General features: G+C 41.8%; 6 protein-coding genes across 9 annotated transcripts in view; 3 read left to right on the forward strand and 3 right to left on the reverse strand.

Moving 5' to 3' along the window:
• The window catches only part of mb (myoglobin), a 6,237-nt gene extending 5,546 nt beyond the window's left edge, over positions 1-691 (forward strand). For all 3 annotated transcript variants that reach the window (XM_085410100.1, XM_085410103.1, XM_085410102.1), the window contains exons 3-4: positions 1-164; positions 268-691. The exon at positions 1-164 is cut by the window's left edge and continues 56 nt beyond it. In XM_085410100.1, coding sequence (XP_085266226.1) covers positions 1-164; positions 268-408 — 305 coding nt within the window. In that variant the 3' untranslated portion in view covers positions 409-691. The remainder of the gene's footprint in view (positions 165-267) is intronic.
• Positions 692-9,421: 8,730 nt separating this feature from the next.
• Positions 9,422-17,605, reverse strand: cenpm (centromere protein M). The gene is made up of 6 exons (XM_085410106.1): positions 17,455-17,605; positions 15,063-15,139; positions 14,503-14,601; positions 13,550-13,629; positions 13,206-13,297; positions 9,422-11,047 (listed from the first exon to the last, which is right to left on the reverse strand). The coding sequence occupies exons 1-6, from the start codon at positions 17,509-17,511 to the stop codon at positions 10,898-10,900; spliced, it is 555 nt and encodes a 184-aa protein (XP_085266232.1). The 5' UTR covers positions 17,512-17,605; the 3' UTR covers positions 9,422-10,897.
• A 1,993-nt stretch (positions 17,606-19,598) lies between these two features.
• On the reverse strand, positions 19,599-29,447 carry LOC146668215 (putative RNA-binding protein Luc7-like 1). Of its 2 annotated transcripts, XM_085410104.1 has the most exons (11): positions 29,300-29,447; positions 26,787-28,091; positions 26,208-26,302; positions 25,212-25,310; positions 23,726-23,836; positions 23,468-23,611; positions 22,580-22,756; positions 22,052-22,236; positions 21,947-21,976; positions 21,383-21,544; positions 19,599-20,710 (listed from the first exon to the last, which is right to left on the reverse strand). In XM_085410104.1, the coding sequence occupies exons 2-11, from the start codon at positions 26,845-26,847 to the stop codon at positions 20,473-20,475; spliced, it is 1,302 nt and encodes a 433-aa protein (XP_085266230.1). In that variant the 5' UTR covers positions 26,848-28,091; positions 29,300-29,447; the 3' UTR covers positions 19,599-20,472. The 2 variants fall into 2 exon arrangements, with proteins under 2 accessions (XP_085266230.1, XP_085266231.1); XM_085410105.1 differs by lacking the exon at positions 21,947-21,976.
• smdt1b (single-pass membrane protein with aspartate-rich tail 1b) lies at positions 29,400-31,063 on the forward strand. Its single transcript, XM_085410107.1, has 3 exons — positions 29,400-29,561; positions 30,463-30,622; positions 30,805-31,063. The coding sequence occupies exons 1-2, from the start codon at positions 29,400-29,402 to the stop codon at positions 30,598-30,600; spliced, it is 300 nt and encodes a 99-aa protein (XP_085266233.1). The 3' UTR covers positions 30,601-30,622; positions 30,805-31,063.
• LOC146668217 (uncharacterized) lies at positions 30,856-50,180 on the reverse strand. The gene is made up of 18 exons (XM_085408831.1): positions 49,911-50,180; positions 47,423-47,583; positions 45,345-45,511; positions 44,083-45,215; positions 43,604-43,743; positions 38,714-38,879; positions 38,546-38,626; positions 37,711-37,743; positions 37,409-37,477; positions 37,149-37,238; positions 36,701-36,795; positions 34,997-35,636; positions 34,613-34,847; positions 33,627-33,738; positions 33,341-33,500; positions 33,041-33,154; positions 31,504-31,590; positions 30,856-31,396 (listed from the first exon to the last, which is right to left on the reverse strand). The coding sequence occupies exons 1-18, from the start codon at positions 50,154-50,156 to the stop codon at positions 31,250-31,252; spliced, it is 3,876 nt and encodes a 1,291-aa protein (XP_085264957.1). The 5' UTR covers positions 50,157-50,180; the 3' UTR covers positions 30,856-31,249.
• Positions 40,641-42,583, forward strand: LOC146668218 (zinc finger MYM-type protein 1-like). The gene is made up of 2 exons (XM_085408619.1): positions 40,641-40,743; positions 40,945-42,583. The coding sequence occupies exons 1-2, from the start codon at positions 40,673-40,675 to the stop codon at positions 42,518-42,520; spliced, it is 1,647 nt and encodes a 548-aa protein (XP_085264745.1). The 5' UTR covers positions 40,641-40,672; the 3' UTR covers positions 42,521-42,583.
• Positions 50,181-70,673: the final 20,493 nt, after the last annotated feature.

Genomic DNA, 70,673 nt, shown 5'->3' on the forward strand with positions numbered 1-70,673 from the left:
CTCAGGGTGAGCTGGCCAGTAGCTCTGCTGTTGCTGACCATGGAGCCACCGTGCTAAAGAAACTGGGCGAACTGCTGAAGGCCAAAGGCAACCATGCTGCCATTCTCAAACCTCTGGCCAACAGCCATGCAACAAAGCACAAGATCCCCATTAACAACTTCAAGGTGAGCTTAGTGTGCAAGAGGACAAAGTTTACTGTAGCTCCATCACCTCATGCTTGCTGTTAAACTGAGCTTGACTGAAGTAAATGAATTTTTCTCCTTCCAGCTGATCTCTGAGGTCATCGTTAAAGTCTTTGCAGAGAAGGCTGGACTCGATGCCGCTGGACAACAGGGCCTGAGGAACGTGATGAGCAAGGTCATCGCTGACCTTGAGGTCAGCTACAAAGAGCTGGGCTTCACAGGCTGAGACTGACTTACTACTCTTCCATACAGAGCTGAAGACATGAAAAATATCCACATGCAAATGAATTATAGGGAAATTGAAAGCCTCAGTAATCTGTATGTTACACTTTCTGGAATCAGTTTGATTCAGAGTTGCTTGGTTTACTGTATTCAACTGCTTTACACTTCTAGTGTCACTCAGAAATTAACAGCTTTGTGTTTCAGCTAAATAAAATTCTTGATCTGCATTCTTGAACTTGGAAACGCATAATGCTGAAATCACTCGTAACAATAAAACTCTCTGCACTACTTTGTCCATTGAAGTTCTGTTTGGTTTTTTTTCTCATTCTACACATTTGAATATGCATTGTCCTGACACGTTATAGTTAAACTTGATAGTGGCTGCTGACTGATCTGAAAGTCAACTGAGGACATTTGTCAGACTGTCTTGATAAGCAAGTAAAGAGTGAAACCCTTGGTGTTGGCATGCGTGCCCGTGGTCTCAAAGACACTCAAAAAAACCCTCAAATTGCTCAGTATTGTTGGACTCTCATGCAGGGTATTATCTTTCAGACTCACTTTCCACTCTTGGTCACATTCATCCTGTGAACAGGATGAGACAAAGACTTTAGCAGTCCCTCTCACAGGGAGCTATTAGGACCTATCACCTGATCTGTGGACGTTACAAGAAGCAGAGTCCGTCACATGAGCAGCTTTGGGACCTCCATTACTTCAACTTCCTGTGAGGCTGTTTTCAAGAGATAATACTCTTCCTTTCTCCCCGTCCCTGTGTTCAATGTTATCCTTGCTGCTCAGGGGAGGGGGGAGTAACCCTGAGCTCTTCTCACTCTTTACAAATTTGGAGCCCCCTCATCACCTGTTTCTTGGTTGTGTCCATTGTTTCCAGTAGAAAAAAATCTATAACATATGAAAGCAATGAGTTTTTCACAGGAAAAAGGCAAAATCAAATGATGCAGTGAATATTTTACAACCGGTAAATTCAAAAAAACATAGCATCTGGTTTTTGAGGCACTGCAGAGGTTTTGAGAACAGACTGATAATCTAATTAAAGTGTTGTTGCCATAGAAACTCATAATATATACCCACTAGTCACTTTATTAGGTATATTCAACTGCTCCTTATTGCAAATACCTAATCAGTCGCTCACAAGGCAGCAGCTTAGTGCATTTAGGCACGAATACATGGTCAGGACGACCTCCTGGAGTGCAAACAGAGCATCTGAGGTGATTTAAGAGACTTTGATTGTGGGATGGTTTTATTTCAGAAACTGATCTATTTTGATTTACTCCTACACAACGGGTGTGCATTTGTCAGTGTTGCACAAATTACAACCTAAAATGAGTCGGTGGTACTGAAGAGTCGTCCTTGGATGCCTCAAGTAATTAAAGACTCACTATTTGCACACTTTCCACATTTTGCCTGAATAAGAAGTGGAAATCACGTCTTATGGTTGAGCCATCAACTGTTTCTGAGAATGTAAAATGTGAAAAACAGCCGAGAGGGTCAAAGATAACAGCCTTATCACTGACATATCTCAGTCCCACTGACTCCTTGTTGTCCTTCCCGTTCCTGACTTGATGCCAAAACAGTGTTTGGTTAACTTCCATGACGGATGATGATAACCTATTATTAGTGAGTGTGCTAGTGCACGCATGCAGACGTGACATCAGGCACGGTGCCTCTGGTCAAACGCTTTTCAAATGCATATCCACGGGACAATAGTCTCAGGTTACTTATCCATTTAGTGGCACACAGGACAAGTGTTTTTTCACGTAATTTCACCAGCCTGGTTCTCAACTGGTACCAAAGATGGGAACGGGGTGCTCCCTGCAGACAGTTCTTCTATTATTGTCATTGTCACTGCTCCTTTTAAGACTTTTCTTTTTGATGGGTGGCTGTTCAGAAAACAAAAGAAGTAGAAATTACACCTAACATTTAAACACGAAAGACTCGGAGAGTTAAGCCTCAGCCAGTCATGCAGCTCACTCTTTGTAGAGTATTTATATTTACTTTTATGGAAATGGGATTGCATTCATTATGTAAACATTTTTATTGTTGTTTTTAAATTAACTTTAAGTAGTGCAGCAATAACAAGTGCAAAGTGCAGGCTTTTGTTATTTGCTCTGCTGAAACTCGTTTTTTATACTTGACATCATTTTGAGTATAATTACTTTTTATTCTTTTTTATATGTGTGGATATAAGACACGTCCAGCAGTCATTTCATTTCATCGGGTGAATTTTTTTGATCATCAGTTTATTTTACTTTCCAAAGAAGATTACAAAAAAAAGAAAAGCTTAGTTTGGAACATTATAAATGTATTCAAATTGTTTTAACGGTTATGACCGGTTATTATAAGGTACGTAACAAAGTCACAATCAAATTATGCCATGCCAACAGGTTCTTGTCAATCTGAAAACCTGTTATTTTAAATGGCTCTATATTATTATCACTCTGACCTTCAGATCAATCTGTCGACCTTGAAGGAGAGGTCAGAGGTCCAATGGGAGATGATATTTTAAATCTGTGGACAATACACACCACACTTGTAAATTTCATAGCTTCTAAGTCAAATTTTTGGTCAATTTTTGATCAATAAATCGTTACGGTGACCTTGAAGACCTCAGTGGGTGAAATTTGATCGGATTGTTACAGCCCTACAAAGTTTCATCCGAATTCATTCAAAAATGTTCATGCTATCGTGTTTACAGGCAGAATGACACGCACACACTACCAAAAACATGACGTCTTTGGTGAAGGTAACAAAAATCCACAGTTCAAAGACATTCATGTTAGGTGTGTCTCTGTGTTACGCAGTGGACTGGGTGCACCCTGGCTCTCACCCTGACACACAGGTTTGGTTCCAGCCCTCTGCATCCCCAAAATGGATAAGCAGTAGAGAAAATAGATACACTCCCAGGTTTTTGCACACTTACGTCAGATAATATAATCCTGTCATGTGAAAAACTCCAAGATTGAATTTAGAAATATCCTTTTTTCAAAACTGTAACCAAAATAAACAAACAGGTATGTTGATTATTTTAATGTTGCATGGATCAGTAGATCCCCCTTTTTCCTGCTTTAACAAAAAGTTTTCCATTAAAATAGGTCACACAGGTGATTCAAATAGCCATAAAACACATGAAGCATACTGCGCTTCTGCTAATTTTATACACTGTGCAATACCAAAATGTTCTGCAGCTTTAATTGAACCTGTGAAGCAACATGATATTAACTGGACGTTAGTCGAATTATGTAAGTCCCTGCACTTTCACACACGTGTTTACAATGTGACAGATCAGGCAGCTGCTCAGGCTGAAGATGGGTGGGCTGCAGTGATTCATCAAACCTCATTTCTGATGTCTCACCCTGTCTGCTGTGACAACGCTAACCACAGGGTCCAGCCGGCCACAGGCTGTACAAGCCTACAAGGGATTGAGCAGTAGTCCATGTATCCTCAAGTGTGCTGTTTGCAAATGATGAACACATAAAAAAAAAAAATTAGTCATTAGCCGTCTGTTATACTCGTCTAAAAAAATATTTTTGTTTGCTGCTGTGAACTTCAGACCAGCTTGTTATCTTTTTTTTTTTTTTTTACTTTACATTGATTTCAGATATGAACAATATCAACACAATGTCTGGAATTTTAATTATTTCCCACCATAATTGTTTTAATGTGCTCATCCTGAAGATAAACCAGAGGATGATATCAGAGACGCATTAAAGCAAATTTCTGTCGGAAAAACAGGTCAGCGTGCTACGGCGTGTTTGTACTGAACACCCGTCTCTATACTTAAGAACCAACAGAGGTCGCCCATCAAATCTCGTCCCTGAGTCGAGCAGATTTGCTGGGTATAAAAAGTCAAGATGAGAATGTAAAAATCACATCGTCTGTGACATTCTGCACTCATTAGCTGATATGCTTTCAGCATGTTATCCACAAGCTCAGCATAATTCTCTACTCTGTGACTGCATGAATGCTTCCCCTGCTGCTGACTCAGTTGGCTTCTGTTTCCTTTCAAACTAATCGTCAAGTATCAGTTCTCAGATTTAAGGAGCAGCAAAAACACTTTCCTTAATTATGGCTTCACTTTTATGGAGGATGGAGGCTTCTGGCACGACTTCACCTATTACCAAGGTGCAAGGAGAGCTGCACCTTGCGGACCACTGTTATTTGTTTATACAGGAAAACGTGTTCAGTTGATAGCAGCTGTCAACACCTGAGCCGAGACTTGAGGCCTCGTCACGGTAGGAAAAGCAATAACATAAACAACAACTGGTTACCATGATGGTGAGGTGGCTCCTGGACTTTGGTTCACCAGTATGGACCATTGGGACCACGATGAAACAAATGACAGTGTCCTTATACATGAACATGTGTCCTGAGTGATCAAACACAAGAGAACATTTGCACTATAATGAGATCTTCACTGACTGTCACAGATTAGACCCCGCTTCCACTCTCCACATGCTAACAAATACGAACAGTTAATTCTTGGACAATGACAATATTTTTGTAGTTTTGCCTCTCGCCGCCATCATAACAGATTTTAAACTGAAACCAGTCAATATGTGATTGAAGTGCAGACCTTCAACTTTAATTTAAGGGATTTAACAAAATGGTTGCATTAACAGTTTGGGAATTAAAGCCGTTTTTATACACAGTCCCTCAGTTTCAGAAGCTCAAAAGTAACCGAAGAACATGATTTTAAATATGAGCGTTTTTGTTTGTTTGTTTGTTTGCTTTTTAAATAAAATAGCCCCTTAAGGGAGTAGCTGAAAGAAGGATGAAAATCTTTTGCGGTCAATGACCACCGGATATCACTAAATGCTGTTTTTCCTCCCTTGAGATGCTCTGCTAGGTCATTACTGCAGCTGCCTTCAGTTCCTGCTTGTTTGTGGGTCTTTCTGCCCCCAAAAAGTTTGTTTTCTTTTCAGTAAGTGAAAAGCATGCTCTATTGGGTTGAGATCAGGTGACTGACTTGACCATTGAAAAATATCCCATTTCTTTGCCTTGAGAAATTCTTGGGTTGCTTTTGCAGGTTGCTTTGGATCCGTATCAATTTGTGTGAAGTAGTTTGACCTGAATCAGCCCTGTACACTTCACATTTTATCCTGCTACTTCTATCTTGTATTTCATCACCAATAAACACCAGTGACCTGGTTCCACTGGCAGTCATACATGCCCACACCATTACCTCCACCATGTTTGACAGATGATGTCATATGCTTTAGATTATGAGCTGTGTCTGTCCTTCACCATACTACTTACCAGTTTTTGCTCTCTCTGATGGTTTTTTTCCTTCGGCCTAATGATTGACTCCATCACATGCATCAACTCATCAATCTCTTTAAAGCTCATATTGATAGTTCAAGTGAAAATCTACCAAATACAAATTAAACACATCTTTTATCTGCTTAATGTATCATGGAATAATCAGGGAACACTCCTCACATGTCCATGAAGTCTGTTGTCAAATTACTTTTGAGCTTTTGTAAACGGGGGACTAAAATCCACTGAACTAAAGCTGAAAGTCTGCACTTCAATCACATCATAATTATTTGATTTCAAACCCATTGTGGTAGTGTTTAGAGGCAAAGTTAACAAAAAAGTGTTATTGTCCAAAAATACTTATGGACCTAGCTGTATATGAGGGACCTGTAGCTCAGGAGGTACCTAAGCTACCTCAGCCTCAGGAGGTAGCACGGGATCTACCAATCAGAAGGTCAGTTGTGAGTTCCTTGCCCACTCCAACCTCCATCTTGAAGTATTTGTGGTCAAGATACTGAACCCCAAGTTACCTCTGATAGAGACAAAGGGCTTAGATACAGAAAAAGCCAACCAGTGGACAAGGCTTGACCTTCTGTGTAGAAACAGAATAGAAAGTGCAATTACTGTAAGCCAAACCAAAAACAAATCCTTTAAAATACACAGCAAACGTCAAGTACAACACATCAGTACATAAATGAAAAGGTCATCAGTTCACTGCCACCATCTCATGACCTTCTGCACAGTTTAGGCGCCAACATTTTTCTCAATAAGCAAAAAAAAGGGGGTTATTTTTCTTTCTGTATACAGAACGTAAATGCATGAAAGAGCCATGAGAGTCAAAGATATCAGTGTTATTGCTGACATTCTCCAGCCCTACTGACCCCTCGCTGTCCTTCCAGTTCCTGGCCTGACACCATTACAGTGTTTGCCTAACCTGCGTGATAGATAATTGCTGTGATGATAACCTAACTATTAATAGTGTGTGTGCGCGCTGGTGCATGCATGCCGATGTGATACCAGGCACAGTGCTATTGGTCGCACCCTGTGAAGGACACTCCTCTCTCCTTGGTTCGTACCCCCTTTGAAGTCTGAGCAGCTGTTGACTGGGGCTGAGGTCAAACAGTTGCTGCTAATAAAAACGACAGGTTGTTTCTTCATTTAGTTGCAAGCTGAACAAACTTTATTTTAATCATTCTATATCGTCCAAGGCAATGTTCCCTGCGCGCGTGCGCAATTGCGCACTGCTGGCACGGTCTCTGCGCACAGAAAATCTGCGTTGCGCACAGAAACGCAGAATTGAAATAAAATGAATACTTTAACAATTCTGTTTTGCAGTGTTAGCCAGTGAGTGACTGGCTGCTCCCGTACGGGATTAGAACGATGCCACCATCCCATATTTCAGCCAATAATGCGATTCACATTCGTATATACGCAGCTAATCAACGTCGTTGACAGGCTACGACAGCGTCTTTATGTGCACCGGTGTTTTAGCAAGCAAAGCGGCGTGGCTGATGTGGAGTGAAGCCACCTTAATGACAACGTGGACAAGCATCGGAGATGTGAGCAGGACAGACGGAACAATTGAAGGAAAAAGTGTGGACTTTATACCAGTTTTTAAATTGTGTTGATAGGTCACTAAAACCAGAGTTATGATAAAAACCTATACAATGTTGGGTTTTCTTCCTGAATACTGTCGTTGTTTATATTTACTGAAACGGTAAAAAACGGCGTTTTATAAGAAAAACGCTCGAAAGCACTCTCCTCCTGTGATTAAAGCCAAAACCAAAAAACCCCCACTCTTTCCTATTGGTGGAAAAATGTACCATGTCGACCAATCAAAAAAATGATATGGCAACATGGCATTTAGTTGTTTAGGAAGGGAGAGGGAGGGGGGGTTAGGAGTGAATCTTGTGTAGTTAGTGTGTAGTCAACAGTTTTGTTGTGTGTGTCAGAACAATGAGGCGACAACTGAATGTTACAGGTGTTACAGGAGTGATACATCTCCTGTTGTCAGGCCTGCAGGTATCAGGCTGTTGTTCTCCTTTATCTCATAGTGGACAGAAATTATTTTTTGGAGTGGCACAAATGATTTGTGTGGCATCAAATTTGATGCAGAACAGCTGATTGTTCTGTAAATAGTTTGAAATGTTTATTTAAAAAACGCCTTGGCTGCATTTTTAGGTAAACAGCTGCAAAAAACTTTGTTTGCATAACTCAGTTACTTTTTTGAAGAAGTAACTATATAATTAATTGCCCAGCATTGGTCATTATATACTGCATTTTGCAGACAGAGAGTTACAGGACTCTCTCCCAGACCACAGACTCATAATACAAGTCAGAGCTTTATAAAAAAAAAAAAAGAAAAAAAGAAAGTTGTGTTTTCAAAATTGGAGTTTAAGTTATTTTTTACTTCCAATAGTGTTAACATGCTACACAGGTCATGAACAAGATTTTTTTTTTTTTTAAATTCATTGTAAGTGGGATAAAGCAGTTAATTAAAAGTAGTCTAACATAAATGTAAACACTGTAATTTGATTATTTTAATAAACCATGTAACTTGGATGGATTCGATGGTGGCGTGACCAGGAAGTCTTTTATTTCCAAAATAGAGACCCCTCGTTTTTTCTTGCATGGAGTCAGACTTTCTAGTATTTTTTGCTTCAATAATTGGCATCTTACACCCATTTTAAGTCTATTATCAATTAGAAAGTCCTACATTGCTTCATTCTTGAGTTATCACATTCACAATCTTGGGTGTCCATGTTGCCTGCCCGCCCAGCAGGCTGCTAACAATATCTCATCAGCACTTTATAGCTGACGGGTAAAAACATTTGAGGAAACTAAAATCGGCAACAACAGGTCTTTAGGAGTGACAATCCAGTTGTGATATTTTTGGTAGAAATCATTGTGAGCGTGTGGAGTAGGTATGGAGGCTCTGACATGGTTTAGAGCTGCCGTTCAGCCAGTGGTGCTGGGGTCTTGGGAATTATGAACACATGATAGTAAAGCAGAAAAGTATCATCAGGTTTTGATCCACCATACAAAACCATCTGGAAACTGTCTTATTGGCAAAACAATACAATACAACACCATCAGTCATGGATTGGCCTCCCCAGAGCATCTGAAGCAGTGTGGGATTCTCCTGATAGAGGCCAGAACAAAAGGCAGCCAACATCTAAAGAAGAGCTTTGATCATCCCTCAAGAAACATAGAAAAATTATCCTGAATGAAGACATGTCTTGATGCATGCTCAACCAACCAGGTAAGAAATCTAAACAACGTTGACTCTGTTCATGGACGTAGCGTGCAGAACAAGTCACTTGGATGAGTGATGAAATGTTTCTCCCGCTGAAAACGCTATATCCAGATGAACACAATCAACTTTTTGTTAATTCAAGAAATTACAAGAAAGCTTGCCTAAGAGAGTTCAGGCTGTCTTGGAGAATAAAGATGGTCATACCAAATACTGACTTTAAAACCAGTTAGAATGATTTAAACTCTGTTTGACTTTTTTTCTGTATTTACACCTATTTGCCATATTTGTAGCAAAATATGAAGAAACGAGATGTGGATTTTACTTGATTTAAAACTGTTGGACTATTTTATTCATTATTTATTTTTAGTTTGATTTATTTGTGCACTGGAAAGATTCAAATTTTGCCTCCAGTTCACAACTTTTTTTGAGAACCTAAATAAAAACATGGTATTAATGTAATGAAACTCCAAACAATCATATAAAGCCCACTGAAGTGTATTTACATGGAAATTTTTTAAATTATGTTCAACCCTTTAACACTTACTGCTTCATATACGGTCATGAACCAGAAAAAGTTTTCCCAGGATCTTGTACTCTGAAAAACTCTGAAAAACTGTGCTGAATCACGGGGAATTTGCAGCCAAATGAGTGCACTTGATTAATAATCATAAACAAGTGTGACCACCACTATAAAAGCAGATTTGGAGTAATCAGCTGTTTGTTAAATGGTAAAATGGTAAATGGCCTGTATTTATATAGCGCTTTACTAGTCCCTAAGGACCCCAAAGCGTTTTACATATCCAGTCATCCACCCATTCACGCACACATTCACACACTGGTGATGGCAAGCTACATTGTAGCCACAGCCACCCTGGGGCGCACTGACAGAGGCGAGGCTGCCGGACACTGGCGCCACCGGGCCCTCTGACCACCACCAGTAGGCAATGGGTGAAGTATCTTGCCCAAGGACACAACAACCGAGACTGTCCAAGCCGGGGCTCGAACCGGCAATCTTCCGATTACAAGGCGAACTCCCAACTCTTGAGCCACGATCGCCCCTCGTTTGTTAACAACAATCTTCCCAGGATTGGACAACCCAGCAAATTCAACCCAAGGTCAGAAAAAAATTAACAAAAACTCATCTACATCTCAGACTCTACAGACCTCAGTTAGCATGTTAAATGTTAAGGTACAATTAGAAATAGGGTGAATAAGCATAGTTTGCTGCACAGTTTAGGTTTGCAAAGTTCCATCTGAACAAACCACAACCAACGTTCTTTGGACAGATGACACCAAAGTAGAGATGTTAGGCAATAATGCACAGCACCAGCACCATGGAGGGAGAAATCCAAACGCAGCAAATCAGCACTGTGGAGGAGGGGCGATGATTTGGAACCTGGAATCTTGCAGTCATTGAGTTGACCATGAACTTCCTTGAACATCAAGTCGAGTCAAATGTGATGCCATCTGTTTGACAACTAAAGCTTGGCTGGAAGTGGGTCGTGGACAGTAGCAAATTTACAACAGAATGTCTGGAAAAGAATCAAGCTGTTGCAATGGTCCAGTCAAAGTCCAGATCTCAACCCGAAATGACATGCTGTGGCGGGACTTTAAGAGAGCTGCTGTAAACAAATGCCGCAAACTTCAGTGAAGTGTCACAACGTTGTAAAGACGAGTGGGCTGAAAGTCGTCCACAACGATGTGACACGTTGATAAAGTCATATCAAAAGCAATTAGTTCCTGCTGCCAAGGTGGTTCTACGATATTGAATTGTAGGGTGTACTTGGAGTGTTTTTCACAGCACTGTTCATGTAAAACATAATGTAATGGATCAGAATTAAATACACCTGGTAACATTTATTTGAAAAAGAAGACGTGTAATTGTCGACATTAACAACTTCTACAAATAAATATAAACACAATAAAGTAGAGGAAGTTATCACTTTAAAGGAATCAATCAGAGGACCTAATCAAAGCTCGGCTGATCGATGTCCAGGGGAAGCGTGCACCGAGTCAGGTTAGACACGTAGAGAGCAGTGGCAATGGGAACGAGGCCGGCGGCCACCTTGAGAATAGTCAGCAGCCTCTCTGTAGCACTGGCCACTCCATCTGGAGTCTGTAGGGAAGGAAAGATTACACAGGATGGCTTTTTAGGAAACGCAAAGACACAAAAATTACATTTGATGTTTTATTGTCAACAACAGCGCAGAACCCTCTAAACTACAGCGATGCTGAGCTACACAACACGCACACAAACAGCTTTCCCTTCTGAGTTCAATTTCAGGCTTTTCCCTCTGTGCAACTTCAGCTTTATGAATCAGTCAACAAAAAAGTTGCTTAGCCATCATACTGCTGAAGGAAAAAAAGAAAAAGAGACAAACAGCCAGAAGCTGTTTCACAAGCCTGAAAACAATGACTACAACAAGTACTGGATGTTTAATAAAGCCAAATAAATCCTTATGCAAAGATAACAAATCTGTAATTTTGTTCTGCATACATTTCAACAAGAAATGTGTTCAAGAAACACAACATGCAACAGTGTGCAAGGCAAAACTTTACTGAGAACATACAGTGGGGCAAAAAAGTATTTAGTCAGCCACCGATTGTGCAAGTTCCCCCACTTAAAATGATGACAGAGGTCAGTAATTTGCACCAGAGGTACACTTCAACTGTGAGAGACAGAATGTGAAAAAAAAATCCATGAATTCACATGGTAGGATTTGTAAAGAATTTATTCGTAAATCAGGGTGGAAAATAAGTATTTGGTCACCTCAAACAAGGAAAATCTCTGGCTCTCACAGACCTGTAACGTCTTCTGTAAGAAGCTTTTCTGTCCCCCACTCGTTACCTGTATGAATGGCACCTGTTTGAACTCATCATCTGTATAAAAGACACCTGTCCACAGCCTCAAACAGTCAGACTCCAAACTCCGCCATGGCCAAGACCAAAGAGCTTTCGAAGGACACCAGGAAAAGTATTGTAGACCTGCACCAGACTGGGAAGAGTGAATCTACAATAGGCAAGCAGCTTGGTGTGAAAAAATCAACTGTGGGAGCAATCATCAGAAAATGGAAGACATACAAGACCACTGATAATCTCCCTCGATCTGGGGCTCCACGCAAGATCTCATCCCGTGGGGTCAAAATGATCATGAGAACGGTGAGCAAAGATCCCAGAACCACACGGGGGGACCTGGTGAATGACCTGCAGAGAGCTGGGACCAAAGTAACAAAGGTCACCATCAGTAACACACTACAACGGCAGGGAATCAAATCCCGCAGTGCCAGACGTGTTCCGCTGCTGAAGCCAGTGCATGTCCAGGCCCGTCTGAAGTTTGCCAGAGAGCACATGGATGACACAGCAGAGGATTGGGAGAATGTCATGTGGTCAGATGAAACCAAAGTAGAACTTTTTGGTATAAACTCAACTCGTCGTGTTTGGAGGAAGAAGAATACTGAGTTGCATCCCAAGAACACCATACCTACTGTGAAGCATGGGGGTGGAAACATCATGCTATGGGGCTGTTTTTCTGCCAAGGGGACAGGACGACTGATCCGTGTTAAGGACAGAATGAATGGGGCCATGTATCGTGAGATTTTGAGCCAAAACCTCCTTCCATCAGTGAGAACTTTGAAGATGAAACGAGGCTGGATCTTCCAACATGACAATGATCCAAAACACAGCGTCCGGGCAACAAAGGAGTGGCTCCGTAAGAAGCATTTGAAAGTCCTGGAGTGGCCTAGCCAGTCTCCAGACCTCAACCCCATAGAAAATCTGTGGCGGGAGTTGAAAGTCCGTGTTGCTCGGCGACAGCCCCAAAACATCACTGCTCTCGAGAAGATCTGCATGGAGGAATGGGCCAAAATACCAGCTACTGTGTGTGCAAACCTGGTAAAGACCTATAGTAAACGTTTGACCTCTGTTATTGCCAACAAAGGTTATGTTACAAAGTATTGAGTTGTATTTTTGTTATTGACCAAATACTTATTTTCCACCCTGATTTACGAATAAATTCTTTACAAATCCTACCATGTGGATTCATGGATTTTTTTTCACATTCTGTCTCTCACAGTTGAAGTGTACCTCTGGTGCAAATTACTGACCTCTGTCATCATTTTAGGTGGGGGAACTTGCACAATCGGTGGCTGACTAAATACTTTTTTGCCCCACTGTATACTGACATACATTCAGATTAAAATGTGTGAAGGGCTAGATTTGGATTTCACATATGACTTAAAACATCTTCAGTGTTTGTGACCCAGACTGCTACAAACCTGATTCTCCGCAAACAACAGGGGACAGTGGAGCGACGCAGCCAGCTTCCTGACAGCATCCAGGCGCTCAGCGGGGGCGGAAGCGTTCCGAGCTACAAGAAAGAGAAGCATAAAAGGTCAGCTGGTCAGACACAAAAAAGCCTGAAAGTACAACAATATGTGTTGTGGGTGGTGTTCAACGGTGAAGTAAAATGTAAACAGTGGTAGACAATTTCTCCTTGATTTAATCTCAGCTTATTTTTTTCCCTTCTTCCTGTGAATCAAGGGACTGGGGAAAAAACAAAACATAAAACAAAACAAGACAAAAAGAAAAACACATAAAAGGATTTTAACCGTTGCCCTACCATTCGTAACCATGAAGCAAACTTTTCCAAGGAAATATCCCGGGTCCAAATATTTCAGGGACGCTTCTGCTGACTGCAAACTACAACAAAATAAAACAAAACAGAATGAAGCACTGCTACATCATATCATCTTTGAACTTGTTTTTAACTTAAAATATAAAATATTTTGGACAACGTATGTCAGAGGCATCGGGATCTCGTTTCTGCATGATGACATCAAGTTTCTCCTTCATGAAACCTCAAAATCTGAGGTTTAGTGCTCACAGTTTGGGTGAAGGTGACGCTTCAAGTAAGGCGGAGTTTTAAGTACTGGAGATCTTGTATTGAAGAGGACTGAGTGGAACCAGAACGAGCTGTTGATAGTCAGAGTGAATCATTGTGATCATCAACACCATGGTGATCAGGTAAACCACCTGGGCACCTCCTAGATGAGGCGTTTTGGGCAAGTCCTGCTGGAAGGAGGCCCCAGGGCAGTCCCAGAACACACTAGAAAAATAAAGTCTCTGGGCTGGTTTGGGGCAATTTGTGTGGTTTAAAAATGACATCTCACTCTGGTAACAATTAAGTAAGAACAACACAAAAACAAAGCTGTTATATGAAGCAGAACCTGTGTATTCAGGTGGCCAGTACAACAAATTGCATCTGGACATGTATGTATTTTTTCATCTTGGTGACTAGGAACAAGTCCAGGTTCCTTTTCAATAGACACTCACTGAAATCAGACAAAAGGAGGGTACCCCTGGATCAGGCCTCCGCGGACTGTGGAGTTTGCACCGACTTCTTCCCACAGTCCTGGCTTAGGTAAGTGTGAGTGTGAATGGCTCTTTGTCTCTCTGTGTTTGCCCTATAACACACCGGTGAGGGTGTACCCCATGACAGCTGGGATTGGCTCCAGCACCCTCGCAACCATCAAATGGATAAGCTGAAAATCGACGGATGGATTTGAAAGTTACCTGAGCTCTGAAGTTAGGTTGATGATGAACACAACCAAGTCTATTCTGGGACGGCTCTCATCATTCTCCATGGGCAAAGGAAGGCTCTTAGCTAGTCTCCTGTTAAGTACAAAGAGCGATGACAATCATGGGACTCTTACCCACCTCAGGTGGTCTTCACACATCAAAGTCATTGCATAACTGAGTAATTTGCTGCAGCTGCAGAATAACAGTGCAGCATCACGTACGAGTTCCCCAGTCAGAATTTCACAATTATTTAATCATAAAGTCAACATTACATTACCAGCTGGAAACCTGTTATGACGTTGCAGTCTGAGTAGTACAAAAGTCCTTTTCCCAAGTACATAACTACTTGTTTGTTGTTGATTATGAAAAATATTTTGTTACTAAATAAACGTTTACAGTCATACTGTTTAAACATAAATGCGACTGATGGTAGAAAACAAATCTTGTTTCGTTGTGAGGATGGCAGACTCGGTTTCCATTTGTGTGCTGCAGCCACTTTCCCCTGACAGATAGCAGACTTCAGCAGTTTGCAGGATGAAGCGAGCTTTACTCACACGTTCACAGTGACACTGGTCTCCTCCACCAGAACATCTGCTAAACTCTGCTGAAATTGCTCCTCACTCTCCACCAGCTGCAGGAAACAAAAACTACCAGTCAGCACAAAACCTGATGATCCCACTTTACACCATCACACAGGCTAAAAAAAAATCTCTTAAACCTGTCAGAAGAAACATTTCGCAGTCACAGTTCAAAGATGTTGCCACTTTCTTTTTTTTTTTTACAGCGGCTTTTGCTCATATAGAGATTTATGATGATAAAATCATAAATTACAATGCAATAAAACATTCTGAAAAATATTAATTTATACAGACTGTGATCTAATTTGACTGTGGTTACAGTGAGAGGCTATGGAAAATAAAAGGACCACCCTCTGCACCACCTACTGGCCAGACATTAGCAATTTTTCCAACATCTGTTTTCAGCTGCTGCAAGGACAAATACTTAAAGCCCGTTAAGAATAATCATCTGACCTCCTGAAGCAGCCCTGAACCCTAAAATGGAAGCAAACGCTCTATTTTGGAAAATATGAATGGATTCTTTGCATTTTGTTAGAGTTGTGGCAAGGGGTATGTGCAAAGCCCCACAAAATATTTTAATGTATTTAAAGACACATAACAGTGGAGTGATGGGTTGGTTAAAGTGGTTAAAGAAAATGAATTTAATGAATTTAACAATTTTCAGTATAAAAATATTTCATCTCCTGTGTCGTGCCATTTTTAATAGCACGTGTGCTGCTGCAACAGCCTGAAAATCATACTCAATGTTTCTGCAATATTCTCCTCTGTATTTATTGGGAATGTGGTGTATCAAATCGTCTGTTATAATACAAATTTTCATATGATATAAAAAAATCTCACTGATATAGTGATGTCATGGGTTTATCCTCCCTAATGTGGACAACAAGATGTATGCCTCTAGTGAAGGCCTAGTGAAAGATACTACAAAATAAAAGCACAATGATTTGCCAAATATGCACAAAAACTATTCTAGCTGAAGATGGAAGCTACAACATTGTTTCTTCAGGCACAAACACACCATTGAGGACAACCGGGATATGTAGGTGCGCAAGGAGGAGATACTAACAGCTGGTGAAGTGTGACCACTTTTAAACAAGGGCATCGCTGGAGCACTGCACTCCATATGACACAAAGAGCACGTGTTGGATGGAAATTAGCGGTAAAGTACAGGTTTATGCAACTGCATAAAATGCAATATTCCAGAGAGAATATATTTTTATTTATGTGACAGTGTTGTAAGGGTTATTTTAGTTTAACTGTTGTTGGAATGTTTTGTTTGCTTAAAATTTCCGGGGAAAACACTACCTAGGCTACTTTTGAGCTTACATTTGACTTCTGCTGTGTGTCACTATTACTCTATGTTGCTGCTGGCAATGGATTCACACCTTGAACCAGGTAGTCTGCCAGGTGGATGTAAGATACCCTTCATATTTGTTTGCGCTAACAAATCTTTTGCCTGCAGTAAAAAAAAAATATTGTTCAGTACTTTTTTCAATATTGTAACAATATCGTTATTATAAATTTCCTTGAAATATTGCGATAGAATTTTGAGGTTATATATCACCTGCCCCTAGTATTTACTTAAGAGAAAATATTCTGAAGGTTCCCCCTGAAACAAATAACAACAAAAAAATCCTGCCTCTAGTTCTTCTGCTGCTCACTTCAGGGGTCACCACAGCAGATCATCGCCCTCATCTCACACTATCCTTAGCATCCTCCCTGTCACACCAACCCTGTGCACATCCACAATCCTTCTTTTCCTTAAGTCCTTCTCACGCCTTTCCTTCCTTCTTGCTGTCTCTAAACACGCCTTTCCTTTTCCTTTGTCTTACAGTAGCACGATTTCCACCAGCACCACAGGCAGTCGCTGTCATCCCGGTATGGAAAGATCATTCTTGATGACCCGCATGTTTGTTTGGGTTGGCAAGATTTTGCACGCTTCCTGACACAACCCTCCCCTTTTATCTGGGCTTGGGATCCCACCCTCCTTCGGACTGAATTGGAAACGCCTCTGGTTGTGGGTGTTATAGAGCTATTATAGAATAAAAGTATTATAAAAACGTTGAGATAGTGTTTGTTAGGTAGATCTACAGAAAAGTCAAGATTTATCCACACAACACCGACGACGCCAAACAGCTGCTAGACTGTGTAAAAACCTCTTCCTGATACAGTCATATTTGTCTTTAAGTGATTTTGCTAGTCCAAGCTGACGACCATATATCTGGGATATTTACGACCAGATATCTCCCAATAAAAAAACACATCCAGTCAGCCGTTAGCTCGTCCTGAAAACAGCTACAGTCACAGCACACAGCTCGATATTTGCCTTTTCTTTTTAAAATTTTATTTCTTAAAGTGAACAACTCACCAAGATGTTCGCTGTGTTCAGACCAGGGAGTTTACTAAAAGGCTTCAACAATGACATCCTCGCTAAACTTGATAAAGTTTTGTAAACAAACCCGGGGCGAACATTTCTTTCTCTCGCGCTTCTTTTCCAAACATGCGTCTGGCGTCATGACGTATACCAATCTTCATTGGCTGTTTTCTTCTGCCACCTACAGGCCGCCGGGAGTCATGCACCTTTGGCAAGCGTGGACCTACCTCACATTCAGATTAGATCGGTTACTATACAACTGGTTACTATTCATACATTCATCCCATATAAACGGGAACTTGACAGTATATATACGTATATACATTATATAGGTATTTACAACAAAGAGAATATACAGCATGCTTTGATTCAGCAACAGTATATGAATGTTTTAGTGAAGACGATACCTTGTTTTTTGCATTTTATGTAGTTCTCACTCTGATTTTAATTTCCTCATAACTTGATGTACCCGGGACGCAACGTCATGACAGAAAGAGAAACGTGTACCTTCCATACCTGTAATGTGTACATTTTTAAATATATATCTACATAGTTATTCATATTTTGATATCTTACTTTAAACCCTTCAGTCTAAGTACAACCTGCGGAAAAGATCATCAAAACTGTAAAGCTCAGACTTTTCCAACGTCTTCCTGCTATCTTTTCCACCACCAAAAGCAGCTCCTGTTACCTGAAAATTTTGGCTTCACTTTTGCATGAGGAAGTGGAGCTAGGGCATCCATCTTTACAAACAGCACCAGGCAAATGTTTAGACATGGTGAGTGTGAAGTTGTATGGATTCATACTCAGTGTTACATGAATCCATAGGCATGATTATGTTTTGTCCTCTAATAACCATTACCGCATAATCACTGGCAACTTTATTAGGTAAATCTTGCTAGCACCAGGCTGGACCCTCTTTTGCCCACAGAACTGCCTTAATTCATCAAGGCCTAGATTCAACAAAGTGCCAGAAAGATTCCTCAGATTTTGATTCATATTAACAGAAAATCATCACAAAGTTGTTGCAAATTTGCCAGATGGTGACTGTGGAGGCCATTTGAAATATCCATCAGAAGCCGGGTACACTGTGGTCATAAAATAATCTGTGTAATTGAGCAGCAATACTCAGTATGTGGTGTTTAAACAACGTTCAGATGGTCAGGTGTGCCAAGAAAATATCCCCATTACAACACCCAAGTCTCAGCATCCTGAACCTTTCATATGGTCAAGACTAGATCAATGCTTTCATGTTTTAAGCCCAATTCCAACCCTACCACCCACATCTCACAGCAGAAAATGAGAATCATTAGAGAAGTCAACATTTTTACAATCTTATGGTTTCTCCTGCAAATTGCAGCCAGTTTCCTGTTATTAGCTGACAGGAGTGGGGTGGGGTGTGGTCTTTTGCTGCCACAGCCAATCTGCTTCAAGGTTCAACGTACTGCAAATTCAGAGATGAGCTCCTCCATAACTTGGTTGTTACAAGTTATTTGAGTTATTGGCGCCTTCCTATCAGCCGTTCTCCTCTCACATCTAGTATCAAGACAACATTTCCAACCAGAGAACATCAACTTACTGGATATTTTCTCTTTTTCAGACCATTCTCTGTAAACCCTAGATGGCAGTCTAAATCATCAGTGAAATATTTTGAAATATACAGAACGGCCCATCTGACAACAACAACCATCCCCAATGTACTTAAACCACCGCCCATTTTGATGGTCAGCTTGAACCTGTCTTTATGTCTAAATGGACCCAGTTGCTGCTGTGATTGACTAATTAGTAGCTGAACAGGTGTACCTAATGAAGTGGGTGGAGTGTGTATGTGGTTTTCAGCAATGTCTCTATATAAGAAGACAGCATTTTTGGGTGATTTGTTTTAAACACATGGAAATACACTTCACTGAAAACCAACACAACAGCTCTGCCACAACCTTCTTCACCTTTAGGCAACATCATCAGGAAGCTGTGATGAACTGATCTACATTTCTTTCATTCCATGATAGGAGGGAAAAAAAATAGAAACCTATTTGTATAATGTTAAAAAATGTGTCTGACTATAATTGAGGTATCCCCCCCAATTAAAGCTTAAAAACAAACCACAACAAAAAACTGTTGCACTCCAACCACACAACTTTTGCTGCCAAGGTGGGTTTAATCTGATGCAGCTGTAAAAAGCAGGAGACAAGTTAGAGAGAAATCTGGATAACATTTTTTGTTTGAATGGAAGCCAAAAAAAATAAATACAAAATCATTCAATTAATGGTGGCACAGCAAAGTTGACCCCCCCCCCCCCCCTCTGAAAAGTGTCAAGTCAAATATTCACATAATTTATATACCTCCTGGTCTAGGGAGAAATACTCGGATGACATATTTTGGGTGGGTGAGAGTGAGTGAGTTTATATTCAAAGTACAAGCTCATCACAGCATCTTAACCGATGCATGTCAAATCTGCGAAATGAGATTGTCATGGCTTGAAGGCAGCAAGTAAAACAACCATAAGAAGTGCCTTCAGTCATTCACACCTCATTTCAAGCATTACTGCAAGGGCCACGCCACATTATCGAGACTGAACATGCTACTGAAACTGAGGTTCCTAAGGGAACGGGATAAACAGTATTAACATTAAACTAAGGATAAAAAAAATACAGCACTTTGTGTGAGTAAAATAAAAATGGACTTAAAGCAGTCTTCTCACCACTCTTCCCCTCATCAGTGTGAAAGTAACTGTACACAGGACCATTGACATGACATGAAAAATGACAACTACACTGCTTCCAGATCAGCCTCGCCTCATTCTTATAAAACTGGCTTGCATGTTTCTGTGACCACCACCACCGACCACCACCCCACCTAATATACATGTCCCGTTTTCAACATGAACACGTATACAAAGTCAACACAAGCACACACACTCGCACCAGCAGGCTCACATCTCTCCATGCTCTTATTATGTTTTTTACTAAATAATATATCCAAATTAAACTCTTTGGAGGCGCCCCCTGCTGTTCATATCTCCCCGGACTCTCGCTCTTCCGAGCTGGACCGTCGGTCCCGTTCGCACGACACTGATCGCTCTCGTTCCTTTTCCCTGGCCATGTCTGGAGAGGTGGACCTCTCCCTGTCCTCCCAGTCTCTGTAATCTGCTCTGTCGCCACGCCATCCATCTCCTGCACCCTCCCTCCATCTCTCCTGAGACACTGAGCGCTCTCTGTCGCGGGTGTGAGATGATCTGTCCTTGGAGGATCTGAAAAAGTGAGAGAGAGAAAAAACAAAAGAATCACTGACGTCTGCTATGGAATGAAAATGCTGAAGAAAGGTCCATGGTTAGAAAGATGGTTGGTAATATTTGGCTGGTTACATTTAATTTTAAACTAATTATTACACATGTGACCACAAAACCAAGAGGTTTTGCACAAAGTAGCTACTTGTCGATCAGAATGTACCACACTTTCCCTTATTTATGACTAATAGGTATCATATTTTACCAAATGCACATCATTGTCTATTCTTTAAGAACTGAAACTAGCAGCCGAGACCTTAAACTCATCAGCTTTTTGTTTACTCAGGTAATAAATGCAATGGGAACTAGGATAATATTTTCATACTTTAGGACAAACCACTGGTTGACGTTACAGTGGCTATGTCCACCTTTTAAATACAGTCTATGGTTTCTGAATGTCAAAATGATCTATAATCCAAGAAGAAAAATGATCAAGCACCTTATATCCACATATTACTATATATAATGAATAGATGTTATAAATATGTGCAACAGTGTGTAAAGCTCTAGTACTTGTAGTATTCATTTAAAAGAATCACTTGAAACTATTTAAAATTGACCTTTTAATTCAGATGTTACGCCACACAGGTCATGATGCAGATTTCTGCAAGTTTCAGTGATGAATAAAATCTGCACCTTTTCTTTTTGCGTCTGTGTGAGTGGGAGCGTGAGCGATGTCTATCCTTGTGTCGATGTTTCCTCTCTCTCTCCCTCTCCCGATCCCGTTCCCCACCTTCTTCTCTGGAGTGAGAGGAGCGGTGGCGCCTTGAACGATGGGAGGACGAACTGCCTCCATCCCTGGATAAATCATTTTCAGGGAAAAAAAAAAAAAGAAAAGAAGAAAAGGATATTGTTTAGGTCTTTAAAAAAAAAAAAAAAAAAAAAAAAAGGGTTGGCTGTACTGATGTGTGCTATAAATTTAGATAAAGACTTTGTGGGAATTCGGAAGCATTTTGTCTTGTAAATGACATCCTGCACGAGAAGTATACGTCAGTATACGTACGAATTTGCTGTTTTCCTCTCTGCTCTTTTACCAGGAAAGCAGAGGTTTGAGTATTTTTGTGGCATATTTGTGGTTATGGCATTAATAACCCCACTGCGTGCATTTACAGATACCGCACCATTCGGCTTTATATTGTGTGAAATTACAAGTCGCCTTGCCAACCTGGGAAAAAAACTTATCAAGTGATGCTTGCATACCTGTATCGGTCTCCACTCCTAGATCTTGACCTTAAAAAAAGAGACACTTCAGTTTCCCGATGACTTGAAACCGTTTCACAGTAACGACAGATTCTGATCATTTACCTCCTTCGGTCCCTTTCTCTCTCCCACTCTCGCTCTCGTTCCCGCTGTCTTTCTCTCTCTCGCTCCCTTTCCCGTTCTTTCTCCCGCTCCCTCTCCAGCTCCCACTGTCGCTCTCTTTCATCTTCTTTTTCACGTTCCTCTCGCCGCCTCGTGCGCATTCTTTCTTGTTTGTCGACAACAGCTTTCTGAATTAAAAAAATAAATGAATGAAGTCAACACAACAGGCCTAACAGGGAGACAAACCCCCGAATCTGTTCTTATCCCTCACATCTTATGACTTTCTGAACTGATCAAACTTGTTTGACGTGCAAATTAATTCTTCTTGTTTTCGATTTGATTCCTTACGTGTTTCTTGTCACTTTGAAGCTTTATTTGGAAAAGTGTTATATAAATGAAATGACTAAATTGGATACAGCTGCGCATACTGCCTCCTTAACTGTAGTTTTTATAACACTGTACAGATACATTTGTGGTACTAATCAATACTCATGCATATAGTAGCATAGACCTGCTCCAGGACATCCTTACCCTTAGCTTTTCAAGCTTCTCACGGATTTCAATAAAACCGAGGTGCAGCTTCCCCCCAAAGTGGTCAGCCAGGCGGCGGTCATTGTCATGGAGACCCAAGTAGGCAGAGCACACCTCACACACTCGCAGTTTTTGCTGTTGAAAGCTTGAGGCAGGCATTGAGTTCCGGTAAATATCCTGCAGTCACAAATGTTATGGTTATAAGGAGCAGAATAAAAATTGTTCAACCTGCATCTCATTATTCGGACCTATTATGCAAGCTGCAGATTGGGAGCTGATAAAATGTGTGTCCGATATGAGTTCTGTTACTTTGTGAAGAGCGTGAAGCTGCTCTACTCAGACAGGCAGGTTAACACTGGCATGAACCATGAACTCGCTGTCATTAAACCACACATTTAACCTTCATCAATGGTGTACACAGACTAGGCCATCTGTTCCACCTACGAGTGCATCCGATCCCCAAAGTCTGGTTCACTTAACTAGTGTGTTTGCTGTGACTGCGCCCTGGTCCGGTGCTGTTGGAGTCAGGCACAGTATACATGTAGTGTGATCCCCACAGGACAGATCCCCAATCCCAAAACCACTTTATTTCTTAAGTAATTAACAACTGAGAGGACAGTGTGTCATTTACTTCCCCAACAGTGCCACAAAAAGCATTAAAAATCACAAAATTTTCACAAGTAAATGGCATGAAAGAGAGACCAGGTGTGACAGGAGTTGAGATGGTGAAACAAACTGGTGTTTACTCAGGCACGGACACATAAGTAGAGTAACTGCGAGTGGGGCTGGTGAGCAAATGTGCTCGAGAACAGTAAACAGAAATTGCACCTCTCATGTGGCTGCAAACATCTTACCACTTATCACTTAGGTAGGTAACACATTTCTAACCTCTGCTTCCTTCTTTAATGCCCGGGTCTTCTCCACTTTTTCCAGCAGCTGCTGGGCCTCTTCTACATTCCCCTCGCCTCCCAGCTGCTCTGCCCGGGCCAGCAGCTTCCCGATCTCTTCGTTAAGCTCGTGGACACGTTCAGCCTTTTCATGAAAGGAAACAAAAAGAAAAGAAAAGAATGCTAAGCTAATAGTTTTTAGGCAGTGTGTAGACTTTTCCTGTGATAATTAGAGCTAAAAATGTCAACAGTGCATCACCTTCGCAGCCACTTCAGCGCTGATCTCATCCTGTGTTTCTGCTAGTCTTTTCTTGGCCAGCTCAGTTCTGCGGTCACAGTCAGCAATGAAAGACTGAAGGTGTTCAGCGGCCTGAGAAAAAATACAGAAATAACCGAGAAATATTATATTGCAGGATTCTCAAGAATATTTAACAGTGGCTGAACTAAATAGTCTGTACCTGCTATGAAGTGAGTTTATAAACGCGGCTATAAAACATTCAGTTTCCAAACATTTCCTGCTCTCATCTTAAGCAGTTGTTTAAAGCTTAATAGCAGCACTTACACCATACGTTTGATAAGCCTGGAGAGAGGGATGCCTTCTCATTAACATCTTAATGTGGTCTGGACTAATTTACCACCTTCCAGGCTATTCTATGACATCAAAGTAGCCTTGTAAGCAAGGATGTTGTGAACTGTGTTAATGAAAAAAGAAGCTTATCAACCCTTTGGAATTACCAGGATTACTGATTTAATTACTCAAATATGGTTTCATCTTCAGCCAAGTCAAAATGACAAAAAACACAAAGTTTTACTTTAATGTCCACAAAAAACACAGTGACTTAAAATATATACTTCAGTGCTGGGAAAGGTAAGTGAACTTTTTGCTAATGACTTCTGGAAAAGCTATGTCGGACATCAGTCCACAAAAAAGATAAGCTAAAGACAGCAGACTACAAAATTGTGGAGCATGGTGGTTTGATTCTGCTTTGCTAAACCAGGGCTTGAGCACCAAGTGAGGAACTATACATTTACATTGGTATTAGGAAATTTTACTTGGAAATGTCAGGGCGGCAGACCATGACCTGAAGCTTAGCAAAGACTGAGTGACACAACAAGACAGTCATCAAAAGACCAATGGTGACTGGTGCTGCTAAAAGAGGCTTGAGTTACAATTCAAGGGTTAACTTTACTCAGTGAGTTCCTATGTTCAATAAATGCATGAAAACCGAAGTGACATAACTTGTCAGTTACTCTGAAGTCCATGAGTCTGTAATACATAGACCAGACAACCATATTTTATGAGTGATTTGATGAATAACCTCTACAGAACCTCTGCTAATGCTAGAGGCATTTTTTGCAAATGTAAAGGAAAGTAAATTTGAAGTGTGCAAAAATATTGATTAACGTCTTTCACTAATAACCCTCTTGATCAAAAATTATGATGATCCTGAGTTAAAATTAAATACATAATTATTCTTGAACCGGAATTAGTTTTTCTGTGTTAGGACATTCCAGTAAGTTTGGACACAGGAAAACTTACTGTGTCCAAACTTACATTCATATGAACAAATGAGGGTGTCCTACCTTCTGACTAGTAGTGTGTATTTCTGTGTGTTTCTGAACAGTCTTTTAGGTAGAGCTTGAAACTAACTTTCTCAAGAAAAGTCTTAGCAATCAAAGTAGATGTAGTGAGTTCAACAAGACATTCAAGAGAATATGTTTGTGGGTGTGTGCGTACAACTTACATCAAGTTCAAAGAAGTATTCCTGCTCCTTAGAGGCAATCTCGTAATCAGCTCGGAGTGCCAAGTCATGCACTTTCATGCACTCTCCCAGGTCCATTCTCTACAGGAATCAAAATGACAATGATGTTAGCTGACTGCCTCATTTTACTCGTACGTTTTAGCCCAAAATCTGAAGAAGAACAAAAAAGCTACAAGATAAAATGTCCTGGACACAAGAATTTTCACTGATGTCACACTAAAGAATCCAAATGTGATACCCTTTAACTTGAAGCAAAGCTAACACAGGTCTGATGATTTCCATATACACTATTCAAACTATCTGTTTATATTCAGTGCTCTAGGAATTAAATTGACTGTCAGTTTTAATTTGTAGATGTTCAACTTCGGAAGAGTCTTTTTGAGTCCAGTCCAGTCGAAGTTAAGGAACAGAAAGTAAGAGGATAAGTCAATGAATAAAAGCAACAACACATCATCGGAGTGGTAAAATGAATCCATCTCATGATCTGGCTCTAATCCCAACTCATATTTGTAATTAAAACAAAGTCTATGACTCTCAGGCCACATCCCCACTAATACATTTGAATGTTTAAGTACAGTTTTAAATGAAACCAAACCAGCCTTTTTTTCAGCAGCCAATCAAAGAAAAAGCTCACCTCAGAGTCGTTGGCCTTGTGAGGAAGATAAAGCAGCATGTTTTAGAAAGTGAAACTGTGCGCTAGCTAGTGTGTTATGCAAAGCTGTTCTAGTAGAGTGGATCAGTAAAAATAGAAATGCTTATTAGTATGTTTGGATATGTGTTTATTTCCCATATATATAAAAGTTATTTCATTTCAACCCCATTGACAATGAAGTAGAGCTCAAACACATCTCAGCTCTCCATACATTTCCTGTCAGCCTTGTGTGTGTGACTGTATTTACTGTATATATTATACGGCTGTGTGTAAATATGATAAAGCTCTCCTCTGTGTGTTCAGGCGTGCGTAGACACGATACTCACGGTGCCTGAGAGGATGTCATGAGGACATGAATCCAAGAGGTGACTTTTGCAGACTCGCTCATCTGTGAATTTGATTCTCTGCCGCATGGTGTCACCTTTACAAAAAAAGAAGGAAACCAGAAAAGCAGGCGTTCATGAAAAGTACAGTATTTTACTATCATACTGGGTTATTAGCCCGCACCTGTGACTGATTAAGTCATACATCTCTAACCACTGTAGCATCCAGGTACAGTAAACGTGTCCGATAAAACTCCTTGTGGTTAAAAAAATAATAATAAAAAAAAATACTAGGGAGGAAATGGAGGGAAGAAAAAATGAACACATGACTATGAGCCAAATAAAATGCCGACATGATGTTTGTTTTGGATTGGTTTTGTAACAGATGTGTGCGACAACCTAACTTGCCAAGCAAACTTAAATACAACAGGTAGCTAGCCGGCTAGTTAGCATGATTTGTAAAGCATGCCGCACTGTCACCATAAAGTATGCTGGTTAGCTTGTCGGCTAATGCTAGCAACAGTCATACACGCTGCTGATTTTGTAAGTAACCAATCTCAAACACAGCGAGGCCCCTCTCACCGTCTCTCCCCGTCCCCATGAGCTGGTCCAGCATCGCTCGCATCTGTGCCTGGGCCGACATGTTTATGAGTGCTCAGATAACGTCGCCAGCAGCGGTCTTCAACACATGCAGCCTCCTCAACTGCAAGGCCTCGTCTCTTCCTCCAACAGCACCGACCGCGGATAAGTTTTCCCACCAAGAGGAAGACTCCGAGCCTTTAACCAGCGAGCTGCTTGTGTACAGCGTTACTTCAATGTACTGGTTATCCCTGCACTTCAACAAAAGCAAATAAATGTGACTTTGTGACGTTGGATGGCTTCGGGTCGGCCGAGCAAGTGCAACGTCTGTTTGAAAACTGCTGCCCGGGTCCGCCGGTCGGGTCGTGTGGTGAGTTGAGACAACGGTGACTGAATTTAGACGGGGCCTTTGTTCGCTAAGAAAATCTACACAGAAATAAGTAACCAGTTCCACTGTCACACAGACAGATTTCTAGCGAGTCAGCTAGAAGTTATCAAGTTTGTTCAGCGTCCTCTCTTCCTTCTTCCTATTCCCCCTCCATGCGCGTCCCCGCGGAGCGCGCTCTAGTGCAGCGGCGAAGGAAGTGCTGCAGTCAGCCTCGCGGGCTTGTTTGGTGACGTTACATATCACCAACAATTATTATTGTTATTATTATTATCATCCTGCTTTGTTTTTTTCTTAGTTTTTCGGTGTCCCCCCACACAAACATATAAACTGTTTAAAGTGTCTCTGATCTTACAAATAACACATAGAAACATGGTTGCAAAGCTAAAATGTTCAGCATATTTAGAAAATATGTGCTACTGTCACTGGCCAATACGTATAATAACTAATTTGATATTCACACATATATGAATATCAAAATGATTGGGATCCTAGAGCAGACTCATTGCACAACACTAAAGACTACCTAAAGTTATAAACATTGTGAATAAGACACTGAAAGTTACGATTTTTAATATGAGAAGGATTGGCTAGTCTCAAGTGCCCACTCCCAGCTGTGATAAGGGGGATGATATTTTGACACTTCACTCCATAGAGGCCTTTCTTGGTACCAGGCTGTAAACAAATGTTCTGCCATTATAACAATGAAGTCTGTGTGGGCTGACTTGCTTTTGGGCCCTGCCTCAAGTGGCCACTCTCAGAACAGCAGTTTTAGGCACGTCTGCATTAGCTTCATTTTACAGTCTGTCAGGCTGGTACATCATTCTTAATTTATGCTACCGTTGTGTCTGTTGCAGTCCTCCAAAATCCAAACATGATCAACATGGATGCTAGGAAGGAAAGGGAGTGGCAGCAGCATTCTTCTGGAATGGGAAAAGCACGAAAAGACATCAAAGTTTAAAAAGTAGACTATTAAAAGCACAGACAGTGGCTTTTTAACATAAGTTTCACTTCAGCTCTTCGTAATGTTACAACTTTGCTCTTCTCTGCAGCTGGATGATGGACCAGCAACAACTCCTTGTACCAGATATTTGAGACTGCCCCCACCTGACAACAGATGCACTCTGCAGGTAGATGGGCAGTCCTTAGCTGCCCATATACTGCCAATGCACTACCACTGCTGAACCATAGTTTCCTCATGAGTGTTACCTACTGCATCAGCTTGTAAAGAGTTGTGGCAGTGCATTCCTTTTTTCCATACGTTTTTTAGTTTCTCCACCTGTCTGCCTCAGTCTCATAAAAAGGACATGGCTTGAAAGCATTTAGGATTTTTTCCCCCTTTGATACAGTGAGGAGGGAATTAGACTTTGGTGGTCAAAGATCACTCTCCATTTCACCTGCTTTGGTGCTCATTCTGATTGTACAGGTAGAACAGCTCCTCCAAGAAGATGGCACATCAAAATCTGCAAATTTCAGCTCTCCGTAATGTTATGACTTAGAGATTTCAAGGGGCAGGCAAGTACACAAGGAGAGTTAGGACAGCAGACATTGTCAGCAATGACTAGTACTTTCTTCTTTGTTTGAGGAGGAACATGAGGAGCAGTGACCTCCAGAGGGTTACACAAATGTGCATGTTTCTAACCAAACTGTCACGAGTGACGTATGTCAATATAAAAGAAAAAAAAAATCTTGAGACCTTAAGATAAACAAGGAGATCATTTAATTTGTTTTTTCTCATACTTTTTAAACTCATTTGTCTCATTGAGTCTAAAAAGTTGTTTCTGTCCAAACAGAGGTGATAAACATAAACACATAAACTGGCTGCAAGTCCTGATTTTACCCCAGTTTAAGATGCAAAGAATTATAACCATCGGCTAGTATTTTACGTTATTTCTCTTCAGTTTCAATCCTGATATTATAATAAGCTGATAACTGTGATTGGTTGCTTGTACAAAGGTTTACTGTGTTAAATATGAACATAGTAAATAGTTCCGTAAATTTTAAATAAAGTTTAAAAGGCCCTTAGTGACTTAACTTCAGCTATGTGTATTTTACGGCCACATGTATCTATCTGTAGCAGACCATTCAACTATAATAACAATACATTAGGATGGAATTACTCATCATTTACCTGTCAAACCGCAAGCTACGCCCATACAAGGCATCCCAGTCCTACCCATATGTGGTCCAACCCTTAGAAACGTCCCATTACCGTCACAAATACAGGAAAAATGGCGGCGAGTATGTTGCGGCTCCCGCTGCGACTTTCCTCCAGAAATATGGGGATAATGACCCGTAATACCGGCTTGAAGACCTCACATATACCCAGGACGACTCAAAGCAGGACCGCAGTGTCTACGCCGTCTGGAGCAATTCTACCGAAGCCGGAAAAAGTGAGTTTCCAACGTTCAGTTTACAGAGGTAGCCGACCGGAGTTTACGAGTGGGCGGGACAGCGGTGGTTTGACGGAAGCTTTGACGAATAGAAAGACAGGATACGCACCGGACTTGTTAAATCAGCAAATGAACGTTTGTTTTGTTAAAGGGAGAGGCTGTTAAAGGAAATAAGTCACTAGTAAATTTAAAGATCATTTATTATTCAAAGACTCGTTTTATTTGGCGAAATGTAGTGTTGTGTCGTTAAAAAATACGTCCGCTGGACAGCCGCTAATGTTGGCGAGTAATTTATAGACTTGAAGCCTAAACTCGTCGATGTTCGGGCAGGACATGTCCAGTTGGTCGCAATAAAATGTCGCAATAAAAACACGTTAATAAGAGAAATTGATATTTAATGATCGATGGACGGAAACTGCCGTGAGGTCAAGGGCTAAAATGATCTGCTCTGTAACCACACACACGTCGTCCACTCTTTTTGGGCCTTCGACATTTGTATATGATTCTCTGCTGGAATCTGCTTCACGACTGTCTGAGGGCTGTTAACTCAAATACATGTATTCATATGGAGATACCCATCGACCATGCTTTCCGGAGCCAAGTCAACATGACTCAGAATAGAGCTTCAGTGTAAGGATGTAATGACCTGGTGACATCAGTTGTGCTTTTAGTGAAAGCATTTTGTGTTTCAGATATTCTGAAACACTCCTGCTAGTTTGGCCTCAGTTTTGTTTTTTTTTTACCTGGAAATTTGTAAAACGTCAGCTCTGTTACAACCAATCTCCCCTGAATCCAGCTGTGCCACAACACCTGCAGAAAACCTAGTTATGTTTAGTGATCTGAATAGTTCTTGCATCCTCTTGGTTTAGCCATAACTTTTCTCATTGTTTGATTTTTGCAGACACCATTTGGTCTCATCCGCATGACATTAGTGGTGGTGCCTTTCCTTTATGTGGGAAATCTGATCAGCAAGAACTTTGCCGCCCTCCTGGAGGAGCACGACATCTTTGTCCCTGAAGACGACGATGACGACGATTGACCTAACTCTGGAAAAGTAAATGGTAAAGTTCAAGTGCTTATTAGCCACACCTTATGTAATCTTTAAGCATTGAGGCTGGGACCTTTAGTCACGGTCTTCTACTGTGTAAAGGGTGTGTCAGCTGCATGTCAAAGGAAGTAATCTGTGACATTTTTCCAGTGATGACAACTGTGTTCTGTTTTTTTTTTTCATTTACATCCACAGGGTGCTTTGCAATATTGACTGAAAGCATACCAGTCGGCACAAGGAAGATGGGGAAGATGGGGCCCTTTGTCTTCCAAATAAACCCCTCTGTCTCCACCCTCTTCCTTTCCCTATTCTCTAATATTTAACTTGTTTTGCCTTCAAGAATTTATCAGAAATGTCATATCATGCGAGGCTATCACAATACTAGTTTTGGCCTCGCTCCTGTTTGCATGTTTGTGTGTGACTAATAAATAAAGAGTCTCTTATGTGGAAAACACTTGTTGTTATTTAATCTTAACACCCAAAATTTTTAATTCTGGCTCATTTTAGGCTTATCAGGTCATGATAACATATATTGCTTTTTTTCCCCCTTCTTTTCTCTTCTCTTCTTTTTTAAAATATTGGCTGGTTTTCTTTCTCAAAGTACATTTTTTTTAAGGCGTGTCCTCGTAGGTCACGTAGGTCAGGTCTGTCTTGCTCCCTCCTGAAGGGCAGCGTTGGCCAGTCTCAGGTGTTCATTGAGTGAGCCCATCTCCAGCTGGCCACGCCCCCTTGTGTCACTTAGCTCTACATATGCCTCCTTAAAACGCTCATAAGCGACTTCTTTCTCCTGGAATAAGGACAGACATGGTAAGCATAGTTAGGCCATTTAATTGTTCTAAATTTTTAATGTGTATTATTTCTGTGTGATAAAAGAGATTAGACTGTAAAACATACCTTTGTAAGAGATTGCACTTCATTCTGTAGACAACTGATTTCTTTTTTAAGATACTGAACTTCATTTTCTTTTGCTCTGAGTAGAGTCTGTAAGACATTAAACACAACCTCTTATTCAGTAAAAGGACTAGATGTTACAATCCCTGATAATGCATTGCTTTAAATGGAGAAAATCTTGAGGGATGGCTGTTACGAGAAAAGGCAGCCCAGAAACGTTACCAGTTTGGGACACGTTGTCAGTAGTGGACCTTGGATTCATCAGGTGTTTCGGCCATTATCATTAGACACCCTCATCCAAGGAGGCCACTGGTTTATGTTACATTGTTATTTCTCTTCTTTCTTCTCTTTAGTTTTCTACAGTTTATTTTCTTCTATCTATTCAATGCAACTAAAACATAATACTTACCTCTTTAACATTTATGGAGCCTCACTTTTTCAAAGGGATAGAAAAGGTGATAGAAGTAAGACAAGAGGGATAAGATAGCAGAGAGGAGAGCCGGATGGGGGCCACCCGATCTGGCTTCCCACACCTCCCCGCCGGATCGGGCTGTATGCTCTACCTCCCCACTGCCTCCCAGAAAAGGGAAGAGGAGAAGAGCGAAAAAACCCACCAGATCAAAAATGCAGAGCTGCCTGCTATGGTGACTCATTGTAAATAAGGAAGCAGCTGAAAGTAGGATTTACAGACAGTGAGTGAGTGCCATTTCTCTGGGAAAAAATGCCTTGTTGATGCTAGATTGCTTTATTATCATAGGAATCAAAGTCACCTGAAATAACCACTCATTACAACCAAGGTATGTAGGTATGTCTCAAAGCACAATATATTGAAACTTGAAGCAGAAGGGCTACAGCAGCAGATGACCACACTGTGTGAATTGTAGCCTGGGCTCACTAAAACTAGACAAAAGAAGATTTGAAAAACGTTGCCTGGTCTGATGAGTTTCTGCAACATTTGGTTGGAAGGGTCAGAATTTGGTGTGAACAACATGAAAACATGGATCCATCCTGCCATGTATCAAGAGTTCTTTATTATTTTGTAGAGAATAATAAAGAATCTCCATCAGAATTTTAATTATCACTTTACAGTGTAATAAAAATGGAAAACATTTGACAGGCAGGAACCTGAGGAAAAGAAATGATTCAAATGCATCCTAGATGTGCTTAGATTCACCAGTCGATTGATTCACCAGAGATGCGCAGGATGATGATGTACTTTATTTCAGCCTGTAGGTGGCGATATGTACTGCAGCTGAATGCTCAACAAAAATGAGGCCAAGAAACAGGTGACAGTCGCCACAGGGGGTCATTAAATCAGGATACAAGGCAAAAGAAAACACTTTGATCCATTTGTTTTTATGGAGTGGGTTCAAAATCCCACAGACATAGATCAGATGCTGTTGTGAGGTTCCCAGTGATGACAGTGACGTCAACATTTGTCCTTTAATATTTCCACACAGCTATAAATAAAGTTGGTTTGAGCGTGGGCAAATATATTTTTCAGCTTATCTCTTTTCATATAAGAAACTCTAATCAATACCTCTAATTCTGATGCAGCGCACTCAGTGTTGCAAAGGGATACCACATCCGACCTCTGACCTGTGATGAAATACCGCATACGGCTGATCTCTTCTGCCAGTTTGGCCTTGAGATCCTGTAACAGAGATGTGTAGCTCAGAAATAAGAAGTATTACAATGTATGTGCTTCTTTATTATGTTTCCTCAATATGTAAACGTATAAGAATAAAATAAAGAGGATGTGAAGGTCATCGTTTCACTTTCTAACACATCATGTTGTTCTGTATTCAAATTCATTTGCAAACAAAGGCTGTGCAGAAACCTGGTTCTCTCTTCTGAGCTGCTCCAGCTCCTTCTCCTTGCGTCCGAGCTCTGTCTCTCGGCTCTTACTGCTGTGTTCAGCGCGGTCCAGCTCCAGGCACTTCTGAGAGTAACGCTCTGACAGCACATCTAATTCAGAGTGCAAGACATCCGCCTGGAGCCTGGCATGCACAAACACACGAGTTGTGAGGTTTTTGTGAGGTCTTAATTATAATGCATCACAACAGGCATGTGGTCAAGTGTAGAACATCTTCAGCCTGCAGCGAGGAGGGCTATGGTACACTTACGCCTGCCCTCGGCACGATGAATCCACATGTGCTGCTCCTGCGAACGACTTCCTGGCCTTCTCCACTTGTCTCTCCAGCTCCTCTCTGTGAGCTGCTTTCAGTGCCTCCATAGCTTTTGATGAACAGTAAGTTAGCTAGTTAATGCATTTGGTAAACAACCTTAAAACAAGAACACCAAAAATAGGCTTGCAGGTGACAGCAGCATCAGTAGGTAGTACTGTATACAGTAAATACCTTATATTCTATTTTTGCACCACTGTTTTGTTGCACTATGACTCCAAGTCCAGTTCCTTTTTTGTGTACACACTTGGTATTAATAGGTTTCTCATATGTGTGAGCTGATGATTTCTTGACTCTCATGTATCAGTCAAGAAATGTTAATTTTACTGAATTGCAAATCAATAAATGCCTTTTTTGGCATGAAATACGTTTTAGTGCAGGTCCCTAAAAAGTTAAAATTTAGATGAAAGAATGAATTAATCAATTTCTTCACTTAGATGACGAATAAAGAAGAGTCATTTCAGTGCAGTCGTTTCACACTGTCATCCTCGGTAGGTCTAATAATGGCTGAAATGATTTGTGCACAACTTTAATCTTTTCCAGGATTTAGTCTGAGCCGTAACAGGGAATTCGTAGAAAACACCCTCACTGGATTAACTGGCTAAGAGAGTGGATGGATAGTTGCATACTGCCTTACGGTCATAAATTAATGGTCCCTCATACCTAAAGCAAGATCTTTATTTTCAAAAGATTAACTTTCAAAGTAAATTGGAGTCTAGTATCTACTCTACTATTGTGATGTTTAGGACTGAAGGAATTCAATCTTGATAAATGATATGACTGTGTAACATGCATGTAAGGGACCAAGGGCTAAGATTCATAATTATTTATTTTAGTTAAAATAAATACTGCACCCTGCAGAGAGCAAAAAGCAAATCCTCATGTTTAGCTGAAGCTGCTGTTGCTGTTGATACTCCGTGACTCACCTTTAGCAGCTGCTTCGCTCTCCTCCTGTAGCATCCTGTCTTTTTCCTCTTCTAGCTTTTTTATCTCCTTGGCATGCTTCTCCTGCAGCTCCTGCAGTGCTTTCCTGTGTGCTACTTCCATGGCCTCCAGTCTGGCCCTACAAGGTGCCCCAGTGCCACAGGGACTCTCCACCTCTATACCCATGGCCGCACGCTCCCTCTTAATGCTCTCCACCTGCTTTCGAAGAAAAACAGCCTGGAAGATTGTTTTATAGAAAATGTGTAAGGGTAGAGAGGGAGGAGGGGAAAAAAAAGACTGAAATCCCGATCCCTGTTGGATAATAGTATAATTTTCTTGCCCTGACTCTGTGCATCGCTTTTTTTAAATTGAAAGTTCTCTCCTACCTCTTTTTGCAGTGCTTCAGCTGTATTCATTGTGATCTGGGCGCCATTTATGGATGGAGGAGCCTCCTTCATGTTTGATGTATCAGTTTGTGACCCGGTGACAGACTGGTTGACCTCTTGAGGTGGTGAGTGATCTCTCTGGGGAGTAAGTAGAGATGCAGATGCCTGTGCGGTGCTTGACTGATAAGCCTGGGTGCCTATGAGAGACTGTGAGCTCATGTCCTGAAATGACATTGTCTCAAATTCTACCCACTTCCTGTTAACTTCAGAGTCCATAGTTTCAATAACAGGCACAGGTACACTCCCCTTTTTCAGCTCCATGGACTCCCACCTGCTGCCCATCTCATTGACGGGGAGCCCCTCCTCAAACCACTTGTTCCTCTCCTCCAGTCGTTTTGCCTGCTCGCGGTCCCAGCACTCCCCTTCCTCTCTCTGACTGGCTAGCGATAAGTCCGCACCCAGATCTCTGTCTGCTGCTTGGTGGTGGATTTCGGTCTGGTAGGAGTTTGCAGCTCTAGTGGTGGAGGTGCAAGTGGCAGGTTCATAGCCCGAATCCTTGCAGGTGAACTGAGCAGGGGGTTGGCATGGTGACGGTCTCCGGGAGAGGGGGTTCTCTTTCTCGCTGCCGATGTCTGATTGGCTGAGGTCCGAATGAGGGAAATACAGGAGAGTAGAGTTACACATTCAAAGAAAGATAAGAGAGACAAGGTCTGCTGCAGGCAGACCACCCAATCATAGCCGTGCTCCACAGAAATGTTCAGATCTTGTTTTTGGAGACTGAGGATTTTAGCACTATGATAAACATCAAGTATTCACCATGTACGGTGTTTCTGTTCTGTCTGCCACTAATTAAGATCAAGAGATACCAGTAATTTTAATTTAATTTAAGATCATTTACTGCTTTGGTAATGAAATGCACAAAGTCTATGAAGTGCGCAGGTACAGGGCTAGTTAATTCTATGAAAAAAAATAATAATATAAAACTATAAAAATAAGAAAGTAGAAAGAACTTTTGCAATGATGCCTCACAGCAAGAAGGGGTTCTTTTGACTGGCTGGGCCTTTTGTAAGGAATTTTCATGTTCTTCTTGTGCATGTGTGGGTAATCCAGCTTCCTCCCACAATCCAGAGAGATTAAGTTAACTGGTGATTCTAAATTGGCTGTACGTGTGAGTGTGAGCATGAATAGTTGTCTGCCTCTCTGTGTTAGCCCTGCGACAAACTACCTGTCCAGACTGTAACCTGCCTCATCGACTTGCACCCACCTTGACCCAGAATCGCCTTTATTTGACAGTTTCAGTGAAGAGAGACAAATCAGGGAAATGACGTACATCAAACAATCCAGCCAGACTGCTTTACACGCATCAGGTTCTAAGTTAAATGAAATGACTAAATAGTGTATGTATGTAATAAATAGTGTATATGGTTCTTGAAATGAACTCCAGTTCCAGCAGCTACAACAGTCACAGTCTGCTGCATTAAGCCTAATGCATTAATAATAGTAATAAAACAATGTAATATGTAAAAGCGAAACACACTGATCACATATTCTATGTGCACTAAGAATTTGGGTACATTTTGCAGATATTATTTATTTTCTGAATATTATTACAATATGTTTACACTTTCATGTGTTCCTTAAGTCCCCATTAAAGGATCTGAACACTTTCTGTCTCACTGTCTCCCACCATAGTGCCAGACTCACTGTGTGTTGTTCTGGATCGCCTGCTTCAGTAACTTCAACCAATTTTTCCGAATTCTGGATGTCACAGCAGAGAGAGTGAACACTGCTCCTTTTGTCTGGGGCAGATCAAGAGACACAATCGCACGCGCACACACACACACACACACGCGCACGCACGCACGCACGCACACACACACACACACACACACACACACACACACACACACACACACACACACACACACACATACACATATACGCGTTAAACAGGAAGCAGCCAAACATCTTTTTGTCTGGCTGTGAAACTGGGAGTTGGGGGGGTGGAGGTGCGATTAATTGACCTGGATGACTGAGAACCTTCACAGACATTAATTGACAGTGTTTTCGTCTACTGAGCAACACCATTAATAATTGAAATTGAATTCAATTTTATTTATATAGAAAAAACAAAAGTGCTGTAAATACATACTTGTATTTGGAGTCCGTAGTTCTTGTCCACATCACAATCTGACACATTCACGCAGGACGTTAGGTCGATCTCTCCATCCAGGTCATCTGACTGCAGCACGACAAGAGCAGCATAACTTTAGCTGAGTCAAATAAGGTCACAGTTCTCCCCCAAACAATTAATTTTTCAGGAAACTGACCTACTGGTATCAAAAAACAAACTTCATAAAGTCTTCCTGATTGTGCAAAAACAGCACACCAGAAACTGCTTTAGTGTCATACCTCCTTAGCCTCTGAGTCTCTGTAGTATCTCAGCGAGGTGTCACCGAGAACAAACCAGTGTTTCCTCCACTGCGGAAAGCACAGTAAACATGGACAAGGATGAACTAACTGGTGCCATGACCATCAAACCCATTCGTTGGCATTCATTTCTACAGTATGTAGACTCTTTTCAAGATGTTTCACGATGATGAGTCACGTTGGTGGTGTTTTGAGCCTGTCTGGCAGGTTTTATGAGGATGTGGTTAAAGCTAGAATCAGCATCTTAGTTAAATATAATACGTTTTTCAAAAGAATACCTTTACCTTGCCATGTTCATCCAGTCTGGACATCCACCCCTTTGAGAAACAACATCTGCAATTAAAGCGATACGAGCAAACAGAATGAAAGAGCTCTCTTTGTGGTTTATCTCTCACACTTCATTGTGAAACTAGAGGAAGCGGAAACTGTCGGAAACAGACGACTGCACTCTTGAGATAACTAATACAGATCGACGCATGTGGCGAGGTGCAGATAGAGAAAAATACAACTGAACAGGAACATTCAAAGAGGAAGATGTGTAGTTTCTGTGAACCATCAAACTGTCAGAGGGAGAAAGGAAGGGAAAGGGGAACCGACGGTACATTATTAGAACGATAGTACCAACTGAAAAATACTCACCGTGTATGACGAATGTGATCCATTGTTATCGTAATATGAAGAGGAGGAGAAATAGAGGAATTAGGTTGGAAGAAGTGCCCGATGTGATATGTAAAGAGGATGTCATAAAAGTTTCACACATACAGAGGTGCCTACATATGGAAATGCTGTGTGAACTACTAAAAAAAGTTTTCAACAGTGAAACAGAAACATTGTTGAACGTTTCATTTCGTGGTCATCCATCAGTGTACAGTGACTCAGCTGTTTTAGTCATGACAGCACAACACTGCAAATACAGGAAACAGTTAACTGAAACCGTCCTGGAACCTATTAATAAAGATGATAAATCGAATGAACATGCTGCCCTAAAACACAGTGCTAGGTAATGACTTCTGCCTGCGAGTGTGTCTCTGCGAGGGGCTGAAATACATGAATGACCTATTTCCCTCCAAATGCTCGTGTGATATATACAGACGCAGGAAGTCATGAGACAGTGCTCACCTGTGTCTGCAGACGTTCAGGAGGAGCCGGTCGCTCATTCACCTTGGAGGATCTGTGTTTTCCACTCTGGCTCTCTGAGGTCTTTGATGGATTAAACAGACAGGATGTTCTTGCCTTTTTAAACAACAGCTGTTTGTGATAAACATGCCTGCAGTGACTGCATCTTACCTGTGTATGAAGAGATGCTGCCGATCGTCTCCGAGACGATCGTCCGTTCTCAGAGTCTCGACATTTCTCCCGTCTGTCTCTCCCTCTCTCTCTGCCTCTCCCCCTCTCATCTGACTCCAGCCTTGAACTGTAGAACTGGCTCGATCTGTCTATTTCATCTTGATACCTTAAAGTTAATGTGTAGAGGAAATGAAAAGAGGAAATATGTTTTGAAAGTGAACTTTTGCAGACCTCTGCAAAAGGTTCAAGAGCATGTTTATTTTCTCAGGCCATAAATTAATGCTATCAGTTACCACATCAGATAAATACATATCTTCAAAGAGTTTTCTGCCCACTAATTTTCCAGCTAGTGAAGGAGTGACGCACAGATCACAGCAGATTGTAGTGCACAAGTCCAGACTTTAAACCAGTGGCGTCGTTAGGCCTATTTTAGGGGTGCTGAAGCCTCCCTAAAATATTCTTAAGCCCCCCTAAATAATTTGGTGGGTTTTTTTTTTTTTTTTTTTTTTTTTTTAACTTATTCGATTTATTCGATTCACACAAATATGATCATAACTCGGTTGGTCCCTTTCGCTTTACATTGTTAAGGTAGCGTCAGTGCTTCGTTATCCAATCCGTTCCAGTTGTTCACAGGGGACATCCACATGACTGAAAATCCAGTCCTCGTTTTCACTGCTACTTTACACTCCGCTCGTATACACCTGCGGACACACTAGCGTACATGTGGCAAACGGCAAGAAATCATGGATATACGCAAGTTTTTCAAGAAAGTAAGTTTTCATCACTGGCTGGTAGTAACAATTAGTTAGCTCCAGCTAACAGCAGAGAGTCCCATGTAAATAATGAACCAGGTGCTCCCCATTTTGTAAATAAAAACCTGGCTAGCGCACTAAGTTAAATTGTTAGCATAATTTTAATTTCTGTCACTCGTTTTAGCTCTGAAAAATCCAGCTGAGCTCATTCAGGTATAGTTATCATCAGTGGAAATAATAATAATCACTCCATCCCCATTAACCTGTAGGAGTCAGGGCAGAGGAGCACAGAGAGGCAGAGGGGAGAGACGTCTGCTGGAGAGGTGAGTCAAAGGATGGAGTCATTTGTGATGGAGACAGTCTGATTAGAATTTTATGGGACTCAATATGGATATGAAATATGAAACATTTCAGTCACGGTACAACATATAAGACCTGTTTAACTTGAGCTTTTATTTAGGAGAGTCAAGGTTAAAAAGTGGAGAGAGCAAAGAGAGAGATATGTATATAAGTCAAATTAGCCTGACTCACATATTTTTGAGGGTTCTATTTTAATATTACTTCAATTCAAGTAATTTAGTAATATTTTTCAGGGCTTTAAATTACAACCATTTTAGTCACATGTGTGCTCAAAATATAATGTTTGTAACTTCAAAATATTTGGGAGCAACAAATTACTGTGGAGCGGGAGCAGAAGTCATGATATTAGCAATTTACATTACAATTCAGTATGTTTTAATGTATCTTGAAGGGTGAGGCAGAAGGAGTGGCTGAGGGAGAAAAAGGTCAACAGGCAAGTTCAAGTCAGAGAGAGCAAGGAGAGACAGAGGAGCTGCAGCAAATAGATCGAGAGGCAGAGGAAGATCAAGTTATTACAGAGAGAGGAGAGCAAACAGGCCAAGAGAGGGAAAATGATGAAGCAGCTGCAGCAACTCATTCTACTACAGGGTTTGATTTAGGTGACAAAGACACAGGGCCCAGACAGGTGAAGCTGAAGAGCTATCCACATGATACGTTTGGTACACAGAAGCGAGCATTTAACCACAGCTGGTTTGAAAAGCACAACTGGTTAGAATATTCAGTCAACCAGAATGCAGCTTTCTGCTTCCCATGTAGAGTGTTTGGCAAAAACATCAAACATGATAGTTTGGTCAGTAACGGTTGCAAGAACTGGAAGAAAGCTTTAGTCATCTTTGGCAAGCATGAGATGGCACAAACACATAAGGACAGTGTTGTTACATGGAAAAGCTACCAGGGAACTAGCAAACAGGGAAACGTTGCACAGATGATAGCAACTGCAAATGTGAGTGAGATAGTCGAAAGAAGAGAGTATCTCAGACGAATTGTTGCAGTCTCCTCTATGTTAGGGAGACAGGGACTCCCTTTTCGTGGCCATGATGAAGGTGAAGACAGCCCAAACAGAGGGAATTTTCTTGCATGCATGGAGCTTTTGAAGGAGTTTGATGCTTTTCTTCAAAAACATAATCCCCCATCAAATGCACAGTATATCTCACCAACATCCCAGAATGACATGATTGACTGTTGTGCCCAGGAAGTTACTAGTGTCATTGTATCTGAAATGACAAAGTCTAAAGTCTATTCCATCATGGTGGATGAGGCAAGGGATAAAAAGGCAGAGCAGTTAGCTGTTTGTGTCAGGTACGTGTCAGAGGGGGCAGTGAAGGAGCGTTTCCTTGCACTTGCAGAGATAAAATCATTTGATGCCCAGTCCATTGCAAATGAGATTCAGCAGCAGATCCAAAACTATGGTCTTGCAGAGCTTAAGTGTGTAGCACAAACATATGATGGTGCAGCCGTTATGAGTGGCTCCACTGGAGGTGTACAAGCACATTTTAGAAGGCTCCATCCTGAGGCTATCTATGTGCATTGTTATGCTCATCAACTCAACCTGGTTTTGTGCAATACTTGCAAGGCTGTCCCAGAGGCTGTGGAGCTTTTCAGCTTGTTGGAGTGTGTGTATTCTTTCTTCAGCACCTCCCTAGTCAATCATCATAAGTTCATGGAGACTCAGGCAAAGCTTGGATTGACAAAAACTGAGCTTGTGCAACTTTCAAACACTCGCTGGGCATGTCAGTTGCGATCAATCAGTGCAGTTCTTGAGACATTGCCTGCCATTTTGGAGTGCCTATCTGCAATTGGATCCCCCATAGCTGTTGGTCTCAGAGCAAAGCTCTACAAGTTCTCAGCAGTCTATGCACTACTGATGTTTCAGTCGATTCTGTCTGTAACCGAAGGACTCCACAAATTCCTGCAGAAAGAGACTTTAGACCTGGCAGAAGCTTTTATCTGCAAACAAGCTGTGTGTGACACACTTAAGGGCAAACACTCAGATGCATTTGCTACAGAGCTGTATGAGAAAACCAAGGCCCTGTGTAACACCCACAGTATCCCTGAACCAGGTGCCAAGACAAGGCACAAACAGAGGGAAATGGAGGATTTTGTCCTGGAGGCAACTGTGGGTTCACGCACTGAATTGAACAACTCAGACACATTGAAAAGAGAGTTACTTTTCCCTTGTGTGGATCGGATGGTTGGCGAGCTTGATCAAAGATTTTGCAGTGTAGATGCAGGGCTGCTAAAAGGCGTCCAGGCATGCAGTCCTAAATCTGAGAACTTCTTGAGTGAACCACACTTGAATGAACTTGCAAAGCACTACAGACTTGACCTGAAAAAAGAGGAGGTTCTGGTGGCCAGAAACTTTCTTACCCGGAAAACAGAGGCTGGATGTCCACCCAAAAATATGTTGTCTGTGTACAACCTCCTTGATTCAGACATGTTTCCCTCTCTGAAGGCAACCATCCAAGTTGCCCTAACAGTGCCTGTCAGCAGCTGCTCGTGCGAACGGTCCTTTAGTGCACTGCGTCGGCTGCACTCCTGGCTGCGTCAAACAATGGGTCAGAAAAGACTTCACAGTCTTGCAGTCATGTCTATTGAAAAAGACACGCTTCAGCATCTGAGTCACAACAGAGTGATTGACCGATTTGCCACTCTTAAAAACAGACGTCATTCTTTGATGCTTCCACCCACCAAGTAACTGGTGATTGCAGCCAGAAAAATGTACTTTTTTATTTTCAGTTTTTTTCTTGTTATTGATGCAGCAAACACATTTCCTCTGTTTTTTTGTTGTACTGTATTATAAAGCAGACTGAAATAAAACAATAGATCTATTGGTGGCCTAGGATGTTTAATCTGTCCAAAAAAGTAGGAAAACAATTTCTCAGTCTTTGTTTTCTGTTTGTGAAATTTTGTGCTCATTCACTACGTTCGTTCATGTCGTGTGCATCTCTTGGGGGCTAAGCCCCCCCTGTCCTTAAAACCTAGTGACACCCCTGCTTTAAACACTAAGTGAAGCAACTGAACCAAAGTATTGCACTAACTGTTTATGGATTACAGCCATTTTTATACAATTATCAGAGAGTGCAATGGAATAAGGTCACTGGTGTTTACTGGTGATGTGACTGCTCATAGAAGTAGCAGGATGAATTGAGCATTTACAGGGCTATACTTTGTGGTCAGGTTCTGCCAAATGCCGAAAAATTGATTGGACAACTCTTCACGGTGCAAATGGATAATGACCCAAAACATACTGCACAAACATCTCAGTTTCTCAAGGCAAAGATTCAATGGCCAAGTGAGTCAGCTGATCTCAGCCTAACAGAGCATGCCTTTTAATTTTTTTTTTTTAAACTGAAGCCAAAAACTGAAGGCGGAGAAAGCAAATAACAGCCAGCCGGTGGCTGCCCTGAAGACCTACCAGAGCATCTCAGAGGAGATAATTCAGGCAGTCACTGACTACAAAACACTTTTATCCACTAGTTTCTTTTGTAGCAGTTAAGTAGTGAAAGGCAATATGAAGTGCTGTTAATGTTGATTTTGGTTCCTGCAACATTACAACTGAAGATTTATAAGGTTTAAAATGTGGTAAGAAAACTTCAACTATAACTGCTAAAGCCTATTTTGGCTAGCGTGTGCATCTCAGAACCTCTGTCAGTCTTGGATGAGCTGAATATTTCTGTGTCCAACCACATTTCGGTTGGCATTTAGGTAAGGCCCAGTTAGGTGTTTAAACAGATGCAAGTGCTCAAAACTAGCAGTGAGACAATGCCACATCACCAACCTGTATGTCCTGAGTCTCTGGTCCCTGCATGGACTGGGACTCTGGTTCCTCAACCTCAGCCCTGGAAACTCTTCTTCTGATTCCACTTGGATCTTGGGAATATCAGCCAGCACTATGTAATCATCTATGGTCATCCCCACCTTAGATTTAGAAAAGATTTAGCATGTTAGCATGTGGCAAGACTGATTTTTATATAGTGTTTGTTAAACAAATAGATAATTCTAAAAACTGAAGCAAGTGCAGGAGTGCCTTAAATCTTCATTTCATTAATATGGCATAATGGAATATTTACTTTACCACTTTAAACACTTCCTAATGAGTTTATTGTGTCAGTTGCTAGTTGTGAATTAAAGATTAAGTCTTTTTTCATAGGTTTAGTCATTCTAAGTGCCAGAAAGGAGCATTATCCACAGTATGTTCATTGGCTAACAACTCAAGGTTGACAATCAGCCAAATTCCTGCTCACACGACTTATTTACCTCCTCAGCATCTACAGCAGCCTTTTTGGGTTCAGAGATCAGCAGGGTGTCCATGCCTCGTCTAATGGCGCTCCTGCTTCGGTCACCTATGACTTTGTTTTTTCCTTCATCGGCTTCATCTGTTCCTGTAATTGTAGCTTGTGACAGTGATCCACCAAAGACTTGCGAGACTGTGCCCCGCCTCGATGACGAGGATCCAGGTGAGGCCGGGATGCTGAGTAAAGAGTGTGCGGACCCCTGCCATGAGTTTTGTGGACTCAGCCTGCTGTCTCTGGAGCAGGGTTCTCTTTGTGGGGAGTGGCTGGTGCCGTAGCCGTTCCTGGCTGGTGAAACGTCACGACTGTTCCGAGTTCGAGTGTTGGTCGAGCTGTTGACAGCTGTTCTGATTCGTGGGGATGGTTGGGATAGCTCATATGAATTTTGCTGAAGAGCCGACGAGCCACGACGGGAGATAGACTCGAGATTTCTGTACAGCTTCTCAGAGTCTAAACTGTGCCTGTTCGAAGCTTGTGATGGACTTCCTGACTCTCGACTATATCCCTTTATAGCATCATATTCACCATTCTGTGAGAGCAAAGAGCCTGCACGCCTGTGAGATGGTGTGGCCCTGGAGGGAGACGCGGTGCGAGAGGCATTGGACAACTTCCGGCAGGATGGACTGGACCAGCCTGATGTATGGCAAGAAGGACCATATGATGGAAGCTGTGGAGAGCTGTGAGATGAAGTATGAGACCGAGTCTGACTCCTACAGAGGGAGCTCCCTCTCTGAGCTCCCACAGGCGATTCGGTGAGCTTGTAGCGTTCTGGACTCATAGAGCTGTGACGTGTCGGAGAATTTGTCAGGGAATCTCCTCGTCTAAAGTTTGAGTGGTATGTGTATCTCTGCGGGGATTCACTTCTCCAAGTTTCCTGCATATACGTCTCATGATTTCTTCGCTGGGAAGGCACTCCCAGGTTGACGTTCCTGTAAGGGACACAGGCCTTGGGCTCGGGAACATAGTTGCTTGGAAGGGGATGCCCCCGCTCGTAGTAACGAAACTGACGTTTTTTGTCCTCCTCAATCTGCTGCTCACCATCACCTCTTCTGTCGGGAGAGAAGTAACCGCTCTCTTGTCCCCTATCTCCCCAGGACTCTGAAAATCAAACAAATCTGTGATCATTGCCTTAATGTAAATGTAAATAGCTTATCAGAGAGGATTATCTTTCTGTAAAATGCTCATGATGGAGTTTAGTTCTAACTGGGATGCATGCCTGTGACTGACCTGACGCCTGGCGGGACCTGTTTCTCCCTCTCCTCTCATCCATCCAGGAGCTTTCAGTGCCTTGTGGGGGAGAGGAGTCCAGCCGTGTCATTTCTCTTTGAGCCACACAGTACCGCTCCAAGCTGGGGGATCGGCCCCTCTCTGAAGAATCCAACTGATTTGGAGAGCTGGGAGAGGTAGCAGACAATCAGTTGATGGGCGATAAATTGTTATTTGAATGCATCTAAAGTGTTTGCTCAAGTTAGTGAAGAAGTGCTTCAAGAACATCTTTACACATCTGCTGTGCTGTCAGTCTAAGATTTCCATCAGCTTTGTCTTTCGTTAAACTCTTGGCATTAAACAAAGAAGGAAAATAATGTTAATCTTCTTTTTCCATACAGGAACTTTCAGAGGAACTCAGAACTTAATTATGATCAGCAGAGGAAACCATCAAAACAGCCCCTGCTCACATGGTATTTAATTTTACGTACAAGAATTTTGGAGGTCGGGCTTACAGGTCAGAAGGATTAAGACTGATCACGTATTCATTTTATGGATTAGCACCGTCAGTAGGTTATATATAAAATATATATTTCTATAAACAGCATTGATTTTTTTCATACGTCAATTAAGTTACAGATTAATTTAATTATTAGCTTAATCAACTTAATTATTGGCATTATTAATGTATTAGTTAGGTGTTATCATGTACTTAATTCATCATTTATATATCATTACTCCTTCTTAGTATGCCATTTATAAAAGCAGATGTATTCTTAAGACCATCTTCAAGTTTCAACAGATTTTTCAAATAAATATAAAATGCTAGAGGAGTGTGTAGAGACTCACCGGTGCTGCTGCAGCTGTGATAAGAGGAAAAGACTCAGTGTACCGAATATAGAGCCTGAGTTATAGTTAGAGACTCTCTGAGATCACTACACTGTGAGAGAACAGTGCATATTCAGTGATTTGAACAGAAGCCCCGAGTGCTACGGTAGTTATTATGGAAATATGATGAGAGCAGATTTTTGTCCACACAGATGAAGTGTATAAAACACTGATGTAATTATTACATTTTATGTTGATAATTATGCACCCCTTTCTATGCTGAATTTCCAGATAGAGAAGCTCACTGTGTCTGCACTATCAATAAACAGATCAGTTATCATTATTGTGGCACCACAACATCCAGCACCATCAGCAGTCAATCAGGTCCTCTTCCTCCTGAAAGCCCCACTTAGTCTAAACCTTTTCCTCAAAAGTTTAGAGCTCACCAAAGCAAGAACATTTAAAATATCAAGAACTATATATGTTGTTTTTTTTTAACTATCGGCACTTTAGACTCTGGAAGCTAGGGATCAAGTGAGGTTTGTGGTTTGCTGCCAGTGGTACTGGGACGTTGTACAAAAATGGTGAATAAAAAAAAGGAGGACCAAATTCTTCCTCCAAATTCATCAACTTCATCTCACATCGACGTCTTGAGGCTTGATCCTGGGATGCAATTGAGTGTTCCAACATGACAATGACCCCAAACACACATCAAAACGGGTTTGGAATGGATAAAGCACGCTTAACATTAAGCTTTGTGAATGGTCGTCTCAAAGCCCCGACATCAACCCTATTGAGGACTGAAGCCACAGTTGTGTAAGGAAAACCACAAATGTAAATGAACTCTACCAATACTGCCATAAAAAGTGATCAAATATGTATCCAGAATTATGCCAGAAACGACCAAAACAGTTTGGTTGAGGTGCAACTTTTTAAGGGACATTTAACCAAATATTAATGAGGGTATACTTTTGACCCTGTGTGGATTTAAGAAAATCCAAAATACATTAAAACTTGTGCACCCAGCTCTTGTTTTTAAAAATCTATACAGTGGACATTACAGTTCACATTATTAATACCCCAGAATTACCATGACATTCACACCCATGATGAGTGTACATAAATTTATGATCACAACTCCATGATTGAGCTAATGGATGTTATTGAGCTGGCCAGTCAGTGATACTCGTTCACTAACTCAGTGTATATAGTACAGGCAGGTTCTTGGTAAAAAAGTGGTTTCTTAAAAACGGGACACTGGATACACTCACCTGGATTGTATGTCAGTATCACCGATATTAAGTTCCCACTCAGGACTCAGACTGTGCTCTAGACTCCACTCGTAGGTCCAACCGCCTCTGACATCATCACTACTGGCACTTGTGGTCACCTCAGACAGGGCACATGTGTCGTCATCATCATCATCTGTATCCTGGTTTGTGGGGAGCAGAAACATATCTTAAGCATTTGGATTAATAGTGACAATTAGATATTTAAACTAAGAAAAATGCTGTCAATCAGAATGTTTTGTCTCTATTTTTGAAAACTATTTCAACTCAAAGTAAAAGTGTCGAAATAATGTCTGCTTTTTTTTTATAACAGTTCAGTAATAACATGTTTAGCAGTCCTAACTTGGATAACTCAACCAATTTAAAACCAAAAAAACGACAGAATTCAACAAATTTATGGGAACCAAAATTGTCAGTTTGGCATAGTGACTGCAGCCTTGTCTAATTTGAATTATTCTGCAATTCTTAAAAAATATTTAACCTCCTAAAAGTGCAGGTTTCTCAGTTATTTGGATTTACAATAAACCAGCCAATGCTTATATCTAATTATGACCCACTAAAAGCTTCATACAGCAACTATGTGATGGCATGTGTCTACTCACTTTAAAAATCAAACAAGTCACAGCAAAACAAACTGAATTTTTATACAAAAGTAAAAAACAAACTAACTTGCTGAGTCTGAGCATTAACACAAATTCCACTTACTGTCACTGATCACTGACCTTCAGGCAAATCTGCTGTCAAAGCTGTGTAGCCACTTCTGTCTTTGCTTCTCCAGTCGTTCCAGCTAAGCCAACACATCTAGCCTGCACAGGACGTAACTCAAGCTAGTCTCTGGTCATGCTCATCATTATTTCATTGCTCCAGTGCTTTTACATCACCAGAACTGCCCACTTACTGTCTTTCTTATCATTATCTTGATCTCTCCTTCTGGTCAGCTTCTCATTAACACAAAACTTTTTCTTCTCATTTTAGCTCCTGATGCTTCCTGGATGCAGGACTAAATAAAATGCATTTGTTTTACTCTGTTTTCACTTGAAAATAAAATCTACATTCGAGTCATGATGTTGACTAACATAAGTTTCACAATGACATTGCTCTGAATAATAAGTTAAGTGGGCCGGTGTTGCACGAGGATATGTGCCTGCATGTGTAATATGGGCGTATCAGATTACAACCTATTCCCTAAGGATGGTAATGAGCTTTCATTAATTAATGATACAGAATCAAATGCCACCATCCTTCTCCCACCTCCACAATTTTATCACTTGGTAATTGTATTACAGGCTGACATCATTCTTGTAAATTGTCATTTTATTTGATTTTAAATGTTTATAAAACTGTCGTATAAGCAAAGAATCTGAGCATCTGGGTAGTCAACCTGAACCTTTGGTACACAAATATATAGAACTGTGCAATGTTGACCCTGTTTTGCACCCATCGTATGAATTATAAATATGGGCTGGTTACCTAGGAAACAAACCAAAATTATGTTGCGCTTGTGAATTGTTTTTGAGCTGTTGGACTGAATAAATCACAAAAGAATGGATCTACAATTTTCATCACCTCAATGAGGGCTTCCAGTCAGAGACCATAAGGGTAAGGCGGTATATCTGTGCTAATCAGAAAGTTCTTCTTTAAATCTGTGTTAATCCAAACTTGACCTTTTATCTTTTGGATATAAGAATTCATAGCTTCATCATTTTCAAATTTGTGAATAAATTGTTTAAAGTTTTATCAAAATTCTTTCTTTGGCTGCTTCACCATAACAAACGATCTGCCTCCAACCTTTGACTCTGCTTAGCACAGAGATCCTGACCATCTGTTCAAGTCAAAGCAATTTCAATTTTATTCAATTTTATTTATATGGTGCCAAATCAAATGAAATCAAATTAAATTAAAGACTCTAGAAAAACACAGAGAAAACCCCAACAATCAAACGACCCCCTTTGAGCAAGTACTTGGCAACAGTGGAAAAGAAAAACTCCCTTTTGACAAGAAGAAACCTCTGGCAATATATGTATGCATCCTTAATGAAGCAGAGGATTACCAGACAGATAGTAGCTAAAGTAAGACTTACAAGTTTTAGGTCACTGTAATAAAGGGTATTAATAATAATAATAAATAAATACGTTTTTATTTATATAGCACCTTTCAAGACAGAATCACAAAGTGCTGCACATAAGATTACAAGTCATAAAAAGATTTAAAAAGAGAAAATAAAACAGGCAATAAAATAAACTAAAGGTTTTTTGTGAGACCATAAAAACCTTTAGTTTCCATTCTTTAGTATCTTTAGCAACACAAACATGACCCTTGCTCCACATTTGGTTTTTTGGGATCTGGTCAAAAAGACCTGGGAAATGCTCAAATCCCTCTTCTAGGTTTAAAAACTTGTAAGTGGCCTTGTGATCAGTTATATGATCAGCTGAACGATGCTTTATCTTTAATTTAAAGACTTTGTACATACCCAGGTGGCTACACAGAAAGCACAGTAGCTGATGTAGCTACATACCAGCTCCTGCAGAGTATCCTGTTGTGCAGCATCTGCTGCAGGAGCGCCGCTGACGTGCATGTGATCTGGCCGCAGGCAGGAGCTACAGCGGGAGGGGTCAAAGGTGTTGGGCTGGAACTGGCAACAGTAACAGTCTTCAGCAGGGGGCGACATGGTCCTGTCCTGTCCTCCGAAGCTTAGGGTGCACATTTCCAGACACATTACTGCTCTAACTCCATTTGATTGACTGGTTTCATTGCACCTGGAGTGCTGTTATTTCACAGGAGGCTCTTGGTGGGATCTTGGTGGGAGTTCATTAGCATAAACACAATCAAAACAATTGAATACTTATTATACTAATTAAGCAGACTTTAGGAGATTAAAGGTTAATTCTCTAGCTTTTTATATCTGAATTGCTTATAAGCTGAAGCATGATTCTTAAAAAACAGCTGCTCTGTTGCTATAAATTGATCTCATTGAGTCATAGCACTTACAGTGTTGTGTATGTAATGCTGAACTAAAGTGAAATACACACCACTACTGCTTGTATACCTTTACACCTGCTCACCTGCTTGTAAAAGAAACCCCCTAGTATATGTCTGTGAAGTATATATTAATGGTTTGTAAATCTCTAATGGAAAATAAAAAATTGTTTACCTTGGTGACATAATCCAATGGTTTACAGAGGTTATATCCAAAAAAGAATCCTCCAGCAAAACTTGACATCAGAATGGAAATGATCTCGTGCTACCATGCAGGAGTTAAAGACTGTGGTCTTTTGTCAGAAAGCAAACTTTCATTGGTTCTCACAGGGCCCCAATATGGCAATTGTGTCCTATCAGGTATCATCACCTTTAGAAAATGAAACTGAGCACTAACTCCTCTTAACAGATGTCTTATGGCTGATGATGTGCTGCTGCACAGATGGTTGCCCTCACCCTGAAGCCTCAAAGGAAAGAGATAACTGGACAGAGAGTACAACCAACATAACATGATACACATGACCAAATCATACTGTATCTTAAATAATAATTTTCACTGGGTGCAAGAAAGTAAACACAGAAACTGATGTTGTTCTTAAGATTAGGGAAAAATTTAATTGTGGATGTATGTCCTCGACCTTTGTCTTATTCATGTGTATTCACCACAAACACTAAACATCGAAAACTTTCAAATAATCGTTTTTTGGGATATTTGTTCTTTAAGCCAGGTGCTGAAACCTCTGAAACTACATCAAGCACCTTAATAGCTTAGCTTGGCAAAAAGACTGGTAACACTGGGACATAAGTAAACAAGTGGGAACACCAGCAGTTCCGCATAAGGGTTTGTCTGCTGGTTGATTGCAATTTCCTGTCTTTATATTAAAGTAAAACAAACACACAGTTTTACACTGTAGGGCCTCTCATTTTTCTGCCTAAAGCCTGCCAATCGAGTAAAAATGTTTGCAGATTTGTAATTTTTTACATGCAGTCCACTCACATTTAGATTATCAAGTATTTAAGAGAGTTTAGTAAATTTCAGTGATGAGTCTGAGGCCATTTTCCTGCACCTACACAATATGGGGGCTGCAAATAAACACCATAAGTCATTTGTGTTATTAGTATTGGCTTGATACCAGGGTAATCACAGTACAGAAACTTTAATCTAGCAACACTTAGTGGTGTTACTCGCTGATGCTCATATGGGTGTTAAATGTCTGTAAAGTTGTAGTGATGGAGGCCATAGCAGCTTTGTAGCAAGAAGGTTGTTGTTCTCCCTGTGTCTGTGTGGGTTCTCTGCAGGGTACTCTCTTGGTCCCCAACAACCCTGAATTGGAAAAGCAGAAGAAAATGTTTTCCCTGAGTCATAACAAATAAATATATGAAAATGCAACAGTTCTATGGATAAAAATGTCTTGTTGATGCCAGAGGTCAGAGGAGAATGGCTGCACTGCTTTGAGCTCATAGGACGGCAACAGTAACTCAAATAACCTTTCAATACAACCAAGCTGTGCAGAAGAGCATATCTAAATGCACAACACCTTAACAGCAGCATAAGACCACACCGGGTGCCACTCCTGTCAGCTAAGAATAGCAAATGGACACAATACTTCAAACATTGCCTGGTCTGAGTACAAGTTTCTGCTGTGATATTCATATTAAGACAGTTCTCAAGACAAAAAGGGGCCCAGCCCTGTATCTCTAATGGTGTATCTAATATTTCTTGATATCAAATTATTTGATGGATTGAATTCAAACAACCTTAGCCTAAACAAAATGGGCCACAGAAAAAAAGTTAAGGTAATACAGAACATGAACTCAACTAATTTAATTCAAATTCAGTAACACAGCCAATTTTTTTTGCAGCAAACTCCTATAAGTGAGCAAATCTCTGAGAGCTGCTGGCATCATTGGCTAATTTCTATCGGGAATACTCAGTCTGCTTTCTTCTGGGATTATTATGCTTGAGCAAGCCACGAGAGGGGGCCTTTGGTTTCAACAGGGACGTACAGTACACAAACTGAGGACAAACATTAAATGCTCACAATCACTCTCTACTGTTTTCTCCCCCTACAGTGCCTGGCCACGGACCATCTGCTTGTAGATCCCCACACTGCTCATCAAACGTCCGCAGAGGTTCTGTGTATTTATAAACGCACTTTAATCTGCCTCTTGTTATAAAATGACAGTTGAGAATGAAGCGCTCAGGCCCACTTTGCTTCTTGTGAGCGTGCGCATGTGTCTCGTTTTAGAACATGTTCACAGTTTGTGATGATTAATTACAGTTTCGTAAGCCTACATTTTGTCAAGCAGCGGTATCAAATGAACTCCCAAGACGAAGTATAATTAAAGATTTTTGGCAAGTAAAATGACAATTAAGGGGAGATATTTTTGTCTTTGCTGTGTGTCACATGCGTACTGTAGCTACATTCAGCTGCTCTGGCAGCAGTTGGTGTAATGAGAGAGTGGAGCCAGTATCCATGGAAATGCAGTTGGAGAAGTTCACCTCACACAAGTTGAAACTAACACCAAGGTAAACATGTTAATGACTGCATTAAAGCTATTTCATGGCCACATAGAGATTTTATTCCTCCCCCATGTTGAGCACTGAGGTAGTCCAGGTTTTCTGTTGCTGTTTTTTTTTTCTGGCAAGGTTATTCAAAAACACTGGCTGACTGAATTTTGATAAACTTTGCGGAAAGATGTAGCATGAAAAAACAAAAAGGCAAGCAAAACGTGTGGATCTGGATCATTTTTACTATACAATTGCAACCTTGGTCTATCCATTTCAAATGTTAGTAGAAGCATGTGTCCTTGGCAGTGGAGAGGGATGTGCTCTCTGATTGTCAATTTTTCTGTTTTTCCTGAGTAATTAGTGATGATGACTCTACTGTTCATAAACACACTTAGAAGCTAAGGTCTGAATTGGCTCCTCAATTAAGATTTTGGCAGACCTGTGAAAAACTAAGTACGCCTTTCCTGGTGTTGTACATCTAAGTACATCCAGCCAGGTGTTGATATTCAGATGCACTTGATCAATCATTATCATTATCTGTCAGGCTTTCTAGGTTTGGATGTCCTAACAAGGTCAGAGAAAATGCAAAAATTCAAGAGTTACATCTCAGACTCAGTTAGCATGCTAAATGCTAAAACACATGACTGTACATTTAGAAAAATGCTGAAAAAGTATGGCTTGTTTCGAAGAGTTTCCAGGAGAAAGTCTCTTTTATATAAAAATAACATGGCAGCACTGCTCAAGTTTGCAGAGTTGTCCTGGAACAATGTCCTTTAGAAATAACAGAACAAAGTGGAAATGTTTGACCGTACTATCTTAATTAAAACACAACATGTCAGCACAAACTCATACTAGCATGCATGGTGGTGGAGGGCTGACAGTTTGGGCTCGTTTTGCAGCCACAGCATCTGTGTAGCATCACTGAGTTGACCATGAACTTCTCTGCATGGCTTAAAAATGCAAATAGACAATGAAAGCAAGCACAGCAGCAAAAGAATCAAGTTGTTGGAATGGCCGATTCAAAAGCTAGAGCTCAACCTGATTGAAATTCTGTGCTGGAATCTAAAGAATGCCCTCAAATCTCTATGGAATAAACAAGTAGTACAAAACTATAGAGGGCTTGCAACAACATAAAAGAGACCAATGAAGTTTTACAGAAAATGATTATTTCAAGTTATTGCTGCAAAAGCTGTTGCTGCAGGCTATTGAACTATGGGATGTACTTATTTTTACAAAGCACTGTAAAAGAAAAATCACTCAGTTCCCTGATTATTTGTTATTATAAAGTCCATCTTTTCCTTTCACTGATGGATTGGGAGCTGTATGGTGGATAAATGTAACACTCCATGTGTTGGAGCTCAAATAGAGCATTATACAGTATATAGAAAGTGATTCTGGACACAAACTTTTTTTTATTGTTAGTTTAAAGCTAGTTTTCACAATAAAAATTACATTGTTTAACCCTTTCACGCATAGCGGTCACTACAGTGGACAGCTATTCAAAGGCCGTTTTTTTGTATTTGTGTCAGTGTTGATGGACATAAATGACTACATTGGACACTGATGTGTCACTCCATACCCTTCCACCCACTGGTTGTTTAATGTTACTATAGATGTATGACGTGTTTCATTGTAATTATTGTAATTTAACCCTGTCATGTATGAATTATGACAACCTCAATCAGGATTTCTTCCTTAAGTATTTTTATTCATCTTTTCATGCCTAAAGTGTCATGGTCTCCGTGCCTGCCCGGTCGGCCCCACAAGGCTACAATTGCTGTTTCTGTTCTCTCCCTCTCTGCCTGGGCGGAGCTCACTGTTGGCTCCTGCCCTTGGCCCACACACACACCTGACAACACTCACCCATCATCACTATTTGAGGACTATTTGAGGCTGGAACACAGATCCTCTCATCGCTGGATGATTGTACCCCTAACGTTAGTGTTCTCACAGCTCTTGTGCTTCATATTCGTGATTTGTGATTAGTTGGTGACCTGCCTTCTCGTCTGCCTCAGATCTCCCCCCCCCCCCGGGACCTGCGACCTCCCTGCTGCGGGAACGTGTGTGAGTGTGAGCGAAGAAGACGTGAGCGAGTTACCCTGTGATTCCCCCGGAGTTTTGGATCCCTTCACTGTACATATATTGCACTGGCACTGTAAATAAACTACACCTTGGAGATACCTTACCGCTCTGCGTTTGAATCCCTGTACCAGATCGTGACAGAATCATTCAGCCACGGAAATGGATTCAGCAGATCCAGCGGTCTCGACTCCCACCCTCGCCACTTTGGCCGCGATGCTGGCACGCCACGAGCAGATGTTCATTCACCTTCGAGCAGAGCTCGCGAACCTCACACAGGCCGTGGCCCGGCTAACACCGCTACCGGCCGCTCCACTGGTCGCCGCTCCTCCGTCGGAGGCGCCAGCTCCAGCAGTAAGTGTCGCGCCACCTGCTCCCTCACCTGTTCACGTTGACAGATTCCTCCCCACTCCCAGGGCTTTCACGGGAGAGATTGATAAATGTGCTGGTTTCCTCACTCAGTGTGCCCTTCAGTTTCGCCAGCAACCGCAAGCCTTTTCTACTGATGGTGCGAAAATCGCTTATATCGTCCAGTTACTTCAGGACCGTGCTCTAACCTGGGCTCAAGCTGCGCTTCAGGCGGAGCCGGACATCACCTTTTCTGACTTTCTTACTAAGTTTAAAGGTGTGTTTGACAGGAAAGCCACAACTGCCACCGCCGGCCAGCGCTTGCTTGCGCTTAAACAAGGTAAACGCAGCATGGCTGATTTTTCTATTGACTTTTCTACCTTGGCTGAACAGGCGAAATGGGGGGAAGAGGCCCTTAAAAGTGCATTGCTCACTAATATTAATGAGGAAATAAAGAATGAACTAATGCTCCGTGAACTGCCTTCCTCCCTGGATGCGCTTCTGGTTTTGTGTATGCGGGTGGACGATCAGGTGCGCGCACATCGGAGCGCACGCGCGCGTTCGGGGCATGCCCCGCTGGACTTTTGTGGGACCCCTACTGCAGCCCATGGGTCGTGTGACGCCGACACCGGGGATGGGGAAGAGCCCATGCAGCTTGGGCGCTCACGGCTGTCGCCCGCGGAGCGCCAGCGCCGTCTTGCCTCCGGTGAGTGCGTTTATTGCAGCCGTAAAGGCCCCTCTGTCTCCTCCTGCCCAACGCTGGCAAAAGGGCGCGCTCACCAGTGATCGTGAGGGTGCTGGTGGGCAATCTGTCGAGTGAAAGCCCTCTCCCCAGACTTCTTTTGCCGGCTACTCTGCGTGTTCGGACTGTTTCTCATTCTCTCTCCGTTCTCATTGACTCTGGGGCTGAGCAGAACTTTATTGACACCTCACTCGCCGCCAAACTGAACATCGCCTTGGAGCCTCTGTCACGCCCCCTCCGCGTTCACGCACTGTCGGGCCAGCGCCTGCCTGACATCACTCATGTTTCTGAATTCCTTTCATTATCTCTCTCTGGCAATCACGCAGAAAGGATTTGTTTTTTTTCGTTTAAGGCTCCTCTCACTCCGCTGGTTCTGGGTCACCCCTGGCTTGTCCTCCACAACCCGCATATCGACTGGGAGAAGGGTGCCGTACTAGGTTGGAGTGTGGCCTGCCATATGAACTGCCTCCGGGCTGCGGCTTCCCCCGTTTCGCTCCCACCCACGGCCTCGCCGTCGGACGCCCCGGACCTCTCGATGGTTCCGCGGGTTTATCATGATCTGCGGGATGTTTTTTGTAAGGATCGGGCGCGGTCCCTTCCCCCGCACCGCCCGTACGATTGTGCCGTCGATCTTCTTCCTGGAGCTCCGCTGCCGTCTAGCCGCCTGTACAGCCTCTCCCGGCCTGAGAGGGATGCTATGGAGCGTTACATCTCGGAGTCGCTGGCGGCAGGGTTGATTCGCCCCTCCTCTTCCCCTGTCGCGGCTGGGTTTTTTTTCGTGGATAAGAAGGATGGTTCGCTGCGGCCGTGTATTGACTTTCGGGGCCTTAATCAGATCACTGTTAAGAACAAATACCCTTTGCTGTTGCTTTCCTCTGCCTTTGAACTGCTTCAAGGCATGACCGTCTTTACCAAGCTGGATCTGCGCAACGCTTACCACCTGGTGCGCATCAGAGAGGGGGATGAGTGGAAGACCGCGTTCAATACGCATCGGGGCCACTTTGAGTATCTCGTGATGCCGTTTGGGCTGACTAACGCCCCCGCAGTGTTTCAGGCGATGGTTAATGATGTCCTTCGTGATTTTGTTAACCGTTGTGTGTTTGTGTACTTAGATGACATCTTGGTCTTTTCTAAGACGCTCGAGGAGCACAAGGTCCATGTCCGGCAGGTCCTGCTACGCCTTCTGGAGAACCGGCTCTTTGTGAAGGGGGAGAAGTGCGATTTCCACGTGGCGTCAGTGAGTTTTCTGGGCCACATTATCGAGAAGGGGGACTTGCGGACTGATCCGGAGAAAGTGCGGGCTGTGGTGGAATGGCCTACTCCTCCTGATCGCCGCCAAGTGCAACGTTTTTTGGGATTCGCCAACTTTTACAGACCGTTCATTCGCGATTTCAGCAGAATCGCTCTCCCTCTCACTAAACTCACCTCTCCCAAAGTTCCCTTCCAGTGGGATTCTGCCGCTCAGCGAGCCTTCGCCCTGCTCAAGGACAGGTTCACCACTGCTCCCATACTCCGGCAACCGGACCTTACACGGCAGTTCGTTGTGGAGGTGGACGCGTTGGACTCCGGGGTTGGGGCAGTTCTGTCTCAACAGCTGGACGGTAAGCTGCACCCGTGTGCCTTTTATTCTCGCCGTCTCTCCCCAGCAGAGTGTAACTATGACATCGGGGACCGGGAGCTTCTGGCCGTCAAGCTGGCCCTGGAGGAGTGGAGACATTGGTTGGAGGGAGCGGCACAACCATTCATCGTCTGGACGGATCACAAGAATCTGGAGTAACTGCGCTCGGCTAGACGTCTCAATTCCCAGCAAGCCAGGTGGGCGCTGTTTTTTGCTCGTTTTGACTTCACTATCACCTACAGGCCAGGAACACGGAACGTAAAGCCAGACGCCCTGTCCAGGCAATTCTCCATCACTGGGGAGGACTCGGACCCTGAGCCTGTCCTCCCGGCCGCCTGCGTAATTGGAGCCATCTCCTGGGAGATCGAGGGGCTCATCCAAGAGGCGCAGGAGACCGAACCGGATCCTGGCACTGGTCCACCTGGTCGCCTCTTCGTTCCTTCAGCCGTCCGCTCTCAGGTTCTCCAGTGGGCTCACACCGCCCGCTTTTCATGCCATCCTGGGGTCCTCCGCACCTGCTCGTTCCTCCGACGTTACTTCTGGTGGCCTGCTATGGCTAGGGATGCCAAGGAGTACGTAGCGGCCTGTTCGACCTGCGCCCGGAATAAGCTTTCGAACCGCCCTCCACCGGGTCTTCTGCAGCCTCTCCCTACACCAGCCCGACCGTGGTCCCATGTTTCTTTGGACTTTGTCACGGGGCTGCCGCCCTCCGCTGGTAACACCGCCATACTTACCATTATCGATCGTTTCTCCAAAGCTGCACACTTCGTCGCCCTCCCGAAGCTCCCCTCTGCCTTGGAGACGGCCCGGCTCCTCACCTCCCATGTGTTCCGTCTTCACGGGATCCCCGAGGACATCGTCTCGGATAGAGGGCCGCAATTCACGTCCCGTGTTTGGAGGGAGTTCTGCTCCGCACTGGGGGCCAAGGTCAGTCTGTCTTCCGGTTTCCATCCACAGAGTAACGGGCAATCGGAGCGGGCCAACCAGGAGCTGGAAGCTGCCCTCCGCTGTGTCGCTTCGCACAACCAATCGACCTGGAGTGAACAGCTTCCATGGATCGAATACGCCCACAACAGCCACACGTCCTCCGCCACGGGCAAGTCTCCCTTCGAAGCGTCCCTGGGCTATCAACCGCCTTTGCTCCCGGCCATCGAAGGTGAGCACTCCGTTCCTTCTGTACAGGCTCACCTCCGCGGGTGCCGTCGTGCCTGGTGGGCGACTCGGGCTGCCCTACTCCGTACTAAGGAGCGGAACAAGACCCTCGCTGACCGTCGCCGGACACCGGCCCCCGTGTACACCATCGGTCAACAGGTATGGCTGGCTACCCGTTTTGTGCCGCTACGGACTGAGTCAAAGAAGCTGTCTCCTCAGTTTATTGGCCCTTTTCCCGTGGAAGCCGTTGTGAACCCTGTGTCTGTCCGCCTCAAGCTGCCGCGCAACATGCGCATTCACAATGTCTTCCATGTGTCTCAGGTCAAGCCGGTGCTCTCCAGCCCGTTGTGCCCTCCCTCCAGGGCCCCGCCGCCCCCCCCGGCTCGTGGATGGTCAGCTGGTCTACAATATCACCCGCATCATGGACTCCCGGCGCCGGGGTCGGGGTTTTCAGTACCTGGTTGACTGGGAGGGCTACGGGATAGAGGAACGCTCCTGGGTGCCTCGAGCTGCTGTCCTGGATGGGGCCATGCTCCGGGACTTCCACCGCAGGCATCCAGGTAAGCCTGGTGGGTCACCGGGAGGCTCCCGTTGAGGGGGGGGTACTGTCATGGTCTCCGTGCCTGCCCGGTCGGCCCCACAAGGCTACAATTGCTGTTTCTGTTCTCTCCCTCTCTGCCTGGGCGGAGCTCACTGTTGGCTCCTGCCCTTGGCCCACACACACACACCTGACAACACTCACCCATCATCACTATTTGAGGACTATTTGAGGCTGGAACACAGATCCTCTCGTCGCTGGATGATTGTACCCCTAACGTTAGTGTTCTCACAGCTCTTGTGCTTCATATTCGTGATTTGTGATTAGTTGGTGACCTGCCTTCTCGTCTGCCTCAGATCCCCCCCCCCCGGGACCTGCGACCTCCCTGCTGCGGGAACGTGTGTGAGTGTGAGCGAAGAAGACGTGAGCGAGTTACCCTGTGATTCCCCCGGAGTTTTGGATCCCTTCACTGTACATATATTGCACTGGCACTGTAAATAAACTACACCTTGGAGATACCTTACCGCTCTGCGTTTGAATCCCTGTACCAGATCGTGACATAAAGATGAATAAAAATACTTGAAAATCCTGATTGTGGTTGTCATAATTCATACATGACAGGGTTAAGATCTACTTTCCCTGCATCACATAACAGACAAGCAACTACCAACAAGCAACATAACAGACAAGCAACTACCAACAAGCAACATAACAGACAAGCAACTACAGCGTGGTAGTTGTGATTTGCTGGTGCAATATATTTCAAATAAATAATTAAATCATTACTCTAGAAATGCAATCTAAAGGGTAGTTCAACTGTTTGCATGTTGGGCTCTTATCTTTTAACAGCAGACCAAGAACTGCTTGGTGTTCACTTCAGCTTCATGCTTTGTACTTGTCAATGTTTCCATTACTTCACCCCTCTTCTGGACATGGGGCCACTCGCCATGTGCTCAGCTTTTAGTATTGTGGCTTTTACGTCAGAGTTACAAATGCCATCACGTGTGATCGATTCCTTTGGTCTGCATCTCTGCATCACTCTCTCCGTTGGAACAGAAACAATGTGAAAACACTAATAAATGATGGACAAAGAAACTGGCCTCTCCAGCAGAGTCTGTTACAATGTAACCAATCACACATGACTAATTGCATACCATCATTAATTACCTCAGCATGGAGGGCAAAAATTGCTCTCATCCTGGATCCTATCCCTGACCCAAGGCAAGTATTGATCGTGACCAGTGCTCCTGATCAGAACAACCTTCTGAACTCAACAACTTTAACCCTCTTTTTCACTGTCAGATCAACAAGGCCACACATTTTAGAAATCTATAATTGATGTTTTATTTAAAGCAGTCTAGGTGTTCGTCACGCATGCTTGAGTTTTACAGCAGCTGGACTTGCATATACCTTTAGTTTAAATGCTACCGTATTTACCAACTTATTCTACTGCATCATTGCTGGCATTAGTTGCCATCATCTGCTACCCTGGTGTCTTACAAATCTTTAAAAACAATGGGGCAGCAACAAGTCTAGCACACGAAGCAGCTCCAAGGTTGTAATTTCTCCTTTTTCACTACTTTATCTTTTATTTTAGTCTCCCAAACCCATCTGCCATGGTGAAATAGCAAATACTTCATAAATAGCCTTAACAATAATTTACTTCACACTGTAACACATTTTAACTCTTCCCTTATGTTTAGCATTCATAATTGGTGTATGAATTAATATCTCTCGCTATACTTGCATGGATACCATATTATTCATAATGAAGCAAAACAATGAATCCGTCCAATGTGTCAAAACATATTTACCAGCTGTTTATGTAAAATATTTTTTTCTGAAATCACTGTGGAGGAACTCTTTATGCTTTTGTCAAATGCACTGGAAGGTTTTCGAGCATGAACATCCTGTTTAAGGTGTTTCAAAATTCTGGACTAGGCCTCTCTAAAACCTTTGTTTTGTTCTTTATTTGTTTTTTTTTCTTTATTGAACCATTTATAGGTGGACTCGCGGGTGTATTAGCAGAATTCATGGTTCCGTCAATTACAGCAAGTCATCCAGGTCCTGAAGATACAAAGCAGCCTCAGACCATCACACTACCACCGCCATGTTTGACTGTTGCTATGATGTTTTTTTTTTAGTTTTTTTTTTAATGCTCTGTTATTTTTATGTCAGATTTAACTTGACTTAAACCTTCCAAAGAGTGAAACTTTTTCTCTTGTCAGTCCACAGAGTATAAAAGTCTTGGGGATCATTGAGATCTTTTTTTTTTTTGGCAAATGCTAGACGAACCTTTGAGTTCTTTTTGATCAGCAGTGATTTTGGCCGTACAATTCTCCCATGGATGCGATTTTTGCCCAGTCTCTTTCTAATTTTTGAATCATGAACTCTGACCTTGACCTTAAGCGAGGCCTGCAATTCTTTAGATGTTGTTCTGGGTTCTTTTTAGATCTACTGGATGAGCAGTGTTGGGGAGTAACAGAATACATGTACCGCCGTTACGTATTTAAAATACAAAATATGAGTAACAGTTACCATTCAAAAAGGTGGTATTCAGAATACAGTTACTTTGTTGAAATAAAGGGATTACACGGCGGTCTTTTCCTGTTTCATATTTTAGGCTATGCTATCTCTATTTTTGGTAATTCCATGCCGGTGGAAACCCAAACAAAAGAGGCTCTAATGCCTGTGTCTCAGTCTTGTGTCTTATAATGATGTAAAGAAATATTTTTAAAAATGATTTAATATGAAGGCAATAGACAGAGTCTTACAGGCATTTCCCTAAAGAATGCAGCCTGATGGGTAGTGTAGTCCGTGCTGCAGGGAGGATGGACTGCTACACCCGTTATGTCCGTGAGTGCCAGGGAGGGAGAAAAAGGAGAGTCGAAAAGTACGAGCTGTCACTGACCAGAAACGGGAGCTGGAAGCATGTAAATATAATAACCACTGCAGCCAAAAAGAAAAGAGTGCATGACGAGCCCAGTTGTAAGTAAGCTATTAAGACTCGACTGTACACCGTGTTCATGTTTTCCTCCGAAACAATAAGTTCCGTTGGAGCAGTCTTTCAATGTCTCTCTCTGTCTCTCGCTAGCAAAGTTGACCCAGACAACAAAGTAAAGCTAGTTTTCGGCTACGAGCCCGACACGGAACCTGACGCATTAGCTAGAGGTCCCTTTACTATGGTTCGGAGCCGCGGACCTGTTTTATATACACGTGGAATAGTTTTCTATACGAGATCGCCTCAAAAAGTGCAGCCTTACCTAATGTCCACCTACTGTTACTCATTTTATATTAAGATTTAAAAATCTAGTTGGTGTTGGTATGGCGAGTAGCCTTCAGTAATAGTAATAAATCACAAAGCAATAGTACATTCATGTAGTTGTAAAAAAGAATGATAATACATTAAGTAATGCAAAGTATTCAGAATAGATTACTCTCATTGAGTAACGTAACAGAATACGTTACAAAATACATTTTGGGGCATGTATTCTGTATTCTGTAGTGGAATACATTTTAAAAGTAACCTTCCCAACACTGTGGATGAGTCATTGGTGTGTGCTTGGAGTAATTTTGGTAGGTCGGTCACTCTTCCCACTGGGAAGGTTTACTCCTGTTCCAAGTTTCTCCATTTGTTGAAGATACCTCTTGCCACAGTTTACTGGAAACCCGAGGGCTTAGAAATGTCTCTGTTGATGTCAGGCCTGAGTGTGGAAGGTTTGTTTGATGATCTGAAACACTAGTGTGTAACAAATATGGAAAGAAATTAAGAAATCAGGAAGGGGGCAAACAGTGAGCTTGAGAAACATTGACATAACATTTACATTTGTAAGTAAGTAAATTTATACAAATTCAGACAAAGTGCTTCACGTCAAATAAAACCAACAGAAAAAGAAATAAACAATAAAATAGAGTCTAAAAAGCTTTTCGACTCCACTGAGTTCACAGATCACAGACTGGAGAGACTGAGATTTAGAGTACTTGTTTCTATTTGTACTTGTTTTTGTTTCAGTCTCATTAAATTTGTTTTGAAGTCGGATGAAAACAAAATACGCTAAACAGGGACGTGTGAATGCCTTTTTCCGCTATTAATCACAACGTTGTGTACAGATCTTATTTGGAATTTCCTTTTATAAAATGTATTCATGCACTGGGAACGATCCTGGCCGCCCTCAACCGCCTCCTGTCCCCCACCCTCCCGGCCTGCTTTTCTAAAAACATGTTGACCTGGATCAGTTCTCAAAGTGAGAAATGAGGCAGCCGCCTGCTTCTGTGTAAATTGGCTCTCGTGGCATTTGAGGGGGAGTCATCAAGCTGGGCCACAGAGACGAACAGCACTACAGAAAATAGCTCCCATCAACTGCTTATCAAACTTAAAAAGGACTAAAGAGATGAGTTATTAAAAAGGTGTTGAGGGCTTTTGGTGATAATTTCCATCGTTGACCTTCTCAATTAGGTTTGCTGTGGGAAAATGTGTGGGTGCTTTTGAAGGGAAAAAGTGATGTCTGAAACAGAGACTTGCCTGCAGCAAAACATGTCACTAAAATGAATTGATATCCCACTGCCACCTATATGGGTGCTATATCTATACACAGGTGGCTCTGTTGGCAGCAGTGACAGTCTTCCCTTCACTAATTACAGGCCTTTCTGTTAGACACAGTATTTGGTATTTATAGGATGGCTGTAAGAGGATCCTCCGGCTGTTTTCAGCTTCAGGCTTTTGCACTGTAACAAACTGCTGTAAAATACCAGAAATTAAGTCCTTTGATGCACAATTTAGTGTGAAAACCACTAAATACTGTGAATGCTTAGTCCTCTAAAGAAAGAAAAATAATGCAAAAGCTACCAAGCTATATATACGTATATATATTACTTTGAGTGGATTTTCTTAATACAAAAGTTTTAAAAAAAATCTATAAATAAATTTAGGAGGAGAACATTTAGGAAGAAACGTTTTATAATAATGGATTGCATTTATATAGTGCACTTTACAATTCCACTATTCATTCACTCTCACATCCACTCTCACATCCACACACTTGTGGAGGGAAGCTAAATTTGTGGCCACAGCTACTGACAGCTGGGACGCTGCCATATCGCGCCATCGGCCCCTCTGGCCAACAAGTAGGTGAAGTATCTTGCCCAGGAACACAATGACCAAGCCAGACAGAGCTGGGGATCGAACCGGCAACCTTCCGGTTACAAGATGAGCTTCCCAACCCCCTGAACCACGATCGCCCCAATGACAATAAAAAATAAAAAATGACAAAAGGGGAAAATAAATATACCCCATAAATGACCCGACTCAGTCACTTGAATGTTAGTCAGGTGTATTCATGGCTGAATGGGTAAGTAGAGTAACATTCCCTTAACAGTATCATCTAAAGTGGGTAGGAGAAATGCAACACACCTTAGTGCAAGAAGAGAAGAAACTCAGAAACATAACACAGAATGTAATCAAAATCATACAAATTGCAATACATTAAATAACTGCTTTATGAGTACTTAAGTATAGTATAGCCTCCTAGATTAATTCTGGCCATTCTCAGTGCAAATTTAACAGACAAATTTTTACAGTGTACAATAAAGATCTGTCACGTGATTATTATTCTACTGCTTTCATGTGTAACCCACATTCAAGTGTAAATGCCACCTTGTTTTTGATTGTGAAACTTTGTGAATCATCACACTCCTGCCTTTAATGGGCAAAACAGTAATAACAAGTTTAGTTTCATTCAGACCTCTTAGAGGCAGCACACGCTGTTCCTTCGAGTTATTGTCGGCCCACTTTGTCCCTCTGTGTACTCACTTACTTGATTCCCTGACCTCTGACCTCTGTGCCTACACTACTTAGTCCTATTTTACTGCAACCCAACACCTCCTCATGCGATGTAACGCCCACCTGCTGTCTCATGACTAGAAAGTAAGGAGTTTTTAAAAATAAACCATTTGGCGAGCGCGTTTGTGTATTTATGTGCAAAAGAAAGAAGGGAAAAATAAGGTTTCCATGGAAACTAAAGAATTGTGTCTAATTGGCAATAACACTTCAAAGAGGTCTGAAATAAAAGGCCATAAAGCTGGCCTTGCACAGTCGTTTGGAAATGAATGACAACGCACAATAAGCACTGCTTGTTTTGATTTATTATTAATGCTTTATTTATTTACACAGATTGATAGTTCAATCTGTGCAGAACAAGCACAACATGGTTTTGGCCACTGTAGCAGCCTGTTCTGTCTATTTCTGGGATGGACGCTTATAAGAAACCAAAGAAGGAGAGATTATTTTGGCAGACAGGTGCTCTGTTTATTCAGCATACCCCCCACCCCCCCACCCACACACACAAATGCAAACGCGCATGTGAAAGTGCGTGAATGGACAAAATGTGATTTGTCTTAAATTTGGTGAGAAATTAAAAAAAAATCATGTGGTCATAATAGCTGCAGCTCAATTTTCTTTTAAGTGTCGAGTTTAATTTATCTGCAACTTAGAGGCTTTAGATTTTTATTTCCAAATTTTCAGTTGAAGTTTCCAGGATGTTGACACAAACATTGTTATGTAACCTGTTAAACCAGATGTTAATCTCACTTGAATAACACTTAATCAAATGAAAAATACAAATGAGTTGGGAGCAGCAACAAAAGTTCCATTTTATTTAGTCTCACATAATTTATGGTGGGTTCTTAGAGGAGCAAGAACTGAACCGGTGGAAGGTTTGTAGTGATTACCCTCTTCCACCACTCTTCTTGTCAAAAGACTGGTTGTTCAGTCATCAGGGTTGACAGTGCAAGCCATTTGTATCCTGCAAAAAAAATGGAAGAGATCCGTTTTGTGTGTCAACTTGGTTGTAAAGCATGTGCCATTTACAGTATCCTCTTGTTGTCTACCTTTAAAGAAGCTTTAAATGATTCAAAACCAGTCAGATCCTGTGTGTCGGTGTGCTATGCCTGTAAATAGCTGAGCGTCCAGCATGTTGCTATGTATATTTTTGTTGACTACTGAAGACTTTTTATATCCACATGTGTTAATATGAGGCATCGATTGCTGACTGTAAGCTGGCGTGAAGTGACAACACTGATTTGAAGAGCACGAGAACTCTGCACAACCAAAACCTGGACACAGAGGCTATCTGCAGAGGCGAGCATGGAGAGTCCACGCACAGAGATTTAATGGCCAAAAAGTTTTGTGCAGAGACTTTGGTCCCCCTCCAGTGATAGGTGCGCTATCCACTGTGTACCCTGCATTCTTATTCTTGCTCTAGCAGCTGAGAATCCTAATGGCTGCATTAAAAAAAAGGAAAATTTTCACACATCCAGTAAAATAGTACACCTTTATCTTTCCTCAACATAAGCTGCATTAAATTTAGTAATCTCTGATTCTTTTTATTGAAATTTCAGACTCAAACTGATTTATGAATACATTTCAGTAAAACTCATAACATTACCATCAACCATAGCAGGATTTTCTTTTTAATATGAACCCTGATTAACATGAAGTCAGCTAAGCCAGATGTCATATGTCAAAGTAAAGCTGCAAGTCTTTTTTGTTTGTTGTCTTTTCAATAGCCAGATCGATGACTGAGACCCACACCAGTGTAACTGAAGAATACCGTGGTCTCCTCTTTGCATGTACACCACTTTGTTATATGTGATGCAGAGTAATATGACAGTTCTGCTATTAACCCTATAATGCCATCCTCTAGAGTATTAATTCAAAATCAGAATAAAGACGTGTCCTTGATTAGCAACAATGGGCTTCCCTGAAAATGGCACAATGCTACAGATGATTACAGATCAAGGTTTGCTGTGAACCTATAAATATTTTTGCACTTCTGACAATCCTGTCCGGTCTCTTCCTTTTTTTTCAGTCAGGTTATCATACCAGAAAGACATATTGAGCATAATAATACTTTCAATCAAGCAGACAAAGTGTCCTGGCAACACCAGAGCTTCTTAATATCCTAATTCAAAATAATCTCTGACAAGGTTTTTGTAATTAGAATCAATATTACACATAAAATTTGTGATTTTCTTTTCTTTTGTTTTCACTCAGGTCAAAACAGAACCTGAGCAGGACTGATTGTATGTGTTATCGTATGTATTAGCCATAGATATGTGTTCCTAATAAATAGGCAAATCGGTGTAATCATACAGAATAAATTTAGCAGTTTTCCCAGTAAGAAGATGAAACTGTAGATGTTCCAAACATGCATCTAAAGTGGGGATAATTTCCACTGAAGCATTTAAGGAATAGCTTTGATATTACACAAGAAAAGTCATGTTGTGTCCTTATTCCATATAAACACACACTAAAATGCTTCACAGACACTTCTTCTATTTCTACAGGATTTTGTCAGGATTACAAAAGTCTTCACTGGTGTTTATCTTTTGTTTTCTTTTTTTCTTTTTTTTTTGGATGCGAGTCTCAGTATCTGCCTGAGTGGGCTAAAGTCTAAATTATACAGTCCACATCTCCACTCTCTGGGGAAAACAATAGCACATATAAATAGGATCATAATCAGAGCTCTCTCTCTCTCTCTCTCTCTCTCTCTCTCTCGCTCTCCCTCCCTCCCTCTCTCCCACACACTCACGCTAGCAGGGATCAGGGCAGATGCACAACCACCAGGCTGGAGCAGCTCTCATCAGCTACTATGGAGCAACAAGCCCAAGCTCAGGATGGAGGCATGTGCAAGTTTGTGCAAGACAACTCTTGGAGCGTATTCATGACATAGGTGTTTCTCTATTAAAGGGAAGCAAGGAAGAAAAAGAGGGGAGAGCGGCAGAGACTGTAAATCCACTCAAGTTTCTTTTTTTTTTTTGGAGGATGAAACTACTAATTCAGTCTGCAATAACACAAAGGTGAGTGTTTAAAGCTCCATCTTTATGTTTGTTCCCCCACAGGGAAGGTCTTAGTCATAAGAAGTGTTTTAAGTTTATAATGATGGAACAATGACATGTAAGCTTTTAGCCCAGCGTATTTCCTTTCCTCACCCAAGTCTAGATCTCTTTAAAAGTGCATTATAAGGAGCTGCCACCTTCGTAGGCTCTGCTGCACTTCTTTTTTCCCTGTTCTAACTAACTAATTAACTACCGAGAAAATGTAATCAATACTTAAACGAAACCCTGACGCTACTGAATAAGTCAACTGTAATAAATGTGGGCAGGGCAAACAGATAGAGGAAAAGATTTCAAAGGACTACATCATTTTCAAGGTTAGGATAGTATTCCGCTCTCACCACCCTCCTCCTCCTCCACCTCCCAGCTGTCAATTATTCCTGCAGGCTTTGGATTGATTTTCAGCACTGGACAGCTCCTGTGGCCTCAATGAAACGGACACACGTCATAGCTGCAGCTTTGTTTGAAAACTGCCCCGTCATAACTTTTGTGTGCACTGTGTGAACCATTGATCGGCTTGTTAGACCTTCTCCTGCAGGGATGGATGGAGCAGAGATGGAAACTTAATCTTATATGTTTTAAATGTTTTAATGTTTTTAATATTGAAAGTGCTGATGCCATAGTTCAGTTGTCACTCAAATACCAGCAAAATTCATTCCCTTGAGTTTCAGTCCCTGTTCATTATCAGCAGGATATCAAGTCAATCAAATGGTAAATGGTAAATGGCCTGTATTTTATATAGCGCTTTACTAGTCCCTAAGGACCCCAAAGCGCTTTACATATCCAGTCATCCACCCATTCACACACACATTCACACACTGGTGATGGCAAGCTACATTGTAGCCACAGCCACCCTGGGGCGCACTGACAGAGGCGAGGCTGCCGGACACTGGCGCCACCAGGCCCTCTGACCACCACCAGTAGGCAACGGGTGAAGTGTCTTGCCCAAGGACACAACGACCGAGACTGTCCAAGCTGGGGCTGGGGCTCGAACCGGCAACCTTCCGATTACAAGGCGAACTCCCAACTCTTGAGCCACGATCGCCCCACAATCAAAGGCAAATGTTCAAGTGAAGTCAGAAGTCGGTGGTAATAAAATCAAAGTCCAGTTGCCAGTTTTTGTTTTCCTGTCAAGTCAAAGGTCTCAAGATTAATGACTAGAGTTTGGCTTCATCCACATCTCTATTACAGAGCAAAAATACAGGTGTGAGGTCATATAAACCAGTATGTTTATCTAATGCACTCTAAAGAGAAGTAAAAGTGAAGTGAGAAGAGTAATATTTTTTCTGAAATGTACAAAATTGAAGCAGAAACTGAAAAGAACAGAAGTTTAAAAATAAAGATTAGATTCCACCACTGTGTGTAATTAAAATTTACAGACAGACTGTTCATTGTTCATTCTCCAAATTGAACAGTGAAAATCACGACACTGAACAACCATCCACCAACTATCACAGCAGCTGCATCCTTAGAAAGGAAACCATTCTTCCCTTTTTTTTCCATTTACTTGAGCTGATTTGCCTGTGTTCATTATTGTGAGGTCCATGAAGCCATGAGTCTGGTAAGCGCAGGGACGTTTCCAGGGTTTTGCAATTGGGGTGACACACGGGTCCACGAGGAACAGGGGCAGGGGTGCAGCACAGGAAATCCAAATACTTAATGAGATTTAAAAGTCAGTGTAGAAAAACTGGGCAAGATTCTCTGCTTCATGCACAGCCTGTTGATGTTTGATGTTGCATGTCCTGTTGATGTTTTTATTTTTGTATGTGTTGGACACAGCAATTGTTTTAAAAGTGTAAAAAAAAAAAGTATGTACATTTTTATTTAAGTAAAAGTTATATTCCTATATGTTTAAAAAACAAAAACAAAAAACAAAAACAAAAGTAAGGAAAAGGAGAATACCCTAATAATCTTCTGATGGCACATGATCTATTTATTAAGGTTGCATCTCTGTAAATAATCAAATTCAAGGTCTGGTTAAAAATACAAAAAAACATTCAGAAAAATTGTATTCAGAAAATTCCTTCTCTTTAAGATGGTTCATAATACAGAATTTTTATGGAACTTTCTGCAGTGTACTTCAATCGCTTAATAGTGCACAAAAAGTTATACAAACAAAAATATTTTAATTAAATAAAGCAAACATACTCGTTATGTTACACATTTCAAAATCACATATATATTCTTATTGGATCATAATTAATGATTCATTGCTGTTGATCACTTTAGTGTTGGAGCTGTTGATTATTTTTTATTATCTTTACAATAAATTGTAAAACAAAACTTTAACCACTGGCTTGTATATGTAGAAGACTATAATTCTTTTGTTAAGACTAAACCTTTTCAACAGTTTCAACTAGTCACTGCTTATTTCGT

This window comes from Rhamphochromis longiceps, linkage group LG6 (assembly GCF_057381845.1).
Source record: "Rhamphochromis longiceps isolate RC_006_pf linkage group LG6, R_longiceps_female_GT1.1, whole genome shotgun sequence".
NCBI lineage: Eukaryota > Metazoa > Chordata > Actinopteri > Cichliformes > Cichlidae > Rhamphochromis > Rhamphochromis longiceps.

Coding starts and splice junctions, on each gene's coding strand:
- cenpm (XM_085410106.1), bottom strand. CDS start 17,511: ATGTCATTGTTGAAGCCTTTTAGTAAACTCCCTGGTCTGAACACAGCG. Junction 14,602..15,062: donor ACCAGTGTCACTGTGAACGT/GTGAGTAAAGCT, acceptor TGTACTTAACAG/GAGACTAGCTAAGAGCCTTC. Junction 11,048..13,205: donor TGTTGTTTGCGGAGAATCAG/GTTTGTAGCAGT, acceptor CCTTCCCTACAG/ACTCCAGATGGAGTGGCCAG.
- LOC146668215 (XM_085410104.1), bottom strand. CDS start 26,847: ATGTCGGCCCAGGCACAGATGCGAGCGATGCTGGACCAGCTCATGGGG. Junction 23,837..25,211: donor AATACTTCTTTGAACTTGAT/GTAAGTTGTACG, acceptor ATTTTTTCTCAG/GCCGCTGAACACCTTCAGTC. Junction 20,711..21,382: donor CACAGACGCAAAAAGAAAAG/GTGCAGATTTTA, acceptor TCACTTTTTCAG/ATCCTCCAAGGACAGATCAT.
- smdt1b (XM_085410107.1), top strand. CDS start 29,400: ATGGCGGCGAGTATGTTGCGGCTCCCGCTGCGACTTTCCTCCAGAAAT. Junction 29,562..30,462: donor TTCTACCGAAGCCGGAAAAA/GTGAGTTTCCAA, acceptor TGATTTTTGCAG/ACACCATTTGGTCTCATCCG.
- LOC146668218 (XM_085408619.1), top strand. CDS start 40,673: ATGGCACAAACACATAAGGACAGTGTTGTTACATGGAAAAGCTACCAG. Junction 40,744..40,944: donor ACTAGCAAACAGGGAAACGT/TGCACAGATGAT, acceptor TTTTCTTCAAAA/ACATAATCCCCCATCAAATG.
- LOC146668217 (XM_085408831.1), bottom strand. CDS start 50,156: ATGTGTCTGGAAATGTGCACCCTAAGCTTCGGAGGACAGGACAGGACC. Junction 43,744..44,082: donor CTGCTGTAGATGCTGAGGAG/GTAAATAAGTCG, acceptor TCTAAATCTAAG/GTGGGGATGACCATAGATGA. Junction 38,627..38,713: donor CAGCATCTCTTCATACACAG/GTAAGATGCAGT, acceptor AATCCATCAAAG/ACCTCAGAGAGCCAGAGTGG.